The sequence below is a fragment of the Juglans regia genome, chromosome 2 (genome assembly GCF_001411555.2).
Source record: "Juglans regia cultivar Chandler chromosome 2, Walnut 2.0, whole genome shotgun sequence".
Lineage (NCBI taxonomy): Eukaryota > Viridiplantae > Streptophyta > Magnoliopsida > Fagales > Juglandaceae > Juglans > Juglans regia.
This window is the reverse complement of record NC_049902.1, coordinates 13,577,969-13,650,057: the sequence shown is the minus strand read 5'-3', so window position 1 is coordinate 13,650,057 and position 72,089 is coordinate 13,577,969. Positions and strand designations below refer to the sequence as shown.

At 37.1% G+C, this 72,089-nt stretch overlaps 2 protein-coding genes and 1 pseudogene across 3 annotated transcripts; 1 reads left to right on the top strand and 2 right to left on the bottom strand.

Annotated features, from left to right (window-relative positions):
* The first annotated feature begins 28,801 nt into the window (after window positions 1-28,801).
* On the top strand, window positions 28,802-57,085 carry LOC108987175 (autophagy protein 5). Of its 2 annotated transcripts, none has more exons than XM_018960047.2 (8): window positions 28,802-29,161; window positions 29,264-29,388; window positions 30,652-30,718; window positions 41,454-41,543; window positions 48,007-48,094; window positions 52,276-52,419; window positions 55,382-55,513; window positions 56,341-57,085. In XM_018960047.2, exons 1-8 carry the CDS (start codon window positions 29,060-29,062, stop codon window positions 56,670-56,672), a joined length of 1,080 nt encoding a protein of 359 aa, XP_018815592.1. In that variant the 5' UTR covers window positions 28,802-29,059; the 3' UTR covers window positions 56,673-57,085. The 2 variants fall into 2 exon arrangements, with proteins under 2 accessions (XP_018815592.1, XP_018815591.1); XM_018960046.2 differs by having other exon boundaries at window positions 28,821-29,161; window positions 52,273-52,419.
* A 5,142-nt stretch (window positions 57,086-62,227) lies between these two features.
* LOC108987176 (DNA polymerase zeta processivity subunit) lies at window positions 62,228-67,506 on the bottom strand. Its single transcript, XM_018960050.2, has 5 exons — window positions 67,396-67,506; window positions 67,215-67,295; window positions 66,968-67,080; window positions 62,953-63,142; window positions 62,228-62,681 (listed from the first exon to the last, which is right to left on the bottom strand). Exons 1-5 carry the CDS (start codon window positions 67,424-67,426, stop codon window positions 62,482-62,484), a joined length of 615 nt encoding a protein of 204 aa, XP_018815595.1. The 5' UTR covers window positions 67,427-67,506; the 3' UTR covers window positions 62,228-62,481.
* Window positions 67,507-69,498: 1,992 nt separating this feature from the next.
* On the bottom strand, window positions 69,499-70,590 carry LOC108987167 (annotated as a pseudogene).
* Between the last annotated feature and the right edge of the window lie 1,499 nt (window positions 70,591-72,089).

Below are 72,089 nucleotides of genomic sequence, written 5' to 3'. Positions count from 1 at the left end.
ATCTGGAAGCCCAAATCCGATTAGTGAGAGCCCAATATTGTCAAATTGAAATTTCAAATAGGCTAAGAAAAAAGCTTAAATCCAACTTCGCTTTGACAAGTCGGAGTCGAAGTCAGAGAAGAGGCTATGCGAATTGGAGTCAGGGTTGGAGACAAAGTCGGAGGTAGGGCACTCCAACTCTGACATTGTCGGTGTTCAACCCTAAGTGTTACTACTCATTATGGTGCAAGAAACACGATTTTATTTATTTGAGATAGTTATAAGTGTCAAAATACGATATGATCTATGTCATTAGACTTAGTTGATTATTTATGATTTTATAGCGTAATAATGTCATTTTCAATTTTCGGATGAAAAACTCCTTCGAAAACGTATTTTTTTTTTTATTTTTTTATTCGAGGCACTTCGGGGTTGAATTTTTATAAACGAATTGCACAATTAGTTTAGTGTGTGTGTATGTTAGGATTTGTCAGTATAAATTTTATTTTTCACTTTCTCGGAGTGAATAGTAACCTCAATAGTAGCACTAAATGCACTGTTTTTAAAATCACAATGTAGAATGTCCAAATTAGATTAGATTACTTTAATTTGGACACTTGGTAAGATTTTAGCCACACTTGGTGTATAATATTGGACATTTGGCACCAAAAGGAATCATGAGATGGATTGTAAAGGAAATCAATGTGTGAGATGGATTTGGGCTTGATAGCATCTCAAGCCCTAACCAAATCCTATTTAAACCCAAAATGAAACCCATTTATTTAAGGCCCACGAATATTGGCCACCTTGGCAAAAATTCTTTAGGAAGTTTCCCCCCACCCATAGCATACCAAACTCTGCCCATGACAAACCCAAATAGTGCCTTGATGTGAGAGGAAAATCCACCTCCCTTCTACACGATAGCAGCAACAACCCATTCCCCCTCACTATTTGCACATTTTTGTGACTTAATCACCATCCATCAAGGTGTCACCCATGTCCATACTTCACTTTTTAGAAGTTTATTAGGTGTGCAAGCCATCCTTTCACTCACTTCACCCATTTTCATTTTCGTTGTTGGAGAGAACGTGGCTTGTTTGGATTCGCAAGTCATCTCAGCTCATCTCAACTCATCTCACTACTATTCATTACTATTCAGCAACTTTAACTCACAAATCTCACTACTATTCACAACTCATCTCATTACTATTCACAATCCATCTCAACTCATCTCAGCTCATCTCAACTCATCTTCGAATCCAATGATACCTTCATGAAATTTGTTCGTCTTTGAATCTAGTTTACATGGGTACATTTTTTTGTTTGATTTCATAGTCATTCCAAAGTTGTTTTAACCATGGAAAGGTAAATATGGGCGATAATTCAGATAGTGTTGTATTTTGGTATTTTTTACCAAGCTAATGGACAAATCTTGATCCAAAATTTTTATAGAATGTTTTAAACATGTTTATATGAATTTTTTTTGGAGATTAGTTACATGATTAAAATTTTTGATGAAAGACTTTCTTAGATCTAAAAGGTTATAAACTGGAAGAGGAAAAACAATCTCTTTTAAGCAAGTTTGGATCTTTTGTGGTCTATTCTTACTCTAATGGTTTTGATAAATTTATTTGATAATACTATGTCTTTGATCTACATGTTAGGATGTTAGTTTGAAGATTTTTTGTCTTAGTTTCAAATATATGAATTTTTATACTAGAGAATACTCAGTTAGGTGAAAAGTTTGATGTTTTCGGCTAGATCCATATTTTGGTTTATTTTTAGTCATGTGATTTTAATTTTAATGCTTGGATATAATTTAGGACACATTTTTTAAACCATATGATGTTTTATTTTAAGGATCTCATCATAGTATGCCTCAGATCAAGTGTTCGATCAAAGCAAGTTGAGAAAAAAATTATATTTTTTATTAAGTGTTGGAGCCGAATACTTAAAGTGAGATTTTGTAACTTTTATTGACTCTTATGTGTTAAATAAAAGCATGTTAGTTCTTAAGAATGTGTTATGAACATGTTAGAAGAAAGTTTTGGATCTTTGGAAGTTCTTGGAAATATTTTGAAAAAGGTCAAAACCTTTAGATTCAAGAGTTTGTGTTTTGGTTAAAAGTTTGGATCTTTTTCTTAAAACATTTTGTGTTTTTGAGAAGTATATTTTAGTTGGATATTTTAAGCATATTTTTAAACTTAGGATATGAGGATCTTTATTGCAATATTTCAGTTTAATCATGAGTTTTGGAGTTGGAAGAAATTGCAACAAAAATCAAGAGATATGGCCTTTGGAAGTTTTGGCCCTATGATGTTTTTCTTAGGTTTGTTTGGTTTTAGATTTTTCTAAGTTGATATTTGAGTTTAAGGCAAAATTTACATGAGAAATATAGATTTTGGTGATTTTTAGAGTTAGGATGTGAAATCCTTAAGTTATGGGTAAATTGATCAATTTTCCACATATAGAGGGTAAAATGATAATTTTATTCGAAATTAACATTTTTCATATTTCTAATTGTTTGTGATAAAGTTTCTAACTTTTAGAATCTATACTTACAATTTCTCGTGTTTCGTGCTTAATCCTTGTTACGCGACGATCACTAAAAGTTAGCTTCTAACTTATTGCCGCATTACTGTGTGTGTGTTGGTAAGGGAACTATTAGTTATGTACTCATGTTATCATATATGGCATGCTATGTCACTACACGTTTATCTGTTATACATATTATATTCTGTCATAAAATTTTCATTTGTTACACATATTATATTCTGCCACGAAATAGTTATCTATTATACATTATGCCATGTCACGTAATACTATTCATTACACGTTATTCCATGTCACTTAAAGCTATCTATTACACATTATGCCATGTCACGTAATGTTATCTGTTACACGTTATACCATGTCGTGTAAGGTTATATGTTACATGTTATGCCATATTACGTATTGTTTATATGTTTCATGTTACGTCAAGTCATGTATTTAACGTATATGTCACGTTATGTATGTCATGTCATCTGTCATTTTCGCTTTACAACACGTCATGTCTCGAGTACAAAGTGTTGTAACAACCCTGCCCTAGAAAGGGTGGATTCGTTACGTACATACATGTTTTTCTTTCTTTCCTTTCCTTTTTTTTTTCTTTTTTAATAATATGCGATCAGTATGAATATAACACACATACATTCATTCGTTCATAAAAACATAACTATTCTAGTCCATCATACGTTCATAAAAACATAACTATTCTAGTTAGGAAGGAATCCATCCCAATATAAAAATAACATCCATAAACATAACCCATCATCCATGTAAGGTTGAACCAATAGGGAAGACACTAAGTGTCTGCCTCTCCTTCTATAGTAATGCCTTGCTCCCTAGCCTCTTCGTCATTACCTGAATGTTTAAATCACAAACATAAAGTGAGTCGAATACTCAATAAGTAGTACAACATGCTAGCTAACTTACGAATCACATAATCTTTTTTTTTTTAAAACATGCATACATTTACTAATCTTGACAATGCTTTCATGCATAAACAGTTTAAGGAATAAGCTATACTTTCAGGCATAAATATCTTTGAGAAATAACTATGCTTTCATATTCCACTTTCTTTTGGCCAGTACACACTATTATGCTCTGTGTGTTAGGGTTAGCTGTATTCCTTTGGACCTGAATTCCGCCTGTGGCCACAGGTTGAGAATCCCTTTCAGTCAGGAGTAATACTGGGTGCACTACCAGTACTACTTACTTGGCATTGCAATCTGCCCATCCCTTTGGTACCCCTTTCATTCAGTCATGGCCGTTATGTATTTTCATACATTAAAACATTCATTCATTCAGTTATTTCTTTCTTTCATTCATTTCAGTACTTTCAGTCCTTTTTTTTCAGCCATTTTCATTTAACAGTTCATTTATGGAAAAATGTCATTAAAAAGCATGAGTTTAAACATCATCTTTCATGGCATCCATAAAGTATCAGTTTATATGGACATTTTAAAACACTTTATTTGCGTCATTTATAGCATTGCTTAAAGCATATAGCATGAGACGTTCATTTCCTTTCCTTTGCATTCAAAATATTTTCATCATCTTTCTTAGTCCAATGCACATGCATTTTTATAATCAATATACATTTTCATGTTATACTACATATAGGAATAATCAATAAGTTTCTTGAGAGAGCATGTATGAAAATATCATGATTTAGAACCTACGTGCATGCATTACCTTATACGCATACACACAATTATAATCGATAGGGTGCTTAACAGGGGCTATCTAGAAAGGGCTTATACATACTATATTCATTTGCTCTTTTCTTTAGAAGAACATTTGCAATATGAGAGAGAAACATTCTTTCATAAAGAGAACTTGGTGTATGAAGTATAGTCATAGCTACTTACCTGAGAGCTTTACTAATGGGTTCTTTTGAACTTGAAAATAAACTCTTATTCAATGAAATGGAATAAACACATTAATATTCATCTCTCTTTAAGCTTTACTAACCGACACCCTTACACGCTCACTTTAATTGTAATTTGGAATTAAAGTGCTTTCCTTAACCCCTTCTCACTTAATGAACATTATCTACAAGGTACAACCTTAGCCCATTCAGCTACCCACCATATAGCCAAAGCATTAAAATCTTCATTCCATACATTGTAAAGAAACTCATGAAAGTAAATAACATGTTTGCTGCCCCTTTAAAGACCATTGTTTTCTACGTGAAGGATATATGGACATCATATGTTAGAAATGAATAGATGGTAGGAATTTATTTAAGAACGGAAAGTTAAAGATGGCATTTGATAACTTTGTAATATTGTATGGAAGGTAAATCCAACAAAAGGGCCAAAGCTCACAAAAGGGTTGATTTTTGTCACTTGTTTTTCAATGGTTTTTCATACTAAAATTTAACTTTAGTTGAACAAAAGTTGAAATTGAATAAAGAGAATGAAATGGGCTGGTTTAAGCCCCAAAACAGAATGCATAGCAGAAACATTTTGCAATGCCTGGACAACTAGCAGGTCTTAGTGCATTATTACATTTTAACTCTTTTCATTCAATCACAATCCCAATTACATAGAATAAAGACATTAGTATTAAAGAACACTTGCAAGAAACATCATCTTTGGTTAAATCATAGTACCAAACAGCAAGGGTGAATCCCTTATAAACCAGAAAATCAAAACATGAACTCATCCATTGAATAAAATCCTTGGTTACTTATAAGACTATCACTTAGGAAAAATATTAAAAATACACATTCTCATCTCTTCTAATTTAACACAAAAAAACAAAGTTTCAACATAGGTAAGAACATAATTTAAACTCAAGAAGACATTAGAAGTAATTATACCAAAATGCATTGAAAGAATATGGCATGGGAGAAAACAGGACAAAAGCAAGCAGAGCAATTGAGTAATCAGCCTAGGACTACAAATCACTCAACCAACACAAGATTTTTTCGAAAACCAAAGACACATGGCACTGATTTGGCGCACACACAATACGATCCATACTAAATATTTTGAGAAATGGAGCATTACCTGATTTGGCTTCCCTTACAAGATACGGAAACAAGCATCAAAAGAGAAATGGGAGAGGAAATCTGAAGATTCACAGCTGGAACATAAGCAGGAAATTTTCTTAAAAACCCTAGGTTAAACCAATATATCCAAGATTCCAAACTAGAAGCTAGAATAATAGAAACTCAACTGGAAAATCGTTCCCCTCGAAGAAACTTCAGTTGGATCTTAAGCTTCGGAAAATGAAGAAATCGGCTTGAAGAAGGAAGATGAGTTGTGCAGGCTAGAGGAAACCGAAAGGGTCTTTTTGCGTGAATGAGGGGGTTTCACTTAGATAGGGCTTGAGAGATGTTTCTTCTTTCTTGCCTTAGAAGTCGACGGATTCAAGAGGATATAGACTTAATGGTTTTTAGTCAAAACTTATCCCATAAGCTTGGGAGATGGACAATGGAGATTTAAGTGTAGGAAGATATTTTCCTTACCTACCCATCCTATGGAGGAGAGAGCTTGGGCCATTTTTTGAATAGATGAAAAGTAGAGGGCTTAAGAGAAAAATATTGTAAGGTCTTAAAATCATGCCCTTGAATTATTTTAACAACCCACATAAAAATAAAAGCACACCGATCTTAAAATCAAATAATAAAATAATAAAAAATCTTCATCTCAAAATATTTAACTTAAATAATTAATAAAATGACGTAATCAGGTATTACAAGTGTATCTCTAAAATAGTATTTTCTCAGTTAGTCATGCCTGATATACTCATGATGTAATCACTATGATTGTCCGAGCATCTCTATTTATAATTTACGCGAGGTACTTCCTGCGTAATCATTTTGATTGTTAGAATACCTCTACTCAAATGCTTCTAGCGTAATCATTTTGATTGTCAAAAATATTATTAGGTACTCATCGCATAATCATTCTAATTGTTAGGGTATCTTATTTAAAATATTCATGGTGTAATCATTCTGATTGTCTGAGTATCTCTGACAGAATATGTTGGGCAGAATCATTCTGATCGTTCATTATTCCTAAAGAAACAACTGGCGAAATTATTTTAATTGTCAGAGTTCATGTTCACGTTCACGTTCATGTTTAAGTTCATGCTCAAGTCCAGTTTACTGAACAAGATTCCAAATTCATGTTTTTCATGTTCAAGTTCATGTTATTCAAGTTCAAGTTCATGCTACGTTAAGTTCAAGTTCATGTTATTCAAGCTCAAGTGCACGTTCAGTTTATGTTTCAAGTTCACAACCAGTTCACGTTTCAATTCATGTTAAGTTTATATTCAGTTTCAGTTCAAGTTCAGTTTATGTTCATTTTCATGTTTAAGTTCATGTCCAAGTTAGTTAACGTTCAAGTTCATATCATGTCAAGTCAAATCTCAGTTAAGTTCACGTCATGTCAAGTTTAATTTTAGTTCAGTCTATGGTCAAGTTTAAGTCATGTCAGCTCATGCCATGTTAAATGTCAAATCACGTCAAGTTTATTTATGATCATGTATGCATTCATGCTTTTACAACCATACATGCATCTTTGACTTGTATGTTAAGTTATTTGATAACTTGGCAAGATTTGTAATCAAATCTCACCGTGATTAGGGCTGTAACCGGTCCGATTTTAAACACATTTTAGAACCGAATCGGTATATACCGTTTTCAAGATTTGAAGAACCAATACTGCACTAGTTACACCCCAGACAAGTATTTTCAGTTTTACCGGTTCTGGTTTGGTTTTTCTAGTTTTTTCGATATATTATATAATATATATACTATAGTAGATATATTATAGTATATAATAATATAACGATAATATAAAGTTATTTATATAGGATTTTAAAAATTAATATTATATTAATTGGTAATTTATTACATAATACAAAATTATTTTATATATAATTATATATTACATATAAAAATTATATATAATATAAAAGATACTTTATACAATATAAAAATTAAAAAACATATATATAAACCCATCCAGTCCGATGTTAGACAAAGGAAAACCGGAACTGAACCAATTTTAACCGGTTTTGAGAAAAATAAAATCGGTACCAGACCGAATTGAACTAAACCTGATAATGAACCAAACCCACCGGTTCGGTCTGGTTTACCGTTCACCGATTTTGTTTTTCACCCCTAATCATGGTAGTCCCAACAACGATTCCCCCTGTAATGGTAGATCATGTGTCAGGATCAGGAGGTGGACCGATTGGAGACGGTAGATTAGACTACGATGACACGACACATAGCTCCTAGCCTCAAAGCTCCGATTTATCGTTAATATTATGGCATCCTTGACTGAGTTGCATAAGCTACTCAATGGATTAGCCTAGTAGTTGCTTTAGTTCATGCTTGTACTTAAGGAGCTCGGTCTCTAGTTCTCTTATGATTATAGACCTTTTGGACTTATGTTGCAATCAAGAAGGTCTATCAATTCAATATTTATGGATTATGTTTTAAGTATTTAAGATATATTTAGTATGGTGCAGAGTATTGCTCAAGAAAAAAAAAATCTGCTGCGAATATTATATACTGTTAAATGCATGCTAGGTGCATTACATTTTTATTTGTCATGAATGGGGGCAGGTAACCTTGTGTTGTATGTCCTGACGCTTCAGATGTCTGTCCAATCCCAAGCAAAAATCTAGGGGCGTCACAAATGTGCACGAGATTCAAAGTTTTTTAGGACTGGCTAGTTTTTACAAGAGGTTCGTGCAAGGATTCTTCAGTTTGTTTGGACCACTTAACGCTTTGACTAAGAAGAACGTGAAGTTCATTTTGAGTAATAAGTGCAAGGCGAGTTTTTTCAAGTTGAAGAAAAGACTTAGAACAGAATCGGTACTTACACTGTCGGAGCCTCTTAAGCCTTTTCTAGTGTATAGCGATGTATCTAAAGTAGGACTCGGATGTGTGCTAATGCAAGAAAAGAAGGCAGTCACTTATGCTTCACGTCAATTGAAAGATCATGAGCAGAATTACCCTATTCACAACTTGGAGTTAGCTACAATGGTTTTTGCTCTAAAGATTTGAAGACACTACTTGTATGGCGAAAAGTGTGAAGTTTTCATGGATCACAAAAGCCTCAAGTTCCTTTTTTAGCAGAAGAACCTAACATGAGGCAAAGGAGATGATTGGAACTAATTAGTGACTATCAATGCGACATCAAGTACCACCCCAGAAAGGCCTAAGTGGGAGCTGATGCTTTGAATTGCAAGAGCATATTGGAATATTCATATGTTCCATCGTCGGAAGTAAGTTCCCTTTTATGCAGTATGAGGAAACTGTTGATTGAGAACTGTAGTTAGGAAGTCGTTTTGATCACAGTCCAAGAGTTCATTACATTGAATTGGGAAGAACTAAAAGACCGTCAAAGTATTACTAGGTACTCCAGGCGTAATCATTTTGATTGTTAGCGAATCTCATTTAAAATATTCATGGTGTAATCATTCTATTTATCTTAGTATCTCTGACGGAATATGTTGGGCTGAATCATTCTTATTGTTCACTATTCCTGAGGAAAAAATTGACGAAATCATTTTGATTGTCAGAGTTCATGTTCATGTTCAAGTTCATGCTCAAGTTCAGTCTATTGAACAAGATTTCAAGTTCATGTATTTCACGTTTAATCTCATGTTATTCAAGTTCATGTTACGCTAATTTCAAGTTCATGTTATTCAAGCTCAACTACACATTCAGTTCATGTTTCAAGTTCATGTTCAGTTCATGTTTCAATTCACGTTAAGTTCATATTCAGTTTTAGTTCAAGTTCAGTTTATGTTCACGTTCATGTTTAAGTTCATGTCCTAGTCAGTTCACGTTCAAGTTCATGTCATGTCAAGTCAAGTCTGAGTTAAGTTCATGTCATGTCAAGTTTAGTTTCAGTTCGGTTTATGCTCAAGTTCAAGTCATGTCAGTTCATGTCATCTTAAATGTCAAGTCATATCAAGTTTATTTATGATAATGTATGCATTCATGTTTTTATTGCCATGCATGCATATTTGACCTGTATGTTAAGTTATCTGTTAACTTGCTAAGATTTGTAATCAAATCTCGACGTGGTAGTTTCAACTACCATTCCCCTCGAAATGGTAGACCATGTGTCAAGATCAGGAGGTGCACCAGAGGTTGACCGACTGGAGATGATCGATTAGACGATGACGGCACGACACAGAGCTCATAGTTTCAATGCTCCGATTTATCGTTAGTATGGCATCCTTGATTGAGTTGCGCGAGCTACTCAATGGATTAGCCTAGTAGTTGCTTTAGATCCTGCTTGTACTTAAGGAGCTCGGACTCCAGTACTCTTATGATTATAGACCTTTTGGACTCGTGTTGTAATCATAGATGTTTAGCATTTCAATATGTATAGATTATGTTTTAAGTCTTTGAGATATTTTAATTTGGTGCATAGTATTGCTCAAGAAAAAAAATTATCGGCTGCGAATATTACATACTTTTAGATGTATGCTAAGTGCATTGCATCTTTATTTGTTATGAATGAGGGCTGATAATCTTGTGTTGCATTCCCGACGCTTAAGATATCCGTTCGATCCCAAGAGCAAATCTGGGGCCATCACATAAAACATGACCTTATCTATCTAATTTGTAATAAAGGGGCACCCATAATGGGCACCCCTTGTTATTCATATGTCTAGTAGTTATGCTTGGCATATTTACTTGTGTATTATGGCTGGACATTTAAGCCTAGTCGTTGGTTACAAAATGGAGGGTCTATTATATAGCCCCTGCCTCATTAATGTAATATATGGATGTATGTCATAAAAGTAGTAAATCACTCTCTAGTATAGTTCTCTTTAATCCCGACATTTAGGCTGTAGAATATGTGGATGCTGCTCTGGCATATTACCGCGTAGCAAACTCCAACATCGCTAAAAGATTTTGGATTAACAATAACGACGACAGAGAATCTGTAGAACAACCGCACTAGATCTACAATTTGCCAACTAGGTAATATTGCTTCTGCTATATACTTTGATCTAGTTTTTCTAACATTGGTATCAAACAATTTGACTGTTGATGTGCTTGTGAAGATTTTCTTGATTGGAAATTTTTTGTTTTTCCGTGACGTATTTTCTCTGTTGGTAACATTGGCCACTTGAGAAGTGAAACGGTTGTAGCAAGCCACCCATGCAAAGTGGAGCACATGACCTTGGGTGCAGCAACCACATGCAGCATATCGACCACCTTGGTGCGTCTCACACCCGATGGTGTTCTACACCTTAGTGATGCACGCACAAGAAGGTCAGTTGCATCCATATGACATGTATCCAAGGGTGTTGCAACCGTGCACCTCCAAGTGATGTCGCAGACATGAAATGAAAAGATTTGTACATGAGGTTGCGACATGTTCTACTATGTGCTAAGCCTCAGATCTGCAAAAGATAAAATTTTGATCACCAGTGTTGCGACCCCATAGAACGACGTGATGCAGCGAGGATACTGTGCGCTGAGCAAGGCGCACCCTCCAGAGTACAGCGATGCTGCAATGAGCAACTGGTGCAGAGCCATGCACCATGGTGGTGCAACAGGCTGATCTGCTGTGGATAGATCCGCGTGAAGAGCTACGTGCTTTGTGACTCACTAAAAAATGAGTAGCACAAAGGCTATCCCAAGTGCAGGAGGGTGTCGCGTAATAATTAGGAATAAATTTCTAGATCGTCTCCTTAGGAAAAGTTACTTAAAATTAAACTCATTTAAAATGGTGAAAATATTCACAAAGAAAAAATAAAAATGGTGGTATGTACAATGAATGGAAGAGTGCAACAATAATGAAAATGGCACTAGTCATGGACTAGATTCATATTTTTGGATTTTTGAATGTCGAAATGAAATGTAAAAGATTAACAAATTAAAATTAACAATTAAGGAATCAACTAAGATAAACAATCTTAATTAATCTAAAAATTAAATAATAACATTGAAATTATTTAAGTCCTAATTATGCTTTAATCAATCTAATATGCAATGAAACCAAGAGATTAATAAAACTAAGTTAAGAATTAAATTAGATTAGAAAATAATTGACAAAATACGAGCTGAGAATTGAAAAGTCCCAAAATCAAGATTTTAGGATTCATCCTTGTATTCAAATAACAAATCCTCAAAATTAATCCACAGCAATTGTAATCATTGTTAAATGAAAGCCTAAAAGATTAAGAAAAATAATGACATTACGTAAAATAAATAGCAAATAAATTGCCCAAACTTCTAAGCCAAGAATCTCAAAAATACTCCATAAACTTTAAACTGAAATTAAATAAAAAATAGAGAGCGAAAGAGCAAGCCAAATGAATGGAGATGGAAGTGGTAGGCAATGGAGGCAGCGGTAGATGTTGGACCCCAGAGGAGCTCTTCAAAGGCGGCGCACTATGCGTTAAAGTAAAAAATAGACTTTGCGTTCTTTTTCGTCCAAATCCCAAAAAGACCTTTTCTCCTTTTCCTTTTGCGTTCCAGGCCAGAAAGAAAAACAAAAAGAATTCAAAATACTCTCACCTTTTTACGTCTCTCAACCAAAAAGTGAAAGAAAAAAAAATAATTCCTCCTGCATTTTTTTTTTTTACATTTTTTTTACATTTGTTGGCCTATAAAAAAAATAAAATTAGAAAAGAAAAGAAATAAAATAAAATAAAAATGAAGAATAGAATATAAAAAATATGTTGCGCATGTGAAGGAACATTATTCAATTAAATCACAAGTTATAAAATTATGCATAAATCATGCTATTAACCAATTTAAATCACAACTCAAATTTATTCATCTTAACCATTTCTCCATCTAAAACCAATAATATTGTAATGAAATAAATAAAATATATTGGTTTTAAATGTATAAAATATGCAATAACTCAGCTCAATCACACCCCCAACTAGCGTTTGCTAATCCTTGAGCAAAATAGTGAAAATTAATTGAGATGAATATTGCATAAAGATCAAAATCCAAATAGAAACAATCAAACACAATTCTGAATTCTCACAAAAGTGACACGTTACTACTCAACTCCTAGGAGCTATACCCACCAAGACTATCTCAACAATCTTTCACATGGGATTGAGACAAAAGTCTCAGAACTCAAATGTGTATGTGGAGCTAAATTGGTTGTGTGTTCCTCATTACTAGCCATGATTTTTCATAGGATTTTTCAACCTTATGATTAATCATTGTTGATTCTAAATACCCCAAAGCCCAACGGACTAGCAGTTTTCACGCCAGCTCTGTTTTTAAAGGTTGAACACTCAAGTCCCAAAGTCTTGGGTAACTGTTTCTAGCCCTTTACTTAGGAAAGCTCACTAAGTTGCCTTTATTCCCCTTTTTTTTCTATTCTTTTCAAATCTCTTTTTTTTTTTTTTCCTATTCCTTTACTTCTTCTTTTTTTCTTTCTTTTCTTTTCTTTTTTCTTTCTTTTTGAAGCATGGCTCGGTAGTCCTGCAGTTTACTTCTCCTGTGTTAAATCAATGAACAGTAAATAAGGAACACTACAAATGTAAGCATGTGCAAAATGTCCTTCAAAATTTGCCCTTCGTTCTATATAAATCTTACTAAGTCTCATCTCAATAAGTATAACATCCCGGTGTTTCAAGCCACACATCAACAAAATATGATACATAAAAAATCATGTTCTATGCTTAAGCTTGAAAATAAATCTTTACAAAATGATTCTGCTCAACTACTCCACCAAGATCCTTAGATTTCACAAAATACTAGAAATAAAGTGTGTATCAATCATATGTGTATCAATGCACATCATATTAATGCAATTTTTTTTTTTAAAATCTATGCACACACGTTACCCCCAACTAGTGAGAGACATGGTCATCAATAAATCGAATAAAAGAAAACAAAGTGCATAGGAATAAGCAGGCAAAATAAAAAAAAAATCAACATGAAATATAAAATCAAAGCAAAACAACAAATAAAAAAACAAAATGCAAGTAAAGAAAGCTGTAAAGGGGGAAAAGATCAAAACACTTTCTTGGAATCTTGCACAAACAAGATCTCTTCGTGTGGATCAAAGACCTTCAGAATCAGCTTTTGACGTTGTCCGTTGACAGTGAAGCTATTGCCATTCTTCGGATTGACGACGTCTACCGCGCTATGAGGATGAACCTCCTTTACAATGTACGGCCCCTTCCATCGAGATTTCGGCTTCCTGGGAAAAAGATGCAGTCTTTAATTGTAGAGGAGCACTTTCTGATCAGGAACAAGATGTTTGTCACTGATCTTCTTGTCATGCAAGGCGTTCATTCACTCCTTTGCCAAGCGGGAATTGTCGTAAGCCTCTCTCTTTATTTCATCAAGCTCTAAAATCACATCAAGAACATGCACCTCTGACTCGTCGCAATCACCAGACATCTTGCAAGTATTGAACACATTCATTTTCAATGTCATATTCCTGAATATGAGTTTCAGTACTCCACTTTGACAATTTATCAGTGCATTGGAGGTAGCAAGGAATGGGCGCCTAAGGATGACAGGCGCATGGTAAATAATAGTGGCTAGCTGCTGCATATCAAGAACTACAAAATTTAGTAGATAGTAAAATTTATCTACCTAGACTAGCACATTCCCAACAATACCCCTGGCACCTTGACTGATTTTTTAGCTAATTGTAGCTTGATAGAGATCTTTTTTAACTCACCTAATCCCAACTGCTCATACACTGAGAATGGTAGCAAGTTCACACTACTTCCCAAATCAAGTAGAGCTCTCCCAATGTGTGACTCACCAATCATAATAGAAATGTGGGGAGAGCTGGGATCTCCAAACTTCTGAGGAGTCTCTCTCAATATCAATGCACTAACTTGCTCCGTTAAGAATGCTTTCTTCTTTATATTCGGCTTCCTCTTCATTGTGCACAAATCCTTCAAAAATGTTGCATATGAAGGAATTTGTTGTATGGCATCCAATAGTGGAATATTAATATTTACTTGCTTGAAGATCTCTTAAATCTCAGTGTGGTATTTGTTCTTTTGGCCAGCTGCCAATCTCTGAGGATAGGGAACCACAGGTTGGTACCTATTACTAGTTTCAGCATTTGCACTCACATGCTTCTTCAATTCTGGTCCCACTATCTCTAATTCTTTTTCAGCTTCATTAGTCTCTGTTGCATCTTCAGGTGTAGAAGCAACCACCTGTCTGTCCATAGTCATCTCTGGTTGGGGAACTTCCTTTTCACTTCTCAAAGTAAGAACGGTCTTCGCTGTCTCAAAAACCTCCCTTGAGACATTATGCACTTGTTGTTGTTGTAGCCGGTATACTTAAGGATTAGGCTGAGGCTGTGCTGGAAATTTTCCTTTCTCTTGAGTGCTCAATGCTGTATTTATTTTATTGATGGTGCCACACAAGTCATTTATGGCTTGAGTGTTTTGATTGTTTGTGGTGGCCTGAATTTGCATGAATTGCTTAAGTGTATTGGCCATCTGTGCCATACTGTCATCTAGAGACTTCTTCGCAGATGATTGAGGCTGAGAACTCTGTGCAGCTACATGAGGCTGAAATCTTAGAGGGGTTACAAAAGGATAGCTATGAGAACTCTGATATGGTTGATACTGGTGCTGAGGAGCAGCCAGATGAAATGGCTGCTGAGAATGTGGCGGAGACCGGCCAGGCTGATCATTCCTCCTTGAGAAATTTGGGTGGTTCCTCCACCCCGGATTATATGTATTGGAGAAAGGCTGATTTTGTGCTCTGTTAACCAAGTTTGCTGATTGCATCTATCCTGAAATACTAGCATAATTGGGCAATCTTGGGTCTTGTGGTTCGAATCAACGTATATAAAGCATGCCTCTACTGTTTTCACGGCCTTCACATTTTCCATCTCCATGACCTCTAATCTTCTAGTCAATGCAGCTATTCAGGTTTGAACGTCAGTATCCTCCTTAAGCTCATATTTGCCCCCACCAGTAATAACCCTCAGTGGCTGTGCTGTCAATGAAATTCGATCAGTGCGAGTGTTCCATTGTTGTGCGCTCTCAGTAAGATAGTCAAAAAATGACAATGTTTCATCAGGTTCCTTGCTAAAGAATTCTCCATTGCACATAGTCTGAACAAACTGCTTGCATTCTAGAGTGAGACCAGTGTAAAAATAATTCACCATGCTCCAGGATTCAAAACCGTGATGTGGACAGATGTTCACCAAATCCTTAAACCTTTCCCAACTAGCTTGGAAAGTCTCGTCAGATTTCTGATTGAATTGGCTAATCTGCTCTTGTAAATACTGAGTACTCTGAAAATGAAATTTTTTTTGTAAGAACTCATGCTGCATATCAGACCAACTAGAGATAGAATTAGGCCTCAAAGAATTAAATCAAATCTTCGCTTTATCCTTTAAAGAGAAAGGAAATAAACGAAGTCTAATAAATTCATCAGTAGTGGCTCTATTGATAAAAGTAGTATAGGCCAACTCAAAATCTGTCAGGTGCTGATAAGGACTCTCAGAATCCATCCTGTGGAACTGAGATATCACTAACATCATGTCATGCTTAATAGAAAAATTATGTGCATCATCAGGTAAAATAATGCATGATGATGTAGTAGTGCGAGTGGGTTGCAAATAATCCCTAAAAGTGTGTGGTGTAGGTGCAGCCATGGTTTGTTCAATTTCAATGTCCTCATCTGTAGAAAGAACAGAAGAGCTATCTATCTTTAGGTTGTGTATACTTCTCTCAGTGCTCGATGCAACTCTAACCAACCTATTTGAATTGTCCCTCATCCATAACATGAAGCACCAGTTCAAATAGCAAAAATAAGATTCAAGTGACTGAACTGAGTAGTAGGTGATAAATGAAATGTGTAATCAGAGATAAGACAGTGAAAAAAACATTTGAGATAAAAATAAAAATAACGAGTCTAAATTTACGTCAAGCAACTATTCTTTGGCAACGGCGCCAAAAACTTGACTCACTCAAAAATGAGTAGCACAAAGATTATCCTAAGTGCAGGAAGGTGTCAGGTAATAATTAGGAATAAATTTCTAGATCGTCTCCTCAGGGAAAGTTACTTAAAACCAAACTTGTTTAAAATAGTGAAAATATTTACAAAGAGAAAATAAAAATGGTGGTATGTGCAATGAATGGAAGAGTACAACAAGAATGAAAAGGGCACTAGTCATGGACTAGATTCATATTTTTAGATTTTTGAGTGTCGAAAACGTAAAAGACTAACAAATTAAAATTAACAATCAAGGAATCAACTAAGCTAAACAATCTTAATTAATCTGAAAATTAAATAATAAAACTGAAATTATTTAAATCTTAATTAAGTTTTAATCAATCTAATATGCAATGAAACCAAGAGATTAATAAAACTATGCTAAGAACTAAATTAGATTAGAAAATAATTGACAAAATACGAGCTGAGAACTGAAAAGTCCCAAAATCAAGATTCTAGAGTTCATTCTTGAATTCAAATCACAAATTCTAAAAATTAATCCATAACAATTATAATCACTGTTAAATGAAAGCTTAAAATAGTAAGAAAAATAACGACATTAAGTAAAATAAATAGTAAATAAAGTGACCAAACTTCTAAGCCAAGAATCTAAAATATACTCTATAAATTTTAAACTAAAATTAAATAAAAAGTAGAGAGTGAAAAGAGCAAACCAAATAAATGGAGATAGAGGTGGTAGGCAATAGAGGTAGCGGCAGATGTTGGACCCCAAAGGAGCTCTTCAATGATGTCACACTATGCGCTAAAGGAAAAAATAGACTTTGCGTTCTTTTTTGTCAAAATCCCAAAAAGACATTTTTCTCCTTTTGCCTTTTGTGTCCCAGGCCAAAAAAACAAAAAGAGTTCAAAATACTCTCCCCTTTTAACGTCTCCCAACCAAAAAGTGAAAAAAAAAAATTTCTCTTGCATCTTTTTTTTTTTTTTTAACTTTTCTTTGCATTGGTTGGCCTATAAAAAAATAAAATTAGAAAAGAAATAAAATAAAATAAAATAAAAATGAAGAATAGAATATAAAAAATATGTTGTGCATGTGAAGGAACATTATCCAATTAAATCACAAGTTGTAACATCCCGTATTTTAGTGTATTTTTACTGAAGAATTATTTTTATGGATTCAAGAATTTATTCTCTTGTTTTATAATTATTGAATTTTTAATTGGGTTATTTTTATGATTTTTAGTTTACGAAAATTATTTTTGAAGTGCTTTCTTTAAATTAATTATTGTTATGTGTTTAAATTTCTTCTCGAATTAAATTAACTTATTGTTGGGTTTAATTCTTTATTTTCATTTCAATCACTGCGTTTGAAATATTTTATTTCACTAACTGTTTTAAAATTGTTTCCGTTTGATCATTTTTGTGACCCAAGATATGAGGATTGGACCTCATTTCTTTTCCTCCATTTTTCTTTCTTCTCCTTTTCTTTTTTTCTTTCTTTTATTTTTTCTTCATTTCTCCCTTCGGTTTCTTTCGCGCGCAACACCCACCCAATTCCCTCTCTTTCGTCCGTTTCCTTTTTCTCCACCCAGCGCCGCCGTGAGCCGGCGGTAATCGACACCACCCAGCCCATTAGCCTCCCCAGCCACTGGCGACACTACCCCATTAACCTCAGCTCCATTCGCGCCGCCGTTAGCCACCACGAGCCTCTCCAAGCCGTGACACTCTTTCCGCCGTTGCGCCACCATTGGCCACCATCTTCTCACCACATCATTCTCGACGTTCTAGCAACCCAATGGACCCAACCCCAGCTCCGATCCGTCACCGGTAAAGCACAACCAACCCCATTTCCGATTTGGGTGTTTTTGGTCTTTAACCGCCTATTGCGCCGCCACCCACGGCCAACCTTCACCACCATTAGCTTCACCGACCTCCCTAGGCCCTATCCTATCATTCTTGGGTCTTCGTTTGTCTCCGTTGAAAAGTGGGTATTTGAGACCCATGGCCACAGTGCATTTTGCACTACTACGTTGCTCAGACGTCACTTCTTGCAGCTTCGTGATCCTTCGGAAATTGCTATATAGCACTGTAAGTATTTCTCCAAAGAACTTTCGTGATTTAAATGTACTTTTGCACTAACTCATTTCACTGTATTTGGTTGAACATGCCGGACTGAGTCTGAGGAGTACGGGGGTTGGATGGATTGGTGATTGGAGTTGTTTGTGTGATTGATTGGGTTGGTAATTGTTGGTTTGGATATGGTGTTGTTCATGTACATTGCATTTTGTACGCATGATCATGTTTGTAAAGGAAACTGGATTTTCGTGTATTGCATTCATGTTCATGTGTTTATGAATACTGGGTTTTCATGTGAGAATGGATTTTGGGTGCATGTGTATCACGACCCCAAACCGAGATGGGACATTATCTCGATGGAGCTCCTGGTTACTCGAGAGCGGAATATACTGAGTAACGTCCCCTGGATTGTCGCTGGGTGACAATGGGATCGGACGAGATGGTCTCGTGCCGACTCCATGATCCTTCTGCTAGCGGGGACTAGAGGATGTCTGGCCATGAACGCGCTGGGCGCGAAACTGGGCGTCGCTTGTTGCGTAGTGGGTGCTCGGCCATGAACGCGCTGGGCGCGGAACTGGGCATCGCTACGAAGCCAGGACATGCGGATGATCCCTAGGGGAGATCATGGTGCATATGTTAATAATGGATTAATTAACTATTTTCTGGAAAAATAGTGTGTGTTGGATCTTGTGTAAATCATTTTCTGGGAAAATATTTTACAGATATTTTGGGCCAAATGGGATTTTGGCATGTGTTGGAAAATAATCATTTTCGGGGAAAATGATGTTTTAAGAAAAATGCATATTTCATCATATGCATGCATGTTGGTTGCATTAATGCATTTTCATTACGTGGTTATTTGGGTTATACTTACCTGCGGTACCGTTTTGTAGTAACGCAGATTTTGATGCAGATGAGGAGGATGAGGGCGAGCCTGAGGAGACGGCTCCCCCGAGGAGTGATCTGGGATCACTTGCTTGGTTATTTGATTTTACTGTATTGTATTTTAATTTTGGATGACTGTATAACTACTTTTTAAACCTTACTGATGTTTAGATTGTATTTAAATTCTGGTACTTAGTTGACTAATCCGTTGCGTTGTTTTGTACACCGTTGCATGTACACACGCACTTGGCACTTTCGTTGGGATGCGTGACCGTGTTGTCATCATCCTGGCGTCTCGATTCTTGTGTTTTCTTACATGGGGGTCGGGAGCGCCACACAAGTTATAAAATTAAGTATAAATCATGCTATTAATCAATTTAAATCACAACTCAGATTTATCCATCTTAACCATTTTTTCATCTAAAACCATTAATAATGTAATGAAATAAATAAAATATATTGGTTCTAAATGTATAAAATATGTAATAACTCAGCTCAATCACTCTACTGCAAGTGGCGGCACCGCTTCTTGGCCGCATCTCTTCGAAGAGGGTGGTGCATCAACTAGTACTACTGTGAGCAACGTTGCGCATGAGAGCAGTTTAGCCAACGGCACTGTGCCAACCCATGGTGCTGCGACAACCATTGTCTTGCACCACTGTCATGGAGCAACACAGTCCACAACGATTTCACCTAGAGGTGTGGCACACACCTCAATGCGTCGAGCTCAGCTGTGTGCGTAGCCATGCTGACATTACTGGCATTGTAGTTTGCAGCATAGTCGAGGAGGACCATCTTTGCACACTATGCCATGTGGGGCAGCACTGCCATGGCTTGCACCAAGGAGATCGGCGCGCACTGCAGTGCCATAACAGAAACCCTATACAGGTGAAAGGAAGAGGAACAAGAGGGTGGTAGTGGCGGCTAAATGTTTTTACTGTTACAAGAACAGAAACGCTATATGGGTGAAAGGAAGAAGAGGAACAATTTTATTTTGTGATGAAAGGGCTTGGGTTTGGGTTAAGAACCGATGGGCCTTTTTTTTTTTTAATTCATTTAATCCAGTCCCATTCGTTTCTCAGTTTATAAGAAAAACAATTTTTTTTTTTTTTTTTTGAAAATGGAAATGCCTGCTTAGGAGGTTGTGGAAAGGCCTACTTTGCGTTTGGATTCAAATGGTGTTGGGTCTGTTTGTTTTTAAGTGTTTTAAGCCAGTTCGTATCTTTTCTAAACCAACTATTTAAAAAAAAAAGCCTCCAAACGAACTGGGTCATGAGCCTAATAGGGCCCACGCAGCAGCTGGGCACCCATGAGGGTGCCGCCCACTGACTATGGTAGGGCCTAGTGGCGCTGGAGGAAGTTTAAAAACAATTTTTTGAGGTAAATATGTTTGAAGTGCTTTGAACTCAAGACCTCACACACAAGGAAACCATTGGGCTAGAGCTTGTTAGCGTGTTTGCTGGTTTTCTTTTTAAAATCATCGTATTTTTTTTGCCATGAATATTTATCTAACATATTCTTGCATGTGATTATGGTTATTGAATACATGCATGCCATGATATTATGATGTCATGTTTTTATCACATTTGTTAGGCATTTTCTTTTATGTTATAAATTGTCTAGATTATTATTTTGTGAATAATAATTATTTGGACGAAATGTGATGAATTTTTTGCACATGTATTGTGTTTACATGTCATAGTATGAGCTTATTTTATCACTTGTATTTGTTGGGCCAATTTTAGAAATTAGTCTTTAAACATTTTTAGAATGTGATAAAATAAAAGATTAAGTAGCCCAAGTTTAATTAGTTCATGCTTATGATTGGCTCAAAATGAAATTCTTCTATCTGAGAAGAAACTGTTTCTTGCATATAACTAAGTCAGTAGATTGCTTATCTTAGTGGGAATATGGCTGAGATTGATTTGGATTTAATCTCATATATGATATAAATTTAAGAGAAGATTAAGTTATAAATTAATAATTAGGCATTGAGGCGCAATAGATTATTAGGAAGGCTAGCGAATTTTCGATCTTGCGATATGTATTAATTATTCTTGTTTTCACTTAGATGATGCGACAAATTTCTTAAATGTGTGTGCTACTAAATGCGCATAGGTTAGTAACTTTGAGATAACCGAAAAGAAAGCCTAGAGATTGTGTATGCGACTTAATTGTCTCATTAATCTCCTCCATGAGCAGCAGTTGGAAACGACTGAAGATTATTATGAGTGTTAGATGGTCTTAGACCATCATTATTGTATAAACCTCTGAAAGGTCTAGAGTGAAATTGGAAGTGCGCGTGAGACGTATGCACTATAATTTTCATAGAAATTGAAGGGATCAATTATTAGATAGAGCTACACCACTATTTTACCTTTAAGAATCTTGTGAGTAATAAGGGAAGTTGCGCGTTGTTTTTTATAACATAAAGATTAATTGCTCCTATATTTGAGGTTAAACATTATAATTTTGAAACAACCTAGATTAACTCATAGATAAACACATACTCTCTAAAACTTGCTAGTATGTATGTCAAGTAAGGGAATTAAAATTTCAGTGTGCAAGAGTGTTGAGAACATTCTTGATTGGCACATTCATTTTAAAGGATTTATCAGTGCGCCTCTCTGTGGTATTAGCACTGGTAATCTTGCTCAAGTTTTCTTTCTCCTAGCGAGAACGATAGGATCTTGCAGATATTTGAACTTAGGAGCACCCCTTGAGAGTAATACCAAGCACCTTGGAGGTTTGCACGATAACCATGGCAAAAGTCTGAATAATTAAGTACGACTTAATTAAGCCTAAAAATCTTGCTTGTGGTTACACTGATGCAAGATAGGTTTTAGGTTAAGATATTTTCTCACAAAATTTTTCTTTTCTCTCCTATAGTGGATTAGAGAATATAAAAAATATTGAGTAAGCAAGTAATTGAGATATATCACTAGTTAGCAGCTAACACATGCTGCTTTTGTTGCACAAAGCGATATTTTTATTAGCATTTTTAATGCGATATTAGAGAAGTCTAGATCTAATTTGATTTAAGATTCATTTAAAATGGTGGTGTTAGTGAGAATTCCTAGAGGTTTAGGAGTTAGATGGTTACTCATTGACTCAAAAATATTATTTCTCGAGTAGAGAGATGATATACTAAAATGTGTTATGGAAGCATATGATGATGGGTGTGAAGCTTGAGAAATTAAAAGTATTATCATTAATGAGATCTCTCTCCTTTATTTAGCAGAGTCAGCGAGGGAAAGACAATGTGAGCATTCTCTATGTTAATGTTCCTATACATGCACACTAAGGACATGAAATAAGAAAAAATTCATTAAAGGTTGAGAATTTGTTAAAGGGTAAATATGGCTTACTTGTTTAAGTGAGTTTGTGATGCAATTTAGGCAAATCATTAAGATAATGGCAAGAATTCAGAATCTATAGTCTGCTACTCGATGGTAAACACCTTCATCATCTTGGGTGAAAGTGAATTGGGATGTGACAGTAAGATCTGGTCTCAACAAGATTGGTGTTAGGGTGGTGATAAGAGAGGCTGATGCTTTTGTTTTGGCTAGTTTGATGCAACCAAGATTCTATCGCACTAATCCTATCCTGGCTGAAGCAAGAGGTTTACTCTCTACTGTTTTCTTTTGCAAAGAATTGGGTCTTGACTCTTTAATTTTTGAATGTGACTCTAGCCAAGTTGTCCATGCTATCAAGAGTTTTGCTTCTTCTGCTAAGAAATTACAGTGCACTGTCTTAGACATCACTACTCTTCTGTGTGGTACTCAATGGAAAATACAGCATGTCAAAAGAGAATTCAATGGTGTTGCTCATTGTCTTGCTCAAATGGCAGTGAATTTAGAACATGAGTTAATTGATATTGATTGTGTTGCTGAATGTATTAAACCTCTTATAATGGCTGAATGCCATATTTCAATTCAATAAAATTGTCTTCTATGTTGATTATAAAAAAAAATGTCTTTTGATTGGCGCATGTTTTTAGAAAGTTACTACACATGAGAATGAACATGGAGAGAAATGGTCCTAAAACATCACTTGAGAGTTGTGGTTTGATCATTTTTAGTTGACCATGTGATTTCTCTCCCTCATGGTATTGCTCGTCATGCACTTGAAACTGATGTGGTCTATGATCATATGGCGTGGCTGGAAGCATTTTTTTAGTAAGCACACATACTCACCATAAATTTGAGAGTTGTGGTGAAAAAGATATATTGACAAATATAGATTGACTCATTCACACGAGTGGTCGACTTTGGCGCTATAAAGGGGTAACGAGTAAAGATGAGACAATGTGTCACTTGGTACTTGTTTAGAGAGGGATAAGTTGTAAGACACAAAAGATATGTCGTCTCAGTAGGAGTTAAGATGAGGTCCATCATATTTAAAAGGATCGTGTATTGTTACCCACAATCCATGTAGCCTATAGTTTAACCAGATGCGAAAACCTCTTTGGCACTTTGGATAGCGAGCAAAGGGAGGGACTCGGGTTAGGTGTTGAAATAGTGACTAGACTAAGATCTATACGGTATATTGAGATTAGATATATGTTCTTTCTTTAGAAAGAGAACTCTACCGTATCATATATTTCGTACTATATGTGCTTTTATGACCAACAGTAGAGGTAATAGATCCATGCTTCCTCACCGTGTGAGTCCTGTAGATCATAATTGATGATCTTAATTTATTTATACCTTTAGGAGACCTTTGACTATGTCACGAGGTTGATATTTTAGTGTTTGCTACTTTAGCATGTTATCTATGACCATGAATGATACGGTCTAAAGAAGCATTGTTGGGAAAGCGATTGGACTGAAACTGAATGGCATGAGGGCAAATGGAAGACTATTTGGTAACATATCGATATTGGTGTGTACTCACTGTCGGCAAGTTATGTTGCTAGCACACTCCACCATTGCTAGAGGATTTTGGATGAATAAGAATGATGACGGAGAATCTGTGAAACAACCGCACTAGATCTGCGATTTGCCAACTAGGTAATATCGTTTCCACTATATACTTTGATCTAGTTTTTCAAACATGATTAATACTAGATATAGTTTTAGAGAGTGCAAGTTTCACGTATTCGTTTTGAAGAAAAGTGGGGTCCACTATTAAAAATAATAAGTTTTTCATGTGGGTTCATATTTATTCATTTTTTTCAAATGGAGTATATAAAATTTGCACATTCTAAAGCTACAAATATAATTTCTCTATCTATTATATGTAAATTGTTATTTCACGGAGAACGTTAATAACTTAATATAGAGGATGAGCAGATATAGTAGAAATTAAGTGCCTTGTATATAGGCTCTTTTACGTATAATATAGGCCTTAGATCTAAAAAGAGTTATACAAATTGATATATATTTCTTCTTATGTTTGATAATTAATAAGTTTAGTGCTTACTTAAAAGGATGTTTTAGGTTAATGGAAAATTGGTATATACTATATTTTGATATGCATAGAAGAAAAAGATGTGAGAAATAGCTTATATGGCAGGTTAGGTGCGCTCCCAAAAGTTTTTGTAGTAGGCTTGGTCCCGACTAGATTCAGTTGCATGATACGATCTTAAAATTATAGTCATAGGGTATTTAATGATGTGATAATGCAATCTTAGATTTCATATTATGTTATAGTTCTCTAGTGACATCATGAATTCCATGGAAATGACTTCAAAAAATTAGCAGATTTTGCTTCCTAGAGTATGTCATAGTAGAAGTAGTTGCACCTTTAAACTATTAAATCTCTAGGGATGTTGTATACTTTTTTATCAAATCAAATAATAATTTCTCAATGGCGTAATAAAAACATCTCTCACCTGGCAACAACTCCCTTCCCACCTCTTGGGTATGAATATATCTATCGTTGGTAAGAAAATGTTAGTTGGCAGACAATGGTGGAGTCACGAGGAACTCGTGCCCGATGACAATTAAAGAATAAAACTGTACAGAACACACCTGACGGACTTAGAGATAAAGTCTAGAAGGATGTCACAATCATCATGGAAACTCAACCAACCATAGCTTTATAAGTTCAGGATCCACATGATAAGATCGAGCGAGACACCTATGTTGGAAGAGCACTCGCTATCAATGACATAATCATACTCAGGATGGTAACATACCCAACTGACCACCAAGAATCGTGCCCCGAAGGGGTTGTGCTATAGTAGAGCACCTCAACCTCTATAAATAAATAACCATGCATGTTCTAGAGAAGATTTTTACTGATTATTATTCTTTACTAAGAGAAGTAGATCCCTTCCTAACTTAGCGTTTGGAGGCTTCCTCCACTTGGTACTCTTAGGTACTTAGGCGTGTAATAGATAACTGAGAAGTAGATCCCTTCCTAACTTAACCATCACAGCAACTTCTTAGTCGCAAATTGTTCATCTGTTCATCCATATGATATAACATAACGTGACATGTACATGAGGTTAATGACATGACATGACATGAAACATATAAAATTTCGTGACATATCATAATGTATAACAGATAATATTGCGTGACATAGCATATTGTGTAATAGATAAATATTTTGTGACATAACATGATGTGTAACGGATAAATATTTTGTGACATAGCATAATGTGTAACAGATATACATTTTGTGACATAGTATAATGTGTAACATATATACATTTCATGACATAACATAATATGACATGTATAAGATCATAAGAACATGAATAACCGTTCTATTACCAACACACATACATAATATCCTGACGGTAAGTTAGAGGCTAAATTAAAGTGAGCATAGTGTGACGAAGAAACTGTAAGGAGAGATTTCTAAATGTTAGAAACTCCTCACTAACAATTTGGAAACATAAAAATATTGATTTAGAGTAGAATTACCATTTTACCCCTCTATATGTGAAAAAATGATCAATTTATCCATAACTAAAGGATTTCACAAAATAACTACTAGGTTAACCATTTTACCACAAAAAGTCACAAAAGAACTCTTGATACATTCGATTTTCACCCTTTCACAAAAACTGAAAAATATGTGGTTTAGTTTTTATCAAACCCTTAGATCCACAATATATTATGAAATAAATCATAAATGATCAACATAATAAGGTTAATAATCAAGTTCTAGAATAGATCTAAGCATCAAACCTAAGATCACATGGCAAAATTTTGTATCAAAATATAGATCTATCCAAAAACCTCAAATACAAGACCTATCTGGACCTTTGCATGCATAAAAATTCATATATTTAAAACCAACACCATAAATCCTAAAACTAACATCCTAACATGTAAATCGAAGTCCTAGAAACATCATATGTGAATATTAAATCCATTAGAGTATGCTTTCTCAACAAAAGATTCAAGCTTATTCAAGACAGAATCTGTTTTCAACCTCCCAGTTTTCAACTTTTTAGATCTTTGCAAAACACTTATCCAAAACTTATAACATGTAACAAATCTTTATCAAACTTGTATATTAGCATGTTAACTATAATTCATAAAAAGATCAGACCAAGATCTTGTCAAGGACACAAAAAATCAAAGAATAACATACTGTCCATTTTATCACGCAGTATGACCTCTTCATGCTTAAACATACATTTTACCAATCAAATGACCATGACAATTTATAAAAAAGATACCAGCATAAACTATAAGAGGGACAACTTATATGAAGGGTAGTTTGTAAGAAAACACTTTCAACATCTTCGAAAAAATCAAGCAAGGTAGGCTAGAAAAACTGTCTAAGAGTCTTTTTGGTTTCCTCTCCAAGAAAAGACTTCAAAAGTAATCAAATGTAAGTGAAATGGACAAGGAAGACACTTAAGCCTCTGGAGGGGTGGTAGATGATGTGTGAAAGATACTTTGGGTGATGGGGTGTCTGCCAAAACCATGGGTAATACCATGTACTACTGCACATGGTTTTCAGCTAAGGAAGCTTCCAAGTAAAGGGTGGTGGTGAGGTGGCTTTTGGCCTTCCCATAAACCACCATTTGGGGTAGATTAGGCAATGAAAGGATTGTCATGGGAGGGGGAAACTTCCTCCATAAGCCTTACCTTGGTGGTGTAATTTCATGGGCTTTAATGGACCTTAATCCAAAAGGCTTCCATTTGGGATTTCAATGGGGTTTGGTTGGGATTTAGGTTTCTATCAAATCCAAATCTAATTTTTCTTTATCCAATAAAAATACCAAGGTTTAAAAGAATAAATAAGGATATAATAATATGAATTTGAGTGGTAAATAGCATGTAGAAATAATTTGATCAAGTGATTAAACACTAACCTAAAATCGGGTCAATTAGGTTTGGAGGCAAACTTTTGGGGTTTGGAGAAACCATTTAGGGTTTTGGTTTTCACCAAGATTTTGGGGTCTCAATTAGATTCCAAGTGTTTAGGATTCTCTAGGGCTAAAACCCTATTTGGTTTGGCACAAATTTGATTGATATGTGTGGTACATAAACACCACCTTTCAAAGAACTAATTTTAATAATAATAATAATATATAACTAGCTAACGTATGCTAATCCTACTTTATGATTAAGCTACTCACCTCGTAACATTAATCTAATATTTCCGGCATGAAATCGATCATGTGATCTAGAAGGAGAGAGAAAACATGAGAGATGTTGTAAGAGGAATGAGACAGTCGGCTATTGGTATGGTGAACGTGGGACATGCACGGTGCTGGATTGGATATCTTGGGTTCGACCGCTGCACTAATAAAGGTTTATGATTTTTTTCCAAATAACACACGGAAGAGAAATATTTATAAAGAGATTTGGGAGAGGGTGCCGATAAGTTTGAGTTAAACTCGATTAATACATGTAGTGATACTAATATGCTAAACACTCAATCGTGATTATCTAAAAAAAGAGTTTAAATTTAAAAACATGATTTAACAGTTCATTCAATGTAGGATTGTTAGTGACTGCAGGTTTGGTAACCAAAACAAAACACAAAATTCTCATCTCATCTCATTATTACACATTTTTCAAATATATATACAAAATATAATAAACAATTCAACTTTTTCAAATCCCAATACACTTTTTTCAAATCCCAAAATAATAATAATATTAAAACATAATATTTTAAACTTCAAAACAAAATACAAAATTCTCATCTCACCCTCCAAATCTGTCCTAAAATTATATTAGAGATTTCAATCAGTGATGATTTTAAATTGAAATAAGTTTCTAATGATCAATTTTTAAATTCTAAAAGGAGTACAACTCGTTTAATAATAAATCGGATTTTACCTAGTTATTAAATCTAATTAAAACTCTTAATCAATTTTAATAATTTATCGCTTGTAAATTTATCTAATATAACTCATTAAATATAATTTAAATTTAATAAAAATTATGAATATTCCAACTTCAAATTATTGGATGTTCTTTTTCTAGCAAATTACTTCTGCACACCGGGCACGAGAATAGAAATTTTCCTTTCGGCTTTGCCTCCGGCCAGAGTTTGACAGTCGTTGTTCACAGAACCGGTCTCATGGTGAATAATGGTGATGGCCTATGAGTCTGTGATTCGCTGACCAGTAATAAATAATATTTAAAAAAAAGGAAAGGAAGAAGAGAGCGAAAAAGCTAAAGCCAAATTGAGAGCCCACGAGAACAGAGGAATTATCAATTGGATGGTGAGAGCGAGGGCGAGATGATGGAAGCACAGAAATATGTATGGGAAGGGGCGATTCCGCTTCAGATTCATCTCCATGAGTCGGAAGTCACCACCCTCCCTCCCCCACTCCCCGCTCTGGTACTTCTTTCTCCCTTATTATTATTTCCTTCTTCGTTACTTTCTGTTTTCGATTATTTTTGTTCGTCTACAAACTGATTTCCTTTTTGTGGTTTCTTTCAGATCTTAGCTCCTCGTATAGGGTATCTGCCTTTGTTGATTCCTCATATAAAGCCTCATTTCAATAGTACACTTCCTCCCGGGGTCGATACCGTTTGGTTTGAGTACAAAGGGTTGCCCCTCAAATGGTATACCATGTTTCAGTCTTTCTTATTAATTTAACGTGATTGAAACTAACCCATGTTCATAGCAAAGACGAGATGATGGTTCATCAGGATTGGAAATTTCTCTACTTATTTAGATCCATAGAGCAGACTCTTTGCATGTAAGAATGATGCATAGATAAGGGAAAGAAAATTGCAATTAAATACTATAATAAGGGGAAGAAAATAGTGGATTGGTGGCGTCTGTGTAAAGTTAGTGGCAATGAGTTCATCCTTCTTCGCTGGACTATGCAGCTGTTGGAGGTATTCTCTTGCTGATATGCCTAAGACAAGTTTTGAGTTGCCATATTGGAAAGTGATGTTTCTTGGCATAGAAATCGTATTTTTTATTATGTTGAATATTTAGAAGGAAATGAATAACTGGACTTTTGATGGTGTCGAGCTACCTCAAAATAAGCTACAACTAATGTTCCCAAGGTCTTTATTTGATTGGATGACACATACGCATTATCCTGACTTCCTCTTAATTGGAAGACACAAAGTGATGTTTTTAGTTTAGGAACTTATAGTGCACACAAATAGCAGATACCATCCACCACTCTTTTATGGAATACTTTATTTTCAACTTTTTTGGGAACTCTTGTTTTTTCAATGATTCGTAATAATTGGAAGCTGTGATATACTGATACAATGTTATCACATTCTAGGTTTTAGGTGAACATTTTATGAGTGGCAATGCAGGATTGGATATGGTATGATTGACTATATGCTTTTATAGGTTGAGGGTACTAATATGTTTAACATGTCACATCTTTCGTTTCATTTTGTTTTTATTTTTCAAATTTTGATGCATTCGTAATGATAAGGTCTATACAACTAACAATTTTCTAATTCTTGAGATGTGCCCTTAGTAGTGGCGACCGACTGTCTAGGTTAATGGTCACAATCCAATTTGACACCTTATAACTACTTGAAAGCTTGTTGGCTCATGCTCTTTTTTCTACAAAATGAATAAGTGTATATTTAAAAGTGCATAATGTGGTAGACATGAAGTACAAAGGGAGTGCACAAAATTTAACACCATAGAAAGAGAAAGCACCTACAAATGAGAAGATTATAAATTGCGAACAAATTTCAACCCTAAGAAGGGATTATTGCAGTGAAAGCAGAAATGTGATAAATGGCATCTTGTGATAGCCTACTTATTGTCTCCTATATCAGATGTATTTGTTTCATTGTATTGCAGGTTTTGAGGTTTTGCCGATTAAATTTGAATTCTTTTTGTAGGTATATTCCAACAGGGGTTCTTTTTGATCTTCTATGTGTGGAACCTGAAAGGCCTTGGAATCTGACAGTAAGTTCATTTTATCTTGGCATTTGCATAATTTAAATTGATGAAATTGTCACTTGGATTCCTTGCTTTGAAACTGGGGGTGACGTGATGTATAAATTGCCATTGCGATATGATATAGCTGAAACTTAGGACCTAGATTATGCAAGAAAAGGTAAAAAGAATATAGGGTCTGGAAGTGTCCCTCAAAAGTTGATAAATGATGGCGTGCTGGCCACATTGATGGACGTGTCGCCATTATAATTCCTTTCTCAAAAACCTGAACCCCCAGACCTTGCACCCCCCTGCCCCACGACAAAACAAGTTTAAAAAATATCTGAAATAAGCCCTAAAACAATTATAAGAAAATGCGTAGTAAAGCAAGTAAAGTGATAAAAAGAAGTGTTTTTAAATCACAAAAATCAACACACATCTTGAAAGAGAACGGAAATTGTATTTTAAACTTGAAGACGTCCTTGCACTACACATTGGTGTTCTTTTTATGGCACTAATTCCTTACATGGAAACTAAACAGAATAAAGTAATCTAGTTGAAAAAGGATATTACAATGACCATATAAACCTAAACTGTCTAAAGTTGGAAAGAAAAATTAGACTAAATTATTATGGAATTTATTGTTTTGAAATTTGGAACAAAGTTGGTTGGAAATAGATTGCCCTGAAATTAGGGAAAAAACTGACTGCCTTGTATTTGTTGGAAATCTTCTGGATCTGCGGTGTCGTGACAGTCTGGCTGACATGCTAGCTGACTTTTCTTCTGAAAGTTCTGCGTCAGCAAGGGTTTGCTACTAACTTTGCTGATAGCACATTTTGAAACTTTCCTGGGCAACTGTGTCAGGTCTGCTTTTTGACAGCCTTGCTGATACAACATTCTATTCTACATCAGTCATTCCTTCTTGAAAGGAACTTATCGTTGAGTTGACTTCTTGATAGATATGGTCTTTTGGTAGGTGATACTCGAATAAATCTGCCTGTTAAGGTGGAAAAGATGTGTATATTGTCTGGAAGTTCCACCATATAGGCATTATCACTAATTTTCTTCTTTATGGGGAAAGGTCCATACTTGAGGTTCCTCCACTTGTTGTAAGTGTTGATGAGATACTTTTGTGCAGTTCTGCCATCCCTTTTTACTTGTTAGCCACAACAAAGTCTTCTAACTTGCCATCAAAACTTTGTGTCATCTGTATCATACTGTCATGGCCTTCCTAACAACACATGACACAAATCCATCTCTACTACATCACGACAACCTCATCTTTGTAAAAAAAAAAATTCCAATAGAAAATGGAACTTGACAAGTGTTGTTTACCCGTTTGTCTGCCCCATTCTTATGAATCTTATCCAATCAAATGGTTTGGGTGCTTTTTCTCCCTTCAATTGTAAGGCTGATACAAGTGCCATGGAGATGATATTCCTGCAAGTTGTATTGAATAACTCCCCTTCATCATCCACTCTTGCTTATTGTGTCCTCATAGGTTGTTGTACCCATTGCAGCTTGATCTTCATGGCTAGATTTATCTACCAGACTACCAATAACAATGTCCTCATAGTATGAAGAGTGGCTTGATCTTGGATATCCACTTGTAGACCATTAGCATACCTTGGGACGACCTGTTGCCCCATCATCTTTGAAAGGTTGTTTCACTAATTCAGCAGATAAAACTTCTCTGTAAATTTGCTGATAGCCCAGCTTCCGTGTTGAAAATTTTGGTATTGCTAACATAAAATCTTCTCGTAACCCTTAAGAGTTGGCTCAAGTGGTAAAGGCTTTGGGCTTGGGGGTATGCTTCCCTTAGGTCTAAGGTTCAAATCCCCTTGGGTGCAAACAATCTCTAGGGGTCATCGGACTGAGGGATTTTTCCCTTGAATTACCCGAGGTGCACTTGCAGGAAACTCCTTGCCGAGGGCCTGTGCACCCCCGGCATTAGTCGGGACGCTATTCTTGGACACCCGATGCCATTAAAAAAAAATATGCTCGTATTCTGGTGGTAAAAAGAAAAGAGTACCCATCAGCATCTTCGTCTTAAGCCACATGTGGATTGACTGCTCTGTGTTTATTCCCACCAAGCAGAAGCATCGCCTCACAATTTATATATCGTTAAACAGGGCATATCAATGTTGACCCGAAAGTTGTGGGATCCTTCTCGTTCACTCCGTCCATTGTTGTTTGCTTTAACAAACTCTTCCAACTCATTGTGGCTCAAAAATGTCTCCACTACTCGATATCTTTGTTGAGGTTTACGAACATTTTTTTCTCCAATTGGTTATAAGCCCTTCCATGGATGTGAATTTGGTTGGGATTGTGATGCCCGTTGCCCCTATCTCAAGTTAGTGATGACTTGATGCATGTAACGCCCGAAAGAAGGCCCTAGCCACATTTGAGTCTATACTCTAAAAAGACTAGTCAATGGTACAATTGGAGCCTCATTGAAATCATTATAAAGAGTAAGAACTTCTGTCTCATAAGTAATGTGGGATCCCATATATCACCTACACTCATTTGTTGAGTATAGGCCCAATTGTGGCTTAGGTCTTCCTTTGGGTCGTTGCAAATGGTATCGTAGCCTATCCTGACAAAAAATGTGTGACTTGAGTTGTGTCACCTATTATGAAATGGCCCATAGTGACGGATGAGTGTAGGTGGTGGTTCTTGTTCCCTCCTAAGCAATGTGGGTTCCCATGAACCACCTACACTCATCACTTAGTATGGGGTATGACAATCTTGCCCCCCTAATATTTCTAATGTCCTTGTTAGGCCGTTCCATCATAAGTGGCATGGTTCAAGTTCCAGACTTCTGATTGGGATAGACTCTAATACCATTTGTAATGCCCCACGTCACATCCTGACCTATACTCTAAAAGGACTAGTCAATGGTATAATTAGAGTCCCATTGAAATCATTATAAAGAGTAAGAACTTCTCTATCCCAATCAATGTAAGATTCCATACACCACTTACCCTCATTTGTCAAAGTGTTACTCCAATAATATTTTGAGGTACAACTAGTTTTCTCTTCGTACAACTAAAACTCCAATGCTGGTAGGTGGGGCTTAGTGGTAAGATTTTTTCTAAGCATTATAGTTTTAAGGTGAGGTTAGCGTGATAATGGGGAATCTGAAACACCTAGAGATTGAGTCTAAACTCTTTGTGTTGAAGACAAATGGAAGTTTCATGATTATTACTGAGAAGAGTCGGAAGGTTGTGAAAGAGGTGAGGCTGGGGATGAACATGGTGCAACGATTTGCTAAATAATTGGAGGACTGCCTCAAGGGTGAAAAAAAGGATTTTTACGCTACAACACGGGAGGGTACCAGAAGCTTCATAGTGTAGAGATGCTCTAATGCCCGCGGTCAATATATGGCACGAGTGGAATATGGAAATGGTGGTAGACGAAATTTTATCTTTGTACTGGAGGCAACGGATGGTATGAGGTGGAGGAAGATGGCAGGTGCATTGAGAGAGGGCGGTTGTAATAGAGGGCAACCGTTTTTGGGGCCGATGGTGGGGGCTAATCATTCCAAATCGTGTAAAGATGTCCTCAATTAGTCGTTGGTCACGGTGCCGGTACGAGTGCAAAAAAGGGGTGATGGGCATGGTGGGGTGGTGGCACAAGGAAGAGATACAATGAACCACCATAACAAAAATGGCCTTGGGAAGGATTGTCATACTGCTGGCACAACTGACAACCAGGGGCAAGGTGGTGGTGGTAGGCCTACTTTCGGTATGTCAGAGGTCGACGTGCATAGTACACTTTTGGACATGAGATTGCAGATGAGGCATTTGCAGGAGAAAGTGGACTGTCTTATACGTTGCGTTGAGGAGAAGAAGGAAATGGGCTTGGGCCTTGGAGTGGTTTGGCAAGGAAATGGGCTGCTCCAATGGGCTTCACAATGCGGTCCTAGACAAAGGTAAGGCTAAGGGGTGACCTTCGGAGAACCAAGCTACTTGTCGAGTCTTCCTCAAACCCGAGAGTGGTTTCCTCTCCGAATCTACCGGTTACTGACTTGGGGCCATCCGTGGCGGCACAAAAAGGGTCGCCGGATGTTGGCGATGCTTTGGGTGACTCAACGGTGTTGGTCCCGATTGACCACCGGCAAATCAAACCACTTCTCGGGTCTTTCTCAAACCCGTGAGTGGTTTCCTCTTTGGATCTGCCGGAGACTGACTTGGGGTCCCCTTTGGATGACTTGCCAATGCAGATCCCTATTCCGATGAGCTAGATTAACATGGAGGCTGTCGGAAACGAGATTTCTCCGTGCTCTGTCACCTTAAATGGTTTGTCGTAGGTCTCCGAAGGTTCCTTACAATTGGTCACAACTTGCGGTTGCCCCTCAGTTGGTGTTCCTGCCTAGAATGAATTCGACGAAGGGTCTGTGAGAATATCCTGGAGGCTATCCGAGGAAGGTGTTCCTACCCCTTTTGAGAATATCCTGGAGGCTACAAATGAGGGGTTTGTGCAAGTGTGTGATCTGCATATTGTTTGTAGGGAGCCAGAGGAAGGTGTGCCTGCTCTGAGGAAGGGATAGGGGATGACCCAAGCCCCTTATGTTCTATGCTACCAAGTTCACATTGGGTAGATTCTCAGTTGGATTGGGTCCTCCAAAAAGTGGATGAAATACAAGAATGTGTAGGGATTTCATCTGAGGGTTTCAAAGATCAATTCAAAGCCCTCCTCATTGCTATTGAATTGTGTGAACCTCTCTTGGCCAGATCTTATGCCAAAAAAGAAAGGGAGTTAAGGAGACTAGCTTGCTCTATTAATTATGAAGTTTGGAAAGGTAGTGCAAGTAGGAGTAGTAAGGGTAGGACGAATACCTGATTAATGAAACCAAAGATTTTATCTTGGAATGTAAGGGGGCTGAATGATCCAGGTAAGTGCCTTCATGTTAAAAACTTACTAAGAAATTGGAAGACTGATATAATATGTCTTCAAGAGACCAAGTTGAAGTTCATAGATAGAAGTTTGTGGGGATGTCTTCACATGGGCTGGGTTTATCTCACTTCCAAAAGGGGCATCGGGAGGTATTCTTCTGCTGTGGGATACAAGAGTCATTAATCTGGTTGAGGAGTATGTCGGGGAACATTTGGCGGCCTGTTCTTTTAAAAATGTGGATGATGGTTACAAGTGGTCTTTTGCTGGTGTATACGGTCCTAATGTGGACAGCAATAGAAGGTTCCTTTGGGAGGAGATTGCTGGTTTGTGTGTGTAGTTGGTTGGATGGGCCATGGTGTATTGGGGGTGATTTTAATCCCCCGTTTTCCAAGTGAGTGGTTGGGGGATTCCTGTATTAGTCTGCAGTGGCAAAATTTTCTGATCTTATTTTGAATTGGCCCTTGTTGATTTACCTTGGGCAGAGGGAATTTACATGGTCCAATGGGAGGGTCTGGTCAAGACTGGACAAATTCATCGTATCCTCATCTTGGGAGGCCCATTTTCCTGATTTATGCCAAGGAGACTTCTGAGACTTTGTTCAGACCATTTTTCCATTTTGCTTGATTGTGGGGGTCTTCATGAGGGACGTAGATATTTTAAATTTGAAAACATGTGGTTGAAAGCTGATGGTTTTGTAGAGAATGTGAGAGTGTGGTGGTCCTCGTCTGATTTTCTGGTACGCCCAGCTTTGTGTTGGCTGGAAAAGTTAGAGCTTTGAAGAAAGAACTGAAAATGTGGAATGATGAAGAGTTTGGAAAAATCGATGATCAGAGGAAGATCCTTTTTGAGGAACTTGCATGTTTGGATGAAAAGGAGATTGTCGGGGTTCTCACGGACGAGGCAAAGGCAAGGAAGATTGTTGTTGTGGCTGATCTTGAAAAAACTTAATCTTATGGAAGAGATCTACTGACGACAAAAATCCCGGGCCCTTTGGCTGAAGAAAGGAGATAAGTGCACTAGTTTTTTTTCATAGAGTGGCCAACTCTCATAGAAGGTTTAATGCTATTGAGGTACTGCATTCGGATGGAAATGTCCTTTTGGACAGATCTGATATTAAGAATCACATGGTGCAGCTTTTTGAAAATCTACTAACGGAACAATTTTCGTGGAGGCTTAAGGTTGATGGGTTGACATTTGACACGATTAATCAATCATGTGCTAACTGGTTAGAAAGGATGTTTGAAGAGGAAGAGGTGCTTAAAGTGCTGAAAGGAATGGACAACAATAAAGCACAGGGACCAGATGGATTTTCCATGGCATTTTTCCAGCTATGTTGGGATATTATCAAGGAGGATGTTATGAAGGTCTTTGTCGAAATTCAGTCACATATGAAATTCGAGAAAAGCCTTAGTCCAACTTTCATAGCCCTTATTCCGAAGAAGGTCAAGTTGGTGGAGGTGAAAGACTTTCGTTCTATAAGTCTTGTGAGTGGAGGTTATAAGATCATATCCAAGGTTCTTGCCAACTGTATGAGCACGGTCATGGATAAGATCATTTCAAAGCCTCAAAATGCTTTTGTTAAGGGGAGACATTCTGGATTCAATACTAATAACAAATGAATGTTTGGGTAATAGAATTAGATCCGGCACTCCAGGTATCATTTGCAAAGTAGATATGGAAAAGGCCTTTGATCATGTTAACTGGGACTTCTTGGTTTATATTCTTGGCAAATTTGGCTTCGGGGAGAGGTGGTGCAATTGGATGAAGTACTGCACTACCGCTAGACTCTTGGTGTTGGTTAATGACACTCTCGAGGGTTTTTTCAACAATTCTCGTGAATTGAGACAAAGAGATCCTTTATCTCCTCTTCTTTGTCTTAGTCATTGATGTACTGAGTAGAATGCTAAAGGCAGCCATGGATGCGTCTTTTTTGTCTGGATTTTCTGTGGGAAGTACTTCCTTTGGGAGCGTCAATGTATCTCATCTTCTCTTCACTGACGATACTTTAATTCTTTGTGAGCCGGATCCTTCGTTCATTGAGAGCTCTCTTGCTTTGTTTTGAAGCTACTTCTGGTCACCTTAGCCTCAAGGTGAATTTGTCTAACTCTGAATTGGTACCGCTTGGCTTGGTAAACCATATTGAGACTTGGCTGAAATCTTGGGTTGTAAGGTTTCTTCTTTGCGTATGAAGTACCTTGGTCTCCCATTGGGGGTTCCTCATAAATCCAAAGTAATATGGGATGGTGTGATCAAAAAAATTGAGATTAGATTGGCTGGTTGCAAAAGAATGTATCTATCTAAAGGGGGAGGAATCACTCTTATTAAGAGCATGTTATCTAACCTCCCCACGTACTTCCTTCCAATGTTCCTGATTCCAGCTGGTGTGGCTAATAGGATGGAAATAATCTTTTGTGCTTTCTTGTGGGGCGGATTGGGGGACGAGAAAAAATTCCACTAGATTAAATGGGACAAGATTTGCACTCCCCTACCTTGTGGAGGTTTGGAGATTAGAAAGCTGAGTATTTTCAATAAGGCCTTACTTGGGAAATGGTGGTGGTGGTAACATCAAGAAAGCGAGGCTTTATGGAGGACTGTGGTTGATGCCAAATTCGGAAGTACTTGGGGAGGCTGGATCTCTAATGAAGGGCGAAGATCGTATGGTGTGGGTGTATGGAACTTTATTAGGAAGGGCTGGGAGGATTTCATTCTTAATTTCTGATTTGTTGCGGGGCGTGGAACTAGAGTCAGATTCTGGGTTGATGTTTGGTGTGGCGATGCTGCTTTAAAGGAGGCTTTTCCTTCTCTTTTCAGAATTGCATTGCATAAGGAAGCCTCTACTGCTGATTACATGGACTCTTCGAACAGCCTGCTGCAGTGGAATGTGTCATTTACCAGAGCAGTTCAAGATTGGGAAGTGAGAGACACTTCTGATTTCTACAGCACCTTGTATGCACTGAATTTGGAGCGTGGTGTGGAGGACAAACTGCTGTGGACACACCCCGGGAACAAGAATTTCTCGATTAGTTCTTTATATAAGGCTATGTCTACCCACTCTTCTCAGAATTCCCTTGGAAGCGCATTTGGACGAGCAAAGTGCCCCTAAAAGTTGCTTTCTTTGGTTGGCTGGCTTCTCACGGCAAAATTTGACCATAGACAAGTTGAAGAAGCGTGATTTCTTCATAATGGATTGGTGCTACACGTGCAAAAGGAATGGCGAATTGTCGGACCATCTTCTTCTCCATTGTAATGTGGCTAAGGCTCTATGGGATGAAGTCTTCTCAAGGCTGGACATTGCTTGGGTGATGCATGATGCCCAAGAAGGTGGTGGACCTATTGGCTTGTTGGAGCAGAACACGGAGAAATCGTCATTGGAGGGGATTAGAGACTCATTTTTCCAGACTTTGTTACTTTGGGCTAAGACTATTGTATTAGATGGGGGTAATTTTAGTGACTTGTATGTGTCTTTTTTTGTTCATAGGCTGTAATTAGGTATTTTTCTCTTGTATACCATCTGTGTACTTGGGCTATGCCTAATTTTGAAGATCAATCAACTTTATTAATTATAAAAAAAAAAAAAAAAGTGTTACTCCAGTGCTCTTCATTTGCCATCAAACCATGTCAGTTCTGCTTTGATACTATTTGATGTAGTGAAAGTGAGTAGGGTGGTACAAAAGTTGTGTTTCAAGTCAACGCACTTTGAAATTAACTCAAATTATATTCAAAATTCAAAAATATCTTTGCAAGACATTGGTTCTCATCTAACAGCACTAATCCATACATAGAAACTAAAACAAATAAAGTGAAACTAATTGGGAAAGGAAATATTACAAAGAACAAATCAATCTTGGAAACAAAAATAAGATTTAAACTAGCATGCAAATTCTTCGGTGCTAAAATTTTGAAAGAAGTTGGCTTGAAATTGTTTGTGCTAAAACTGACTGCCATATCTGTCTGAGATCTCCCAGATCTGTGGTGTCAGTGTCCTTGTTGACATGCTAGTTGACGACCCCTTTTGATAATCCTTGTTAGGACAGATTTGCTGAAAGCCTTGCTGAAAGGACATTATTTAACTCTCCTAGGCACCTATGTCACGACAGGTTGTTGACGACGGCCATGCTAACACAACATTTTGTCCTACATCATAAAACCGTAATCTCTCCCAAAAATCTGATAACAGTTTTTTGCTAAAACTCCTAAGTTTCATGCCAAATCTAATATCATATAATATTTTTAGAAACTCGAGATTGATTTTGGCTTTAAAGGTTTATACCTATATAAGATATTGGCATTTATGCTTACATATTTATAACATTTTTTTTTTATAGACGATGTATACATATATAGAGGATGTATACATTTACTTAATGCTTATATTTACATATATATATATATATATGTATCATATACATATAACATGCATTGTTAATATTTATAGATTGTTAATAACTACAATAAACACTACTTATAAAAAAAAAATAACTACAATAAACACACACACACACAAACATCTTTGTGTGTGTGCACATGCTTAAAATATATACCGGAGTTAACAAGTCGAGCTGAGTTTTAATGAAGTTGTTCACGAACACTATCCAAGTTAAGCGAGTTTTATATGAGTTTGTATTATCTAATAATTGCCTAATTTTTTGTGAACGACCTTTTTGGTAATTGAATTGAGTTGAGTTCAAACTTCTTGTCGAGCAGCCTTATTGATTGACCCCCCTCGATGCACAATCAACCCCGCTAGATGCAATAAAATGTGCCTTTTTGGATCTATTCCATGTTGCTTGTGCTATGGATGTGTTGGTGGCAGATCATTTACAGCTTTCACCCGGATCTCCTCAGTGAGGTGGATTTCATCAGAGTGCACAAGATTGAGAGATGGATCTATTTATTTTATTTTATGCTTGGTTGTGTTTTGCCTGGTTAAGATAGGATGAGGGAGAAAAAATTTGTTGGGTCATGTCCAGGAGGGGAGATGTTTAAAGTCAAGTTGTTCTATTATGCATTGATCCCTCATAAGAATGGTTTTTTTCATGGGCATCGATCTGGAGTAAGACCCCTCAAATAGTGGCTTTCTTTGTTTGGGCTGTAATGGGTGATAATACAACAGGTGGCAGATTTATTAGCACGTTGGAAGGAAGATTTTACGACACTCCTGTGGAGAATATCTTTGAGTTGTGTAATGTGGTGTATAGGGCAGGAAGGAAGTGATTGGGGCATTGAAGACGATACAAGGATAATGGAAGAACTCAAATTAACTTTACTATTTGATGGATTTCGACTTTGGTTTCTATTGCTTTAGTTTACATACTCTTCTTCTACTAAATAAAAGGAAAAAAATTCTAGAATTTTCTTGACTTTGCTTTCTCTAATTAGTTGTAGCTGATGTATACTTCCTGTGTATTTGGATGGTGTCATTTAATAAAATATATCTTACTTATCCAGAAAGAAATTTCTACAGTTTTTTAGGGAGAAATAATGCCAAATATTTGTGTAAGCACCAATAGAGTTTGGAGAATTAGTTTCCCTTTGTTTATCAAAGTGGATGAAATGGGGTTAGGGAGAAACCGTGCCAAATACTTGTGTCAACACGAATAAAGTTTAAAAGATTAGTTTCCCTTTATTTATCAAAGTAGATAAAATGGAGCCATACACAATGCTATGCGAAAACCACTTAGGTATTTTAATAGCAATGGGACATATGTCAATTGTCCTTTCTGTTACAAATTAAAGTTTATATGTTTGACGGCCCTGCATTATTTGGATGATGAAATAACTTGGCGCCTTTTCCTTTCTTTCACCTATTTTTCCACTGCCTTACTTTGTTATATCAACTTTCTATTCTTGGATCTCTTTTCTGCAGGTGCATTTTAGAGGATATCCTGGAAATATATTGATTCCATGTGAAGGTGAAGATAGTGTAAAATGGAGCTTTATTAATTCGTTGAAAGAGGTCAGTTAATGATTGTTGTTTCTATTATTAGTGGAATTTGTTGGAATGGACTAATTTTGATGTCCCATCCTGGAATCTTATCAAGGAAAATTGCCATATGTATATACATATATATGTATATTTGCATCACCATATCAATTATTTTTAATCGGTAAACAGCATCACCATATCAATTTTTGATATAACATAACCATAGTTCCATTCAAATTGCTGAAAGAATCTACTCTATTTGAATCACCCTAGTTCCATTCAAAAGCCCACGTACACTGGTCGTATGCATGATAAGCACCTAGCTGGAATTATAGACCGATACAAGGAAATCATGGAGACGTACTCAGTTGAAATCTCTAAAGCAATCATTCAAAGGAACTAAGTTCTATGGGCGAAAGGATCTACTTAATGATCCCTATATTGTTTGTTAGCCACAACTAAGATCTCTACTTGCTGTATACAAGTTCTTATGTAAACAATGCCTACTTTCAATTCTGTTCTACATTTTCAGTCAAGCTTACGGTGAACTCTAGGTTTAGGCTCTGCCAAAAGGAAATTCTTTTGATGATTTTTTCTTTGTTTTCTTGAACTTTGATTGTTGAGCTTTCCTTGTTTATTTTTTAAAGTTTTTTCTTTTGTTAATTCCCTGGTGCGTGCTGGTTTTTAAAGTTTTTTTTTTTTTTTTGGGGGGGGGTTATTTTTTTTTTTTTTTTTTGGGGGGGGGGGGGGGGTATCAAAAAGGCTACTGGGAAAACTGTGTATAAAAGAAACAACCATCCTTGGCCTCAAATAAGGCTACTGGGAAAACTGTGCAAGGTTTTAGCAATGATGTCTCCCTTCATAAGTAAAGCTTGGAGGCAAAGTTATGGTCTCAATTCGATATGATTGTGTTATTCATATTTTGTTTTGATAAGTAAATTGTATTATTCATATGAAAGGATAAATCTGAGTTCCTTGTTGTGAGGAAGCTTGATGTTTTGGGAGATGATGCTGTGATTTGGGACCAAAGGATGATGACGGGTGACACAGATTCGTTTCAGATGGAAGGTGAGAGGTGGTTGAAGGTGGAATAAAAAACTTTCGTTTTTACGAAAGAGGGAGGAAATAGCTTTCACATCTCTGAACGTGGTAAAAAGATAGCTAAGTTCATGTGCCTATGTGGGACAACAGCTTCATGGGTTGGCAAGGGGATAGAGGATTATTTAGAACTCATCTGTCATGATGGATTCTTCAGGGAGTTATGGATGGGTAATGGAGTTCTCATCATATTAACGCAAGGGGCAGTTTTCTGCAACTTTTAGAATTCCGGAATGGGAGGAGGAAATGTTTGTTGGTGATCCTTGAAGGCGCAAATGGAATTAGATGGAAAGGTTTTCTGAATTCCATTCGAAGTGTCACTAGGTCCAAAGCCGTTGTTTTGAAGCATGCAAACAAATGGGAGTTCGTTGATGTAAAGATAGTGGGAAGGCCTTCCTCGGTCAAAGGTGCCTCGTACGCCTTGGTGTTAAGGTCACCGGCGGGTAGTCTGATCGAGAATAGCTCTGCGGCGGAAGGAAATGGTAAGACACTTGTAGGAGACAAAAGCTGTCGGGTGAAATTGGGAGAAGTGGAGGGTAAGCACCATGTGGTGCAGGGTGGAATGGATGCCTTGGTCGAATGTTTGAGTGTGGGAGAAGTGGAGGGGGTCTTGTGGGTTGTTAAAGCTCAATTGACGGGAGTTATGGAGCATGTGAGAGATCTTATGATTAATGTGGATAAGAAGTTGGACCAAGTTATGGGTTTGGGTGGTGGGTTGAAAACGGACGAAGGGGGGCGGGGGTAGATCCTATGGGTTTGAAGGCCTCAAGTGCGCCGACAAAGGGCGCTTCGATGCTGTCACAGATAGGGTCGTCACTGTTCATGCCAGTTTGCTGTCTAACTGCCCTTAGTCACCAGTTGCAATTGGGGTTGGTACCTTTTTCCAGAGTTCACTTTCAATTGAAGATGGGGGTCCTTCTAGGGTTTTGAGTACTTTGGAAGAAGCAAATGAGCTTATTTCAAAACATGAAAATGGGGTAACAGAAGGTAGTGCTCCCCCTACCTGTTCTATGCCTCCTGAGGGAGTAGTAGGGTCTGACAAAGTGGCACAGAAAGGGTCGTCGGGGGGTGGAGCACCTACAAGCAATGTTCTCGTCGATGGAACGACAACACCTATGCTGGAGGTGAAGGAACCTCTAATGGTGACAACAACAATGGACAACAACAATATAGTTGTTGAGGAGATTCGAGATTTGAATGCAGGATACTGCGGGGAGGAAATTATGGGTTTATCGTTGGTGCCTTGTGGAGGAATGTCTAGGGTCGGGAGAGCAGTTGTGAAATGTGTCTAGGGATAATGTTGTTCCCCTGGTTTCTCTTCCTCCGACAAACAACATAGCGGGTTCACCATCAGATTGGGTTCTACATAAGGTTAACGAGATTCAGCATATTGTGTGGGTCTTTCATACGGAGGATGTGAAGACCAATTTAAAGCACTGCTCACTTCGATAGAGCCACTCGCTTGAAACCAAATCAAGTTTTAAGAAAAACAGGGAGTTAAAGCATCTTTATTCGGCAATCAACAACGACGCTAAGGGAGGTAGCTCAATTCGAGGGAAGATGAAAGAGAGGGCATTATGAAGACATCCTCGTAAAGGGAGTTTTGGGTGGAGTATTAGTCTTACGGGGGGTGGGGGTTGGGGAGGTGTGCTCTATTCCAATTCGGGTTTTATGTATTTTGGATAGATTTCTATTTTTCATGGGCTTTTTGGGTCATGGGGCTAGCTAGTATGGACTAGGTGTTTTCTTGTATATGTCCAGTTTACTTGATTACTCCTATTGATATATATATATATATATAATAATTGTATTCTTTCTATTTTTTTTTCATTCCTATTCTTCTTTCTTTTCTGAAAAAAAAAGGGGGAGCTTACAAAATAAAGGATTATTTTGTTTTCGATAGTCATTTATTTGAATCAGTGGATAGAAGTATACTCTGGATCGGAATCGTGGGGAGTACTGCTTAATCATTTCTACTAACTTAAAGCCCCAATTAGTATTCTGGTTATATTATGTGTAAATGGCTGTCGTCAGCTCGTGTCATGAGATGTTTGGTCAAGTCCTATAATGAGCGAAACCCTCGTTTAATGCAAAATCTTGAAAAGGATTAAAGGTATTATTATCGCTTAGCGCTTGTGCTAAGGTACTCATAAAAGATTGTTGGATTTTTACTTATCATAAAAAAAAAATAATAATAAAAAGCAATTAAGATAGCAAATATTCAACTAGGGTGGATGGTTATTTTGTTGTGAGGAATCATGGGTTATAACATCTTGGTGGTATAGAATCTCCTCATCGTTCTTGATTGTTAAGATGATGAGTTATAGCATCTATGTAGGATTAAGCTTTAAAGTAACTGGATATAGATCTAGAACTGGAAAGAAATGGATATAGGCTACGTTGTTCAAAACCTAAGACCTCCTATTCGATTTCAAATTCAATGTATGAAGTGTACATTTGAGGGATGTACCTGGTCTATATTTTGATTGAAGTACTAAATAAAAAAAAGATTATAGTTTTTTTTTTTGATAAGTAAAAAATATTATATATAAAAGGAGAAACTAAGTACACTAAATTTATACAAGAAAACATATTGTCCAAAATGACCCAAAAAGCCCCCAATGACCCAAAAAGCCTGTGAAAAGAATGACCCAAAATACACCAGACCGGTCCCCAACCCTTGTTTCTCGTAGAACTAAAACTTTACCTGAACACCCAACCCCAAACCCTTGATTCCCTGTCTTCACAATGTCCTCTCTTTAGACTTCCCTCTAGTTGAGTTACCACCCTTAGCGTTGTAGTTGATTGCCCAAGAAAACGCTATAACTCCCTGCTTTTCTTGAAACTTTTGGTTTCAAGCACATGGCTTGCCTCAATCGCAGTGATTAGTTCATTGAATTGGTCTTCACATCCTCCATATGAAATTCTCACAAACTGCTGAATCTCGTTAACTTTAGGCAAAATCCAGTTCGCTATTGATGGAAGAGACACCAGGGGAGCAACGTTATCCCCAGACACAGTATTCAATTGCACCCCCGACCTTAGACATTCATCTACACGAGGCATCAACACCAAACCCTTTGGTTCTCCAGCAACTCCATTGGTTCGCTCCAATGGTATCATAGTCCCCATTGGAGATTCTGGGGTGATAGCAAGTCCCTTCACCTCTGGGGTTCCTACATCTCCTTCAGACCTTGGCACACTACTTTCCTTCAACTCTGACGAGGTAGCTTCGAGGACCAAGGGTGTAGTATCGACTATTTGTCTATCCTGTGTTACATGAGGCGAATGACATTCCTTTATTGATGTCTCTACGGCGATACCCGATGTAGACCCTGCTTCAAACAACCTGGATTTCCTTTTGACCCGCCATACTCTCCTGGATCTAGAAATAGGGACAGAGCCGAATCCGATCTTTTGTTTTCCTTTAATTGGGTTTAAATGATTCGGGCCTATCTTGTTTCTTACAACCCTGTTGCCTCCAATTGAAAGCCAGTCTATTTTCGAAGACAAGAAAGCTATTGCTGCCTTTAGCTCGACAAGTTGGGTTTCCATCTCCTTTAAGGAATTGTGCATCTCAACAATCTAGTTCTGAGACGTGATTTGCGGATCCCCTTCACTTTGAACTCTCGAAGCATGACCCGTCTTTAGAGCTGCAGCATAGGATCGCCTCGTCACTGAGGATGTACTAGGATCTTTGTGCACCTCCAAGTTTTCCTTCACTGACACGCCACCGACATGTCTGCTACGTGACTCCCTCGCAGAGCCACGTCTTGCAGCACCTTGTCCTTCCAAACCATTGCTCCCTCTCTTGCCAAAGGAAAAGTCACACAGCACCTCCCCAATCCTTCTCCAACCATTGCCCCTCTCCTCAGGAATGAAAATAAAATTCCTCCTCCCACCACCACCATACTCTTGTACTGCCATATAATGTCCTCGTGCATTTGAGCAGCGGTGCGCTGTGAAACTGCGTCTACCTTCCCGGATAGTGGAGAAAAAATCTTGTTTTTCATCCTTTGTGCACACTTCCATGGCCTTAGCTAGCCACTGCACTGTTGTCAAACCCAAAACCAACTTAGAAATCACCCTTCGACCCCTTTCAGTAATGGCCAACATACATCCCTCCTTCACTAGAGTAAAGGATTTAGATTCTATGGCTAACATCATAGAAGAACCCATACTGACCAACTCCCCTCCTTCAATAGCCATTCATCATCACATTGAGACCAGATCAGAAATCTGCTACACAGATACACGGCTAAGGACCTCTGCTGAAGACCAACTGCTTCAAACTCAAAGCTTGGCGTCGAAGTACTCCTAGAAGACTCGTCGGAGAGCGTCGACTAGGTTTGTGTCGACGGCACGACCAACGGATACATCGGGAGGATCGTCGAAGTGCTTTGAGAGACAACACAACGAAATCTAGGTCGCCAGAGGGTGGACCGACACCAGACGGCCCTCAATGAGGTTGCCTGGGTTCGTCGGCTTTATCTGTGCCCACCGCGCTGTGTCTCTCGTCAGTAAGGGTGGGTGGCGGCAGAACGGATGCCAGAAATGGATCTCAGGAATGGATCTAGAAGAAAACCAGGTCGCCGGAGGGGTGACCTACGCTGGACGACCCTCGGCGTAGACGTCGTGGTCCGTCGGTCTATTTTGTGCTGGTAGGAGCCATTCGCCAGCCTAGGTTACGGCGAAATGGATTTCTCTCTTACGGGTAATACTCCTTAGGCACAAGTGTATCTCTCGCCGGTGGGATGACCAGCTCCGGACAAACCTCTGTGAGATTGCCGGGGCTCGGCGATGATATCTGAGCTGGCGGTGAGCAACCACTTGCCGGCCATGGTAGCGATGAGATAGTATCTCTCACACGGGTGTTTTCGCACGAGTGTTTCTCTCTCCTCTCTCTAGAATAAAAGCTAGAGTTAAAATAAAAGATTATAGCTTAGGCTTGAGCTTTAGAATAACCTTTATTTTAACTTATTGTTGTTATTATGATTTGAAGATTCTTATTATACCAATCCTCTTAGAGAACAAGAAATTGTATGGCTCCTTTATTATCATTAACTTATTGCTGGAATGGAGCTGTTTACATTTTGAGCAGAGTTTTTTTAACTACCTCTTCGGTAAGGGTTTAAGCCCTATTGAGGGCCAACTGATGATTAAATATCGTGTTTTATATGACATGTGCATGCCACTTTTGAGAATCCATCAATTAGTACAAATGAATGGTGATATTGTATCTGTTTAAACCATAGGGAGGTTTGATCGTGGTTTCTAAATGACTGGGAGGTAATTTTTAAATATTCCCAACCAAGTGGAGTTGATTGTAATGTATCCTGCCATGTACCTAAATAAAGAAGTTATTGTTCTTAACAATGTGTAGTTCTTACTACAGGCATCATATATAATCAACGGAAACTGCAAGAATGTTATGAACATGTCTCAACCTGATCAGGTGGAACTATGGCACTCTGTTTTCAATGGTATGTCTGCTAATTGCTGGATGACTAGGAATGAGTTTCTTTTGCCTTCTCACTTGGGTGCTTCGAGCTGATGGTTAGATAAGTGCCAAAACCAAAGCATTTCTTTATATCAACAGAATGGGTGAAATGCAGCATATTCGTTCATAATAAAAAATGATCCATTTACATTATCCTAATGATTCAAACTGGTACCTTGAGTTGTTTCAATTTCACTAATTCACCCAAGACTATCATTTACAAATTGTATTGATGCGAGTGATTCTCAGATACTAGATTTTAGGCTGCAAGTTTTTTATTTTTTATAGAAGCGGGCTGCCTAGTAGAAATGATGTTTAGTTCTTCAGTGAGAAGTTGGCTCTCATAAACAAGCATGCTGTGGGAACCTCATCTACTCATCCTGAATCTAATGATGTTAACTGTTGCCTTTTCAACTATATCCTAATAAGAAACAGACATGTTAGCTCCCTCTATTGGTACATCTTAGGCATGTATCATTCATAATATTATTGTCTGACTTTGTGTCTATTTTTCTTTTGGAAGTAATCGAAGAAAAATGTAAAAAGCATAGCCCGAATACTTAGGAAATATACAAGAGGAACGCCTAATTGAAAAAAGGAAAAGAAACAACAAAATCATGGAAGCCCAGCCCATTACAATCTATAGAAGCTACCAAAAAGAACAAAGTATTAGAAAAAGAAAGTTCTAAGCTCCTCCATCGAGCGCGCTTGATCTTCAAAACTTCTGTCATTCATTTCCCTCCAAATACACCACATTAGACAAATAAGGATCTTCTTCCACATGACGACTGCAGTTTGTGGGCTGCCATATAACCCTCTTGTAGTAGCATGACAATGCAATGGAATTGGTGGGTGTTATCTTCACACCCTTCTTGAGTAGTAGGGGGGAAATAAACTTCTTGTCATAAGAATCCCTTCGCCTTGACATGATTGACCTCTTCGCTTGAGTTGGGTGGATTGTGCAATAAGCCTCTCTCAACCCTCCCAATTTGAAACCCCAATAAAGTTTGGGGTCTCAATCTGAGACCACCATCACAGGGAATCTAAAAGCACCAAGCTCCGTAGTAAGGCAATGTTAGTAAAACGTTACATGTGTACGGGAATCGTAATTGCATTTCATTTCGTGTACTAACTCCTAGGGACAACCTTGAAGACCATTTCAGCAAGCTAGGAGATTCACCACCCTCCTAGGCATCCCCCATGCAATTCCCGGTCAGCTAATCTCATCCCAAGGCGCCCTAGCCACCTCACATTTCAATAACAAATGATCCACAGATTTGCCATTCTTCTTACACATAGCACCAATCCATGATAATAAGACCACGCTTTCTCAAATTTTCCATAGTCAACATTTTTGTAAGAGAGGCTGTCCAAATGAAGAAATTAACTTTAGAAGGCACCCTACTCTTCCAAATACACTACCAAGGAAAAGAAATCTGACTCTGGGATGTCAAAACCTTATAAAAAGATCGAACAGTGAACTTCTTGCTCCCTTTAGGCCTCCAAAGCCATCCTATCCCCCATAGAACTACGAAAACTCACAGTATATAAGGAACTGAAAAATTCAGAAAAAACACCAATTCATGGGCAGCTCTAGCAAAATGAATATTCCACTAAAAAGAACCATTGGTGGTGACCAGAAGGTCCAACACTGAGGCTTCCTTATCAGAAGCAATACGAAAGAGGTAAGCCAGCACCGTCTTGAGAGCGAGGTCACTACATCAAATGTCATGTTAGAAACCGATCCTCTTCCAACCTCAAAACAGATATGACTAGCAAAACTCTCCCAACCTTCCTAATGTTTTTCCATAAATCCACTCCATAAGCACCCCTCACCTCCTTAGAGCACCAACCCCCCCACCGCCCGCAAAGCACTACCAAATTTGAGGTCAACAACCTCCCTCCAAAGGGAAAAGGGAATCACATTGCAGCCCAAGAAGAGCTTTATTAAAAATCCTCAATTTATGGATCCCGACACCTCCATAAGAAATTGGAGAGCAAACTTTGTTCCAATTGACTAGATGAAACTTGGCCTCCTCCCCGATTCCTCCCCACAAAAAAGCTCAAAATAACTTCTCAATCCGCTTGGCCACCCCTACAGGCAAGGGAAACAAAGATAGAAAATAAGTGGGCAGATTAGAGAGGGTACTCTTGATTAAGGTGAGTCTACCTCCTTTCAACAAATACATCCTTTTCCACCTTGCCAACCTTCTCTCAATCTTCTCAACAACCCCATCCCAATGGATTTAACCTTAAAAGGGGCTCCTAAGGGAAGACGAAAATATTTCTTAGGCAAAGAAGTGACCTTACACCCCCAAAAACCAGTCAAGCTTCTGATATTGCTCACAACCCCCACCGGCACCATCTTAGACTTCCCAAGATTCACCTTTAGCCCAGAGACAGTTTAAAAGCATAACAAGAGAGAATGCAATGCTTGAATTCGCCCACAATCTTCCTCACAAAAGAGCAGAGTATCATTTGCAAAAAGAAGATGGAAGACAGTAATCAAACCATTATTCAAATGTCCCATCGAGAAACCGGTAAGAAAGCCTCTACCAACAGTGGCCTCCACCATCTTGCCAAGCACCTTGATGACAATAACAAAGAGGAAGGGGGACAAAGGGTCCCCTTGCCTCAATCCCCATGAGCTGTTGAAAAGCCTGTAGGGGTGCCATTTATCAATACCGGGAAATGGGCTGTAGATACACAATGTTTGATCCACATGCACCATCTTTCTATATGGCGATTTACTTAGGGAAGTGTGCATGGAGCAACCTCATGGGTTTTTCTACTCAGGAGTATCGAGGTGTTATGTGCAAGTTAAAGAAGTCGTATGGTTTAAAGCAATCCTAAGAGAATGGTTTTTCAAATTTTCTAATGCTATCTTAGGCTCCGTTTGGATGCAGAAACGGTTTTATCTCATCTCTCTCATCATTATAACTTTTTCAAATTCTCACACAAAATATAATAAACAATTCAACTTTTTCAAATCTCAAAACAATAATAACATTAAAAAAATAATATTTTAACAATATTTTATTCAACTTTCAACTTTCATCTAAAACGATCTCATCTCATCTCATCTCATTATCTAAACAGGGCTTTAGAGTTTTATCTTCTTAAGTGTCAAACATTTCATTCAGTGTTTCACCTACATACTAATGCAGGCTTACATTCGATGATTGTATATGTAGACAACATTGTAATTACTAGAAGTCACTCAGGACGATTGGTAGGTTGAAATGGTTTTTGCAGGATCTACTCCACACAAAGATCTAGGCCCCGCATGTGCTTTTTTTAAAAAAAAAAAAAAAAAAAAAGAGATCTAGGCAAACTCAAATACTTCCATGGTATTAAAGTTAGTGGGCTAAAAGGGTATTAACCTATCTCAAGGAAAATATGTACTTGACTTGTAGGAAGAATTTGGATTATTGGGTGCTCAACCTACTAGTACTCATAGATCCAAATCGTAAACTATTGATCAAAAGAAGTTGTTTGAAGATAAAGGTAGGTATTGTCGACTTGTTTGAAAATTGAATTATCGTAGTGTCACCAACCTTGACAATGATTAGTGAGTCAATAATCATTGTAACACAAATAATATTTTCAAAAAATCATGGAAAATATGTTTTGTGTAAGAAAAAACAAAATTCATCATTTGAGTTTTTGGATTATATACTTGCTCCACTCCATAATGGTGAAAGTTTGCAAATGATATGTATTTTAATGAAGCAAACACCCTTCCTAAATGCCCTTATATGGACCAAGAAAGCTGGGTTCAATTTGTGTTTTAAATGTGGGTTCGCATTAGAGAAAAATGAGTCAGATGCAAGGATAAAATGGGAAGTTTGACAGATCATAGTTTTAATTTTGGACACCATCTGTTTTGGGACAGCCCAAGAAAGAAACCATATCATCTAACACTGTTGGACAGGAATATAGTAATTTTTGGAAATTAAAAGTTAAAAAGTATGTGAATTATCTTCAAACTTCTCCCTGAATTTCATATACTTAACCCCTCTTGAGAAAATTCCTGGCTTTGCCCCTCATATTAGGCATGAGCTCTTTACAGCCTTGACTTCTCTGAGCTGTCATGATCTGATTAACTTTCGGTTGTAAATGCAGCATTTACATGGTGATCTTCTAACAAAGATTGTTTAGCAGGTAATTTGGAAGCCTACCTTAAGGTATCGTCTAAACTTAAGCTTGGAACAGCTGGACATGAATATTCTGCAAATTTGAATTCAGGCTCTTTTGTATCTCGACAAAGTACTGGTGACACAGATGCTACTGGACAAGTCAAAACAGGTGATGAAATTCTCTATTAAGTTTCAAGTGTAACAATATTGGCCTGTTACTTTAAAATAGGTCAATGTTTTTATTGGCCGAGTTTTCATGATTTCCTTGTATCTTTTTCTATTTCTTATTAGGTTTTTCTCATGTATATGTACCGTGTTCTTGGTCTATGACTTTTATGTTATTCTCTTCAATTACGTATAAAAAAACCACGGTTCAATGAGTGAAGCATTGGTGGGCAGCTCCGTTAATTATGCTTCTCTATGATGTGTATTTTTGCTCTGGATAGGCAGTGAATCAAGTGTATTGTGAAGAAGAATGTGGAGATGCTGGTGTTTGGTTTTGTTAAGGGCCGATAGATAACTCATGTCTCTATCATGTACTTGGTATATGTTGCCTGGTTTCTTCTATTTTTTTGACGCTAATGCTTTGAGAGTGTTATGTGACATGATAGATGAAAACAATTACGCAAATTATGTGAAAATTTGAGCTGGCTGAATACAAATTTTAGGTTATTAATGTCCTGAATGCGTTGCTTCTGGTGGCTTTATGTGGGGTGGGGATGATAGGTTTTAGTTTAGTTTTTTTGCCTGATGGTAGTCCAAGGTTAAAAACTTGTCTAGTCGCATTATTTGGGGCTTTATCGGCTTCACCTTCCATTCAAAACTCTAGTTATTGTCTGTTCTCTGTCTTAACCTTAGGTAAACTTGTGTGAATATTTCCTAGATTCGATATTGCTGAAATACAACCTTCAGGAGAGCAAATTCTTGTGTGGGTGTTATTTTTCTGTAATGATATACAACAACGTTCAACAATTCAAAAATATTGGTTAAAAAGATCAAGAAGGCAGACATTAAGTTATACATTGCGGTGTGCATAATAAACAGTAAGATTTCAATTTAAGCTTTCATTAGATTATGTCGGTTGGCTTAAAAAATTGATGGTGAATACTTTTGAATGCATGGGGAAAATCAGATATCTTTTAAATCCAACAGCAACTATAATTACAATTTTTCATTTTTATGTAGCATTTGATGTTTATTATGCCCATAGTGGTTAGATTCATTTGTCAATAATGCTAATTAGTTAATAGTAAGTCCACCTTATATCATGTTCATGACTTTATGCTATGAAAGAATTACCTGGGTCTGTCTGATGCTCAAGATTGAAAATTTGAGAGAATGGATCATGTCCTTAGTCTTGGGGGCAACCAGTCTTTAAACAATTTAACCTGCCTATCAGAAAGTTGTGTATGGAATTTATCAAAAGTATTTGCTTTCAATCAATTAAAAGGGATAAAATTTTAAATCTCATTGAATTTGTTGAACATGTTGGTCATATGACAAGACAACCACACAGCCATGTGCAATGTGTAAATAATTTTTGCTTTAGTTTGAAACAGAAAACTATCTCATTGCTCGTCAGATGATACATACATTAGCATATATGCCTATGGACACAAACGCACTTTTAAACATGGTAGCAGGAGCTCTAGGCTCAACTTCTTTCTGTTTAGCGTTATATTAGAAAGTTTCCTTTTGAAATAAATACAGAACTTTAAGTATTATCCACATTGTGATGACAAATAATCTCTATTGAGCTGATTCCAATTTTAGTAATTGATATGATAAAAATTAAATCCCTCATTTCCTTCGTGATATTGCATTAACATACTATTGTTGTTGTTGTTTTATGGATTTTATTGTTGCTAAGTTTGCTTAAAAATTAAAATGAAACAAGATTGTCAAGTTTGTTTAAGTAGTTTTATGTATTTTATTATTGTTGTTTTTGTTATTACTATTATTTTGTTGTTGTTCCTATCGTTGTTGTTGGTTATTGTTATTGATTTCTCCAGTTTGGGGAGTTTGTTGTCAACATAATACAGAGGGGCATTACAGGGTGAAGCTCTCGTAGACACAAACCAATAGAGTTAAAACACCATAAGTAGATGATTTTGTAATACAATAAATACAGATTTGAAATGTTAGAAGTCTCAAGAAAGTATATAACTAAATTTGCTGTATCGTGTCGATTTGGAACAAAGTCTACCAAAGAGACTGAATATAACTGGTTGTCGCTATCCTAATGTGATACAGTCCTAAGTGTTACGATCAGTGTCGGATTTGTGTCTTGACATTCTCCTCCCCCACCACTGCAGATTGAATGGAAGGAAATTGACTGTGAATATACGTGGGATGGCATCCTAACTTCTGATATATATATATATATATATATATATATATATATATGGGAAACTGCTTACTGCTAAAGGACTTCTTCTCGTTTATTTTCTTTCTTTTTTCAGGAAAAAAAAAATACTTTTAAAACAACCCAAGTTTATGGACTTTGAACAGTACCCACAACTGTAACTTTGATTGTTTTTAGGAAATTGGGGTGCTGGCTTTTGGTCTAGAAGTTTCACAAACTCAAGAAAATTTAAGATGAAGAGGGAGAGGATAGTCTTCAGACTATGCTGTTCACCGGAAGGGTTTAGGGACTTTTTTTTATCATATTTTATTACTTTGGGCTTCTTCTATTGTACTGAATGGCACTTCTTTCAATGATCTTTTCGCAGCTCTTAGCTTGTATCTAGGCTCTTTTGTATACCCCTTGTGTACTCAGGCCTTCCCTATTTTCATGACTTAATATATTTCTTTTTACTTATAAAAAAAAATATATATATATATATATATATATATATGCCTCTTTCTTTTTCATTATGAGCTTCTAGTGGTTTTGTTACATTTGAAAAGTGTGCTACTGCAACCAATTGAGGATACGCATGCCTAATTTTAAACTTGTAATTTACTTCATAAAATCCCAGCTTTTCAACCGCATCTCCAAAACACTTTTCATGGAATTTATTAATTTATTCTGCTTCATATCTTTTTTATTAAGGAAAATGTAGGTGTCACTTCCCTTTTATTGTAATCTATTCAATGAATAGACTCATCACTATTGGAGCTATGATTAGGTAGAGTTCCAGTTCGTTTGTACGTTTGGGGTGTCAGTGAGGATTTTGATGATCTAGAAGATGCACCTCAAATTGATAGTTGGGACAAAATCTCTTACATAAATCGGCCTGTCGAGATCCATGGAGAAGAAGGTAAGCCATATATCAATCACTTACTTAATCTGTTTCATACATTTTGATAATTTCCACGTAAATTAGTGTATCATCTGCTAAGAAGTGGTGAGAGATCACCATTGTGCAGTAGGGACAAAACAGATTGTTTTGCTGTGACAAGGGATTCATATTACAAAGGGTTTGTAAGAAACTTGTATTAATCTTCAAATAGTGGAATTGGTTTGTTCTGGGTAGGCTTTGCCGGAGTGGTTTTACCTTTAAAGAGTTCTTTGAAAGGTTTCCCTTCGTCACCAAAAATCCTTGTCTTGTGGTTGACTTGTTTTGTGTTATCATTCATATTTATATGTCTATTTCATTGCTAATATTTGACATGAATTAAAATTGGACAAAGAATTGTGACATACACCTACTCACCCCCATCTAGGTGTGGTTGAGGGTCAATCGTGTAATTTCAAGTATGGTTGATGTGGGGGGTTAGGAATCTTTGTGTTTGACCAATCATTATTGGGCAGTAGCTGTAGTGGTATTTGAGGGAGAAATCAAGTTTGGGCGCAGGTTGTGGGTAGGAAGTATGGTCTTAAATGGGTAATTGGTGATCCGCAACAGCTGGAGGTACTTATGGTATGGGGTGGTATGGGAGTATATTCGGGGTGTATGTATATCATATTTGCATGTGGTGATAGATGTGTTTTCCTTAATTTATCCTTTTCTTTTTCTTTTTTCCCTGTATCCTGGCTGCTACTTGTCACGTTGATCATGGTGCATGTATATCATGTCAAGTGGTGTCTGCCATCCTGTTTCAGCGGCTTCAGGACTATTCATTGCTTATACATCTTGTTCTGCAGGTAAATGCTTCACCTTACTTGATGCAGTAAAAAGTCTTCTACCAGAGCATTTTCAGTATAAATCCTTAACTAATGAAGAATCATCCAAAGAAGAAGGTGAGGATGAACAGAAAGTTCCTTCAGAAGAGGGGGGAGAAAATTTGAGTGAAGATGTGGAGTCTTGCTACCCATCTGATAATGCTGAAGTGAAGCTTGTCCGCATCCAAGGGATTGAACCAAAGTTGGAAATACCTTTCTCTTGGGTTGTGCACAACTTAATGAACCCTGAGCACTTTCTTCATATTTGTGTATGCCTGAAAGTTTCACAAGTAAAAATACCTTCAGATGGATGACATTTCTATGAAATTCGCCATCGAACGAGGGACTTAATTGGCAAATAATTTTTATAATTAAATGATAATGGTGAGCTAGGCAATGGAATCACATCATCCTCATGTTTATGCTTTCTCTTAGGTTGAACCTAAGCCCTCATCTTTACTAGTGAGAGAAATGCCACTCTTGGTTAGTTACAAACAAAGCCTATGGTCTTAGGAATCTCAAAAGCTGTAGATCTTTTTTTATTTTTGTATAGAATCGTGCAGATGCATTACAGATGTGCAGTTAAATCATTCATTTTATTTTTCGGTTACACTCCATTTGAGAAACCCTGTAGATGAGTGGCTGAATCAGAATGTAATCTATTACTTGAAAAAGACAACAAAAACTACTACTGAAGTTCTTTATGTTCAGTACTTTCTTATTGTTATGTTTCTTTCTGATCAGCACTTGTTTATCTTTGACGAATCCAACTGTTGTCGTCATTTGGTCAGGAGCTAGTGTAAACCCTCCAACCACGTGCTGCCACCTAAACATCCTATTAATTTTAAAATGAACTTAATTATACAAGACTATAGACCCTAACTAGGAAGTGTGAATCCAAAAATTACTAATGCTAATTAATTTTAGATGGCTTCCAATCATTGCTCTAGAACTGGAAAAAATACCGGATATGGAATCGGCAACCGTTTCATCAGAACTAGCTGTATAATCTGATGTCCTGTGAATAGTAACAACTTGCCAATATTGGAGAGCTCCTTAATTTACTGTAGCTCAAGTGTTGAGTTTTGGAGCATTGGCTAGTCCAATGTGAATGCTTTTGATCACATATGGCCAAATTATAGATTTGCATTGACATTTTGCTAGTCCAATACCAATGCTCTAAGGCATGTATATTGTTGGAATTGATGGCGCCAATCCGAGACAAATATGATCAATTCAGGTAGAATCAGGTGCCAAATTGGTCGGGTATGGCTAGTTTCAACGTCGGCAACTAAATCCAATGCAATCCTATCGCTATGGTGGCGCGGACCACCTTGAAAGGTGTGGATCTGGCACTTTGTTGCCAAATCCGGCAATTCCAACCACGCCTTTTCCATCTAGTGGGGGCAGGGCGCCAAATATGACAGATCTGATGGCTCCCAGACATTAGATATGTCATCTAGCCAGGTCTGCCATTTGGTGACTTTCCACCGGATAAATTGCCTTGTTAGCGTAGAATTCGGTAGATCCGACACCTCTCAAGTGGTTTTTTTTTTCTAATTTTAAGTTTAATTAGTTTAGATTTTAGTGAGTGTAATCTAGTGTAAGTGTATTTAGCTCATCGTTCGCTAAAAAAGTTGACTTGTCATGTTCTTATTGGAAGGTGCGAGATTTACACCAGCTCTTAATTTTAAAATTTTTCTATTTTGATTACTATCATTTAAATCAATTAGATACTTTGATTTTTATTTGTAAAAATTTGCCTTCGTGTTTTCCATTCCATGAAAAAATCCTATGATTGAATCATTATGCTTTGTTTTTTTGTGCCAAATAAGGACTTTTAAGTTTAGGCCATTTTCCAAATTTGTGTCATGATGAACTTTATTATATTCTAGATTGTCTTGGTTATAGTATCCTACTAGCTTGCACATCCCTTTGAGGGGACATAAAAGGATCAAGATACGTGAGGGGTGTGGTTCCAATATAAATACCTCATTGCAACAAGTACAACGTAAAAAATGGTTCTAAAATATTCTCTTATAGATAGTGATGAGGTATTGTTTTAACTTGATAAAACTATGTACATAATAATACATGTCTATATATGTATAAAGCAATGATTTTGAAATGGTACACGTACACATCAATACTGAAATAAAACGTTTTCTTTTTAAGTAATCATATTTTCATAAAGAAAAACGCAAAAAAGCACAATCCAAGTACAATGAGACGTGTACAAGAAAGTCATCTAGCGAAAACCTATAGAAGCTGCTGAAAGTAAAAGAATTTTTCTTTTTTCCTCTTGTATAAATAATAAAAAATTATTACTAATAGGAAACAATACAAGCAAATTGTGAAGACTAGTCCCATTATAGTCAATGAAAATAGCCCAAGTAAATAGAGTGTTGAAGAAGAATCTTTTCCGCTTCTCCAAGAAACTCTCTCAATCTTCAAAACACCTATCATTTCTCTTCATCCAAAGGCACCGTATAATACAATGAGAAATCATTTTCCACACCGCAATAGTACGAGTATCACCCCTAAAACCCCTCCAACACCTAAAAAAGATCCACTATCCTTCTAGGCACAACTCATGTCACTCTAGTCTGTTTGAAAATATCATCCCACAAAAATCTAGTTACCTCACAATGTAACAATAAATGATCCACGATTTCTCCATCTTGCTTAAATAAGTAACACCAATCCATAATGAGGGATCACGTTTCCTCAAGTTGTCAATAGTAGGAATTTTTCCCAAAAAAAAAAGAGCAAAACTGGCGAGTTGGAAAATGATTTATTTGTCCAACGGTAGTAAAGTTATGTTGATAAAAAGTACTCTTTCTAATCTACCTACATCTTATCTCTTTTTCCAATACCATGCAAGGCAATTTATTGGTTAGAGAAGTCGCAACGAAATTTCCTATGGGGGGTATAGATGAAGAATTCAAGTTTCACTTGGTGAATTGGTTTACAGTTTGTAACCCAATATGTGAAGGCAGGTTGGGAATGCATAATTTGTTGGTTTTCAACAAGGATTCATTGGGTAAGTGGCTATGGAGATACCATGAGGAGAGGGGAGCTTTGTGGAGAGTTATCATAGATTTAAAATATGGTGGATTGTGGGGAGGATGGGTGCTCGAATGAGGTGAGAGGACTTCATGAGGTGGGGCTTTGGAAACACATCCGAAGAGGTTGGACAAACATCCATTGATACACACATTTTGCAGTTGGGGATGGTTCCAGAATTATATTCTGGACTGATTTATGGTGTGGAGATCGAGTCCTTAATGAAGCTTATCAAACAATATACAACATCACACGAAAACAGGAGGCTTCAATAGCAGAACTCATGGATCTTTCTAGTGGCTCCCCTTAGTGAAATATCACATTCCTTAGAGCTGCTCAAGACTAGGAAATTGACACAGTTACAGATTTCCTTAATTTGGTGTATAATTGTAGAGTGAACGGAAGAGCTTATACGATTTTGTGGTCACCATCCAAGAACGGAAGATTTACCATACAGTCGTATTATAAGTCCCTTATGGAACATTCTACAAGACCATTCCCATGGAAGAACATATGGAGGACCAAGGCCCCCTTAAAAGTTTCTTTTTTTGTATAGACAACTTCATTAGGGAAGATTCTCTCCTTAGATAATCTACAGAAACACCAACTCATTGTGTTGGATTGGTGTTATATGTGCAAGAACAGTGGGGAGTCAGTGGATCATTTATTATTGCATTATGACGTAGCCATTAGTTTGTGGAATGATATATTTGCTAGAGCGAGGCTCCATTGGGTGATTCTATGAAAGGTTTGGATTTTTTGGACAGCTGGCAAGGCAACAGAGGTACCACTCAAATTGCAGCTATGTGGAATATGAAATCGATGTCTATGGTGGTGCATATGGATGAAGAGGAATGGTCCAAATTTTGAGAATCGTGAACGGACAATGGACGGATTTAGAATTTTATTTTTTCATACTCTACTCCATTAGTCAATTGTAATAGATTTTAACGGCATGAACGTATATGATTTTCTTATATCTTTAGACACTCATGCATAGGTGTTGCTATTGTATATGTCTTGTGTCCTTGGTTTTGCCTATTTTAAAAAAATTATTATTTATTGATTAAAAAAAAAAATTTCTAAAGGAACTGGTCCCATCAAAGAAAGTGATTTTGGGAGGAACCTTATCTCCAAATATTTTTCAAAGGAAAATGGTTACCCTGATGACCTAAAAAAGCCTTATAAAAAAATATAACTGAAAAGCTCCTACTCCCTCCCACTAGGAGTCCAAATCATCCTATTCTCCTTGACATTACCAATATTCATCGCATATAACATATTGAAAAATTCAGCAAAGATACCAAGTTCCCAATCCTAGGTAGCTCTAATGGAACCATAGCCTTCTTATCCCCTTATCTCCAATACCACCACAAAGAAAAGCCCGAAAGACTTTTCCAATACGAGATGTCACACCTGCAGGTAAAGGGAAAAGAGAGAGAAAATAGGTTGAGAGGTTAGAAAGTAATTTTTTTATCAGAGTGATCTTGCGCCCTTTAGACAAATAGAGTCTTCTCCAACCTGCCAATCTTCTTTCTATCTTCTTTAATACACCATCTCAAATAGCTCTTGCCTTAAAAGCAACACTTAAAGGAAGATCGAGGTATCTCATTTATAAAGAGGCAACCTTATAACCAAGGATGTTAGCCAAAGTCCCATTGTTACTCACCAAACCCACATGTACCATTTCAAATTTCAAGAGGTTCACTTTCAGACCCGAAACAACATCAAAACAAAACAAGGGTGCCCTCAAATATTGGATATGACGGCTGTCCAATCGAGAAATAATAACACCACCTATTGAGTAGGACTAAGGGCAACCATGACAATGACAAATAGGAAAGGAGAGAGGATTTCCTTGTCTCAGTCCCCTCGAACTATTAAAAGAACCCTCTGGAGAACCATTCACTAAAATCGAGAAATAGATTGATGGAACACTGCTTAATCCAAGAAACTCATCTCTCCCCAAAACCACATCTCCCAAGCAGGTAATACAAGAGTTCTCAATTCATGCAATCATATGTCTTCTCTGTCTAGTTTGCAAAATAAACTCGGAACACCAGCTTTGAGACTATTATCCAAACACTCACTAGAGATGAGGACTGAATCCAAGATTTGTCTACCTTTAACAAAAGCATTTTGGGACTTAGAGATAATGCTTCCCATAAGTGTACTCATACAATTGGCTAGAGCTTTGGAGATTATTTTATAAACCCCTTTCATGAGACTAATGGGGCAAAAATCCCTCACATCTTAAGCCCGATACCACTTGGGAATAAGAGCAACAAAAGTTGCGCTTAGGGTTTTTTCGAACTTCCCAAGAGAATGGAGTTCGTGAAAAAAACTTTCTTTATATCCTCCCCAACCACCTCTCAACAAGCAGAAATAAAGTAATAGAAAATCTGTTCAGGCCAAAAGCTTTATCCTTAGCCATCCTGCTAATCACCTGGTGAGACTTAACATCCTCAAACAGTCCCTCCAACCAAGTAGCATTCGATTGATCAATAGACTCAAATGTCAAACCATCAAATTTAGGCCTCCGTGTAAATTGTTATGAGAGGAGACCTTCATAATAATTGGCAATTTGGTTATTAATGGTGTCATGGTCAGAAAGAGCAAGTCCATCAACCTGAAGCATCTCAATAGCATTACTCCTCTAATGGGGATTAGCCACCCGGTTGGAAGAACTTAGTGCATCTATCCCGCTCAACCACCAGTAAAAGAATGTTAAAAAATAAACTCTCGAGATCTTCCATAGTCTGTTCACAATCTTCAAATTGTTTTTAGAATGGTCACCAAAACAAAATTCAAAACTTCGATTCTAATGAAATTTCATATCTTCAATTGTATGTACTGGATTCATGGCGGTTTATCAACTATTATATGCTCAGTGGAGAATAGAGTTTTTTACAGCAGGTTGATGACAACAATCTTAATAATTCGTCATGCTAAATCAAACTAAACAAAGCAAAAAAGAAGAAAGAAAAAGGATCTACCTGCCTAACAGCCTAAGTGCACATGGATGTATATGTGCAATTTTTTTGTACTTCCCCCCATTCAAGGCTTTGGTTCAGATGAACTAGGATGTTCTAAATATAACTGCAGACACAGAGGTTCGCTACTCATTGACTTAATAGGGATCAGTATAGGAGGTTGCTGCCACTGCCTTGTGTCCGTTGGGGTCCATAACTCTGCATCCTTGCTCATACTAGCCTGAGGAAGAGATCGAAAATAAGCAATTATCTCCCACCTGCAGTCTGTCAAAAGAAAAGAAAAGAAAAGAAAACCTTATAGACAGCCCCAGTTCTACCATAAAAGAAAAACAAAATTCAGGACATAGTTCACAAATGCAGCCAACACCTAAGAAATTTGATCAAACAAAGGATGCAAGTAAACAGCAAGGAAATTTATAATAATGGAAACAAAGAAAAGGAAAATAATAAAAATGGTGTTGTCTGTGACACATGTATACAGGATTAAGTATAAAACAAGAAATCAATTGGATGAACTGTAATATTGAGCACTTACCATGGGGAAGGACCTTAGTAAGGGATTCTGAGACTGAGAGCTTGATCAGGAATGATCTAAGAGAGAACTCCAGGTCAGCTTCTTCCAACTTTGAGCCATAGGACTGGTTCACTACGAGCTTGAAAACAAATCGCTCCACCGGGATGCAGTCAGCGTTGAAAAAAATAACTGCTACTCTCTCCACCAATCCCTATTTATAGGGGACATGACTGTTTCAGGTTGTATTATGAAACCAAAATCTCCCCAGTTTTCATTTGATAATGTTTTTAAAAAACTCAATACATAAATAATATGTTATCAGTTGAATTTAATTGAACTATTCAAAGGGATAAAGGACTCGATATCTCTTTGGCAGTTACAACTGCCCATGACCAGAAAACAAAAGGCACGCCACGATTACTTGTTTTGATAGGTGAAGAATGAAAGAGATAAATACACTGTATATTTTATTAACGTATACCATAAGATTAAACAAAGGGCTAGATTTCGAACATACACCCATGAGCCTATGAAGTTATTCTCATATTGCTTTGGTTTTTATCGGTAAATAAGATTTTATTGATCATAAGGATATTCTCATATTGCTTTGTTATTCTGTACTTAATTATATCTTGCACTTTCCAAATGGGAGAATACAAGATTCTTGTGATTTACAAGATTCTTAGACGGACTAGGAATCCTAGATTTACCAGGAAATCAAAATTTTGGACTGACACCTAGGGGTAGTTCTTGCATAATTAGGATTCATCCATTGCTGTTTATAAAAGCTAAATCCTAAGAAGAGCAGCAACACATGCTGCTGCTAACCCAGATTGCTGTTGGGACTCTTAATCTTGGTCGGAAACCAAGATACAAAAGGAAACTCATAAGAAATTGGTTGCCACAACCAAAGGGGTCCTGATTTTAGTGGCTGCGGAGACTCTAAGAGCAATTAGGAAAGGTTCAATCCTCCAAGAAACATGATGATGTCGATAAACCCTAAATAGAACACAAACTTTTAGCTGCTGGAATTCTGGAAAAGTAGCCTGGTTTTACCCTTCAAAACACCAAGTCATTCTTGGAAACCTCAAGAAATACAGATCAGCCCTAAACCAAGCCCTAGCCACAACCCTTAGCGTTTGGATTAACCAAAACAACTTCATAAAAGCCCACGAAACCCTAAGGGGAGGAGGTTGGATAGTGAGTTGAGATGAAAGTTGAATAAAAATATTGTTAGAATATTATATTTTAATATTATTATTGTTTTGGGATCTAAAAAAGTTGAATTGTTTATTGTATTTTGCGTGGGAATTTGGAAAAATTATAATGGATTATATGAGATGAAATGCTTTTTGTATCCAAACCTAGCCTAAGTCAAGTACTAGTTGAAGCCCCTGTTTGCTAGAATCCTAATCCTAGATAAAAAATCGAAGGAAACCTAGGAACACTTAATTTTATTGACTGCCAAGACCCTTAGGCGAACTTGGAGAAGAAATCTTCACAGAACACTTAGGCCTCGTTTGTTTTGAGAAAATATCTCATCTCATCTAATCATTACAATTTTCCCAACTTCCAATACAAAATAAAATAAAAAATTCAACTTTTTCAAATCCCAAAACAAAAATAATATTAAAAAATATACTCTAACAATATTTTATTCAACTTTTTAACTTTAATCTCATCTCATCTCATCTCATCTCCGAAAACAAACGAGCCATTAATGTTCCTAGAGTTCTAACCACAAACAAACCCTAAGGACTCTTCTCCATAAAGACTGAAGCTACCGCACCTCCTCCTTGATCCAAACCCTAGAATTTTTCAAGAGAAACACCAATTACATCTACTATAACCCTAAGGATCTCTTCTGCCAACCCTACAGAAAGAAACAAGAAAATTCTTTCATCATTACAACCAGGAGTCATCCAAGAACAGAAAGATAAATCAACCTTAGTGTGCCGCCAGCAACCACTCCTTTTTTCCCTTCATGATTTCTTGTCAAATCATCAAAAGAAACTATGTAAGTCAAACTTCAGGAAAATCCATTCCAATCTTTGATTAAGATGTCAGGTATGCTCTAAAATCTCCTCTGTTTTGATGGCCTAGAATCAAGAAAGTCAAGATTTACAAGTTCTTCCTAGTTTCCCCAAGTTGCCACAGCATAGGTGAGTGATCCTTCAAGTGTTATGTTCCCATCCATGTGATTTAAGCACCATGTTATTCTTCCCTTAAAAGACTTCTGCATGTGCTTTTACAACTTCGAGATGTTGATCAAATCTGCCTTGAGTCTAGCCGACACCTTAGGTATAAATTATTCCATAATCTTCTACAATTTCATGACAAATTATCCCTATTATGCCTCTTGTTCCTTCATAGCTTTTTTTATACAAAATATCCACAAAGTTTATGATGCTAAAGTTTGATTTTCAGCCACGTTCATTCAAAGAGGGTAGTGGGCAGCAACCCTTAAGAACCCTAGAAGGAGGATTGTTCTTCATATGAAACATGGCCTACAGCAAGTGCACATGGTTTATAACCCACAAACACAGCAGTAGCATGGCTTAAGGTGAAGTTCATGCCTCAAAAACAAAAATTCTACATGCTTAGTTGCTGGAAACATAGTAAGAGTTTGATTAGTGCCAAACCACAGCCTACTTGTAATTAGGTGTTCTCATTGTATACCTCCTGTGCACTTGGGGCCAACCCTAGTTTTACTTTCAATAAAATTTATTTTACCTATAAAAAAAAAAACAGTCTATGTGCATATTGTTACGCGAAGTAAACAGGTAAGTAAATATGATACAATTATTGAATGAATGAAAGAAAGAGAAGGAAAAGGAATGAAAAAGAAAAGAAAAAGAAATTGATTGAAGCTTACATGAATTGAATGATGAGGGATAACTAATGACTGATAACGGATAACGGGCAGATGGCAATGCTGAAATGACCCATTAGATGTGTGGCTAGTGATGCTCATCTTCTTTTTTATGAGATAGACCTGATAACTTGAGTGGAATCATGATCGTCAAGATTCCCAACACTTTTTTCTTTTTCTTCTTTTTTTTTTTTTTTTAATGTTTTGACAGTTCAGGTGAATAAGTTTATGATGATTCTGTGGGTCAGGAGTTGCTCATGGAGAAGGCTTCGTTTGGATCATCAACTACTCTCAACTCATCTCAACTCATCATTACAACTTTTTCAAATCCCAACACAAAATATAATAAACAATTCAACTTTTTCAAATCCCAAAATAATAATAATATTAAAAAATAATATTCTAATAATATTTTATCATCTCAACTCAACTCAACTCAACTCACTTCAACATCCAAACTCAACCTAGTTTAAGATTGAACCCGATGTAGTTTTCTATTAATTTGAGAAGTTCATTGATTTTTCAATTTTTATGATTAAGCACAAGACTATGATTTCTCAATAAGTTCTACTATGATTTCTATTAATGAAGATTGGGTTGTTTCTAAATGCTTATAAATCTTTTTTACCTGTCTCGTATGTTATGGTTATGCTAGTGGCATTTCTAAGTTTCTAACCCAATGGGGAGGGGGTGTTACATCAATAATCTCCCACTTTTTCCTCCAAATTTTTACTTCCTACTTACATATAACTGGTAGATTCTTTTTATACAAGCACATCAAGTTGAATTTTCTTAATTTTACACTAACACCTGACTATGTTCTCTATTATACTATGTTCTCTACTATATTCTTAATTTTAAAACCATCAGCACGACTAATGCAATATACTAAAGAGATCTTCTATATACATAGAACATTTCAAATTGTATTTTTTTGATAGGTAATATTTCAATTTGTATTAAGGAAACAAAAAAGTATTTTATACTTCGAATGGCAAAAAATCGGACGATTCAATATTCCTTTGACATACAATGAGCATAGTTAAACTTATAAAGTAAAAGAAACACATATAACTGGACACTTGGAGGAAAAAAAAAAAAAACTAGTAAATAAGAGATTAGCTTCATAAGCACACAACGTAAACGTAAATAATTCAAACCAACCTTTTGTATAAAGGGAAGAAGAGTAGAGACGGTGGAATGTATGTAATCTCGGAGCTGAGGGTGGCGAGCCCTTTGAACCACCACATTCATATATCTCCTTCTTTCAAATGCGCCTTCACCCACAATTCACCATCAACCAATTCAACAGAACGTGGAGGAAGTCGGTAAAAGATATAATCTTTATGTACATATACATACATTAAATTGTGTTGAAAACCAAAGAGAGAAGGGTGCAAAGAGAACTGACCAGAAGGGTAAACACCTTTGAGGAAAACAATAGAATTGATGGCCACTTCCAAGAATTCAACCAAAATCCGAGCTGTTTCACCTGCGATTTATTTGTCCTCCGACAGATTAAAAAGAGAAAGGAAAGTAGAAAAAGAACAAAAAAAAAAAAAAAAATAGTACAAGGGTAAAATCAATAAAACCTTCAGAAGATTGATTTTCTCTGCGATCCATTACAGTATCCCTTTGTGTGTTTCCCCACTCCGGTCTATGTTTCGAGCTGTGAAGTTAGTTTGACAGGCGTGCAACCTTTTATTTTGTTTCTTCATTTGTTTTAAGGTAATTTTCCGTTTGAAAAATTATATTGATAAGCTACACAACATCACAATACTTATTACGATATTACATTGTCTAAATATGAGATTAATTAATAGTTTATAAGTTCTAAATACCATTTTCTTGTAAGCTGATTTTTAAGGATGAGTTATATCTAGTGAATTTATAACAAACGATTTCAGAGTCACCCCACATATAAAGTCATGTTGCGACGATTGCAATCGTGCGACACGGGGGTGATGGTGGTATGGCAGTGTTCGTCCAGGATTAGAAAAAACCTAGCACATAGCTAGCCCGTATGAGCAACGGGACTGCCGTGGACGTCGGCTACAGAGTGTGGTGATTGTTACGATCTCACATCGACTAAATATGAAATTAGTCAGTGGTTTATAAGCCTCTAGACACCATTTTCTTGTAAGTCAGTTTATAATGGTGAGTTCTACCTAATGGATATATAAATAATCATATAAGAATTCAATTAGAAGTCTCATAATAATGTCATGATCCGATCCGATCCTCTTGTTTGATTAAAATGGTGAACTAAAATTTGAGCCGTAATCTCATCGAATCGGATTGATTATATCCCTAATTGACCCGCGTGACACACATTATCCAATGGGCTATTTTATTTAATACTCGTGTTTCTTTATTCCTTTTAGCAAAAGACATAATATATTATGTGTGACACCTCTGGGTTAAATTTACACTAGCTAGCAGTGTCTCACGGGTACTTAGGACGTATTTATACAAAGATCATGCCTTCTCATGATTATTAATTTCCAATATCAAAATGTGACCTAGTATGTTTGTAATGTCTTGAGAGGTCATGTGTCTAGCCAACTACAAATTTTACAACAGAGAAAAACAAATAACATGAAAATAGATAATAATACTTTATGCGAGATGGTGGTGTAGCTAGACGTGGGGAGGCGCACTGCTGGGAGGAGGACAAGTTGCAGCACAAAGCTCTAGGGCAATCCCAAGTGTATATGTGCATGGAGTTTTCGGTTCTAGGGTTTATATAACTGGTCGGGCGGGTCCTGGGTCATAAGAACTGCTCATGGGACACAGACTCACGGTTGGGCTTACTTCCATGGGTCTTGGTCCTAATTCCTCCGACGTATACGATTGGTTTGATCCATGGGTCCTAGATTACTATCCTTAGTATCCTAGTCTAATTCCATCCTTATCTAGTCCTAAATCCAATGACTTGAACAATAAAACGGAAACCCCCCATAGGGTCCAAATCCCAAAGTTTTCTATAAAGCCTCGTTTGTTTACAAGAAAAATAAAATGAGATAAAAGTTAAATAAAATATTATTAAAATTTAATCTTTTTAATATTAATTTTTTTAGAATTTAAAAAAGTTGAATTGTTTATTGTATTTTGTGTGAGAGTTTGATAAAGTTATAATAATTAGATGAGATGGATTGAGATGATTTTTGTAACCAAACGAAGCCTTAATCTATCTCCCTAAAATAAATTGGAGCTTAATAAATATCCAACCCCGATGTGGTGCTCCTGACTCTCGATTGTTCTTTGGCGAAGAATTGCAATGCCCGAGATGCATGTCGAATGGGCTACATCCTTCACGAAAAGTTGAAACTTGTATGCTCATTTTCCAAGCACACGTACGTATTAAAGTCACAGCGAAAAACAATTAGGTATTAGTTGGAGACTAATGTTAATAGTACCAAAGATTTATACATTACTAGCCAATTAATAAAAATATCCACAAGTGACTATCACTTCATCTATAAGATAATTACAAACCGGTATTTGTTTATCGCTCAATTCAAATAACATTACACCATAGATTGTTCATCACCCAATTAGAATAATAGAAATTCTATGTACAACTGTCTCTGTGTCATCACCGCTGAATTGGTTCCCACGTGGCAAGTAAAAAGTTTCTTTTCTTCCTCGTGGCTCTCTGCAACAATGTCGTTTTGTTTATTTTTCATTTCCCTTCATTCCTCTTTCCCATTCGATTTCCCTCCCTGCCTTCGACTTCTTTCCCCCTTTCCAAACTCCCTTCGTTTCCTCCTTTGATTCCTTCTTCCCCCCAAATCCCCTTCGACGTGATCCTTGCTGTTCATTGTGAAAACCATCACTCTCTCTTCGGCATAACACGAGTTTAATATCTCATCCATGAAGTTCAGTACTCCCGACAAGCTCACACCCGTCGACTTGCTCGTTGTTTGTAACAAAAGCAAATTCAGATCTGAATCATTCAAAACCTTGGAGAGATCAATAACGTAAACATCGTAGGATATGAAATTCGCCATGGTAGCCACGAAGCTTGATTTCCCAGTTTCGGATGGACCGTATAAGAGAAAGCTTCGCTTCCAAGCGCGGCCAAGACGGTGATAATACTGTTTGGATTTGACGAAGGATTCTAGATCGAACTTCACCTTGTTTTTGAGGTCGTCTTCCATGGCGATGGTATAAAAGGCGGAAGGCTGCGTAAAGGGAGCGGATCTCCACCTTCCGTCACCATCCCTGTTGTAATGATGATGATGGTGATGATGGTCTTCGTCCTCGCCGCACTTGATATTCATGTACAGCTTTAGGTGTTGTTGTTTTCTTAGCTCAATTTCATTAGCTATAGAGTGGATGTCTGGAGATACGGTCGGAGGATTATACGCTTGTCCACCTTTCGGACCTTCAGCATGAAGCTTCTACAATCGTTTCATAACATCTTGTCAGCATTGGTCCATGTTAATACGATGTCAAGAAAGTTGTCCTCGACGGTCTTGTTGGGGTTGAGGCAAAGAATGATGTCGTTAGGCTTCTTGCTGGTGACAAGGTTGGTGAAATTGGAGTCTTCGAAACTAGATAGGAGTTAGGGTAGAGGGAAACTCTTCGATAAAGCTGATTCTCTTGCATACTTTCATTGAATTCGGGGACTTTGAGGAACTGGTGAACATGAAAGTAATCTTCGATCCATCTCCACCATTTCTTCATGACATTAATCATGCCAGTTTGAATTGAAGCACCTGAATCAACACGAGAAAACAAACAAGTACTACACCAAGAAGAATCGGGGTTCGAACACCCATAAAAAAAATAATAATAATAAAAAAATCTCTTTATGGGTGTTTCGAATTTTCCCTTTGGGTTTTGGGTTGAGCGATCAGAGAGAAAAATATGCGATGGAGAGAGAGAGGTGGACGGGGGAGTGTTTGTTTCGCTCCCACCAACTCCTACACAGAATAGAACTGAACCTACGGCAAAAAGATAAACTCTGGAACTCGATGAAGCTCGGGAGAAGACAATCTTCGAACCAAGATGAGGAGAAGACGAAGCTCGGGATTCTACAACTCGAAGACGAAGTTGACGGCGTTTATTTTCATTTCCCGCTTTTAATTTTGTTTTTTTTTTTTTTAAATAAGGCAGCTGACGTGGCGCCTGGCATATGCCACATCAACCACCGGGTCGCGACGGGGATGCACATGGTTGTCCATAGAATTTTTGTTAGAATAAACATCCCAAATTACAAAAGGTTTATCAACTTAATAGGGACATGCTTCCATGGCTATTCCTTAGGCTACACAGGTCCTTCCTCCTCGAAGTAACCTTCATGAGCTATATTTGCATCGAAATCTACGGTTTAGAAGGGCAAAATCATATTGGGACTAGCACAATGAGATTTCAATGAAGCCTCAATAAGTTAAAACTCATAACAAGACTAACAATGTAAGACAATGGTGATGAATATGAATGCATAAGTTTTATGTAAATAAAAGTTGAAACTACATATATCTAAAGTATATTGAGGAACAAACTTCCAAGTAAAACAACATAGTCATGAACCATCGTAAACCTTATCGAGTACCCAGTGCCTAAATACATAGTAAACATCTCGTAACATATCATTTTCAAGACCCCAGGTCCAAATTAACACGTGGAATCCTACCACCACATCAACACAATGAATCTTTGAACCTGAATCAACATTAGGGCTGAAAAACCGATACTATCAGTGTGGTTTCGATCTAAAACTGAAATCGCACCGATAGTTTTTTAGATCTCTAATGTCGATTGAAACTAGCCGACATGGAGGGAGAGAACCAACCGTAATCTTATAGTTGGTGCTAATCAATTCGACGGTTGTCTCGTCGGTGATTAAGCCATCCCCAAATTCACAATACAAACAAATCAACTCAAAATTTACAAAAAATTCAAAAATGCATAACAAGTCAACTCGAAATTCACAACAAAATCACAATTAAACAAAAAAAAAAAGTGGACCTTGAGTTGTAGATATGTTGGAGACGATGGAGAGATGAGAGAAGATTGGTGATGCATGGGTTTAACGAATGGAGGGTAGTAATGATGTGGGGGTTTGTGGGGCTAGGGGGCGGTAGCTTCATTTTTGTTAAGGGGGAGTGGGAGAGAAACTGAGAATTGGGAGGGAGCTGGGACTTGGGAGGGAAGTAGAATGATAGGAAGACGAAGGAGAAGGAGAAGGAGAAGGAGAAGAAAAGGGGGAATTGGGGGGGTGGGGGGGGGGGGTTATTAAACCCTACTTTGTTAAGCCAAACGACATCATTTCATT

Coding starts and splice junctions, on each gene's coding strand:
- LOC108987175 (XM_018960046.2), top strand. CDS start 29,060: ATGATGGAAGCACAGAAATATGTATGGGAAGGGGCGATTCCGCTTCAG. Junction 29,389..30,651: donor AAAGGGTTGCCCCTCAAATG/GTATACCATGTT, acceptor TTCTTTTTGTAG/GTATATTCCAACAGGGGTTC. Junction 30,719..41,453: donor AAAGGCCTTGGAATCTGACA/GTAAGTTCATTT, acceptor TCTTTTCTGCAG/GTGCATTTTAGAGGATATCC.
- LOC108987176 (XM_018960050.2), bottom strand. CDS start 67,426: ATGGATCGCAGAGAAAATCAATCTTCTGAAG. Junction 67,081..67,214: donor CAAAGGTGTTTACCCTTCTG/GTCAGTTCTCTT, acceptor TTGTGGGTGAAG/GCGCATTTGAAAGAAGGAGA. Junction 63,143..66,967: donor TTCTTCCCTTTATACAAAAG/GTTGGTTTGAAT, acceptor CCCTATAAATAG/GGATTGGTGGAGAGAGTAGC.